The sequence below is a fragment of the Condylostylus longicornis genome, unplaced genomic scaffold (assembly GCF_029603195.1).
Source record: "Condylostylus longicornis isolate FDR11 unplaced genomic scaffold, ASM2960319v2 ptg000040l, whole genome shotgun sequence".
NCBI lineage: Eukaryota > Metazoa > Arthropoda > Insecta > Diptera > Dolichopodidae > Condylostylus > Condylostylus longicornis.
In genome coordinates, this window is record NW_026578009.1 from 12068818 (window position 1) to 12140906 (window position 72089).

The window sequence follows — 72089 nt, forward strand, 5'->3', positions numbered from 1 at the left end:
GGCATTTTAACAGATGTTAACATTAATCAGATTGATGAAAATAATGGTAAATTAATTTCTTGTTTTCCTTGTCAGTGTGAGCACACAATAATAATATTTTAGAATTAAAAAATAATAATAGAGGAAGCATAAAACAAAATTTTATTAAGTAAACAAATTTGAATTTTAAATTACATTAGATTTTTATGAGGCTGAAATTTTCTTTCAAGTATACAAAAAAAAAAATAATATGAAAATTTTAATTAACATAACAATTATTTATATGTATTTTATTATTTATTAAGATTTTATATTATTTTGAAAATAATTTTTAATTCAAAATATTATATTTTTGTGTTTATAAATAATAATATTAATGTTTAATGTAGTTTTGTATTTTACGCATTATTATGATTGTGTCCAGCACGTAACCGACCACATTGTGTACTTTAATATTAAATTATCCAAAGAAATGGATGATTAAAAGATTATTAGAAATTTTCTTTAAACATTTATTTAAAATTTTCAAATATTATTTTAGAATATCTTCAAAATTATGCGAATTTGACTCTTACTTTCCAAGATCTGACTTAGCTGAATCGATTGTTCATTAATTTTGTTAGAAAAAAGAACTCATTATTTCAGCAAATTTATTATACTCGTAGTTTCTTAGATATGGTCATAAACTTAAAAATATCTCGTCCTGAAGTAAAAGTGCAACTGCTGGAACCTGATATATCATTGAAATTACTTGAAATTAATGTGTTCACGTACACTTCACAATAACAGACCAACAACTTTCTAAAAATTATTCATTTAGGTTCTTTATAATGGAGAATTGTATTTTAATCAAATTTCATTTTAAATAAAACACATATTTGATAAGATCACAATGTACATCAGCTCTAATGAATTACATACAACAATGCCGAAAATTACGCATTACTATTGAACCCAAACTCGTATTACTATTAAATCCCTCACTACATTTGAATATTGAAATGTTATTTTTGATTTAATTCATGAACTGCAATTGTCAGAAAGTTAATTTTTTTTCAATAAGAGAAATAACAATATCTCTCATTTTCAGATTAAATTTTTTTAACCGACTAATTACCGAATGCAGTTATAAAATTATTAGTCTTCATATTTTTGTTTTTAGACTTCCAATATTTTTGATTAAATTTTAATTGTACACACTTATTAAAATTTTTCATGCGTACCTATTAATAAATAAAATAATATTTTCATGAAAATAAATTATTTTAAATAAATAAAACATAAAACACTTTAAATGACGCACTTCAGCACAAAAAATATTTGGTGCAACTGCGTACACTAAACAAAATATAACATTACACTTAAAAAATACTTAACAATTCGTATGCATACTTTCATACATGTGTTACGTTCAATGTACATTGGAATACTTATGCATAAGTGTACCTACATACATTATAAACACATTACAATCTGCGTACATATATAAAAATTAATGCAACAAATTTGTATAAATAAAAATATTTAACTATAAATTGAATATGAATCAGCTGTTATACCAACACAAACACAAATTATAAATGAGACTTATACATACAAAACAAAGCTTTTCACCGATTATTCATGAATTTTGTTCTCTCATTTGAAAAAGAAAATTAAATTTTCATTTCTATTTTTAATTTACTCTTATGTGTGACAATAATATACATATTTATCCTTTTACACAAACACTATCATAATTCTGAACTATGTAGCTAAAAAAGATCTTTCCATGATCTCTTGAGTGAACTCAACAGGTATGAAAAACTGAAATGAACACACACAAACATAAATTTGTTAAAATGCGATCTTCTTATCAAAATTCAGAGAATTCTCTCTGTTCTTTCTCTTTCTCTTGTATGCATCTACAAAATACACATGCACTCACAATATTCACATTTGTCAGCACCATAAATAAACAACAACCTGTTATCACACAAATAATTACTGTATGTATAAGTATATTGTTTGTGTATATATGTTTGTGTTACACACTTAAATAAAAGTGATTTCTTTTGAAATAATTGTATTTCAACACTATGAAAGCATAGAAAACTGAAAAAAAAAACAAGATTCCCCACTCTTTTTTTTTTCATATAAATAAAATATTCCACTAGGCGTTTATTTATTTATTTTATTTTTTCCTTTCTTTTTTATATTTGACAATTTTTATTAGAGAAAACGGTAAACTTGGGGAAATTTATAATGTGATTGGGTAAATAGCGCTTGCGCCAAACCCATTTTTATATTTTCAATTTTTATTCTCGTTTATTTTATTAAATTTTCCTTGATTCTGTTTTTTATTTATTAAAATATAACGGTGCAATAATTCATTCATTAATTTTAAGAGATGAGATCAGAGAGTTGTTTTTTCATTGGAAACTTAACAGTTAATAAATTCATCAAATTTCACTCGTATACTGAAAATTCATGAGCTATATCTTGATATTGAGCTCAAATTGTAAATTTTGAATAAGTACGTACTATAAGTCTCTTTATTGAAAGTAGCCTTGAATGGGAGGTGTTTAAAGTAATTAATTTTCTTTATTTTAAAAGTTTTAATTAAAATACCTTTGGATTCATTATTTTGTTTTGAGCGTTTATTTATTTAATTTGAGTGAAAATTAAGTGAATTAATTGAAAAATGTAAAAATGATTAATTTTAGCAAAAAATTTTCAAGCTTCTCAAAATGAACAATAGGAAATTGTCAAGATTTTATATTCGAACCCCTTACGTCTTATTTAAAATTTCTTTTAATAAAGCATTCCAAGAAAGTATCAGTCATTTTTATGTCATAAGCGCTTACGATATTTTGGTTCTTTTCGGACTTAATTCACAATCATTAAATTGATGGCTTTATTTTTTCACAGGTGTTCTTGTTAATTATTCGTGCTAATTATTATAACAAGCACATCCGATCTGCCATAACAGAAAATAGTCTTTTGACTAGAACTGTGAAGTTACATTTAAAACTCCATTAGTGAACTGATTCAGATCTATGAAATTTACTAAATCTAATCACAATGAAATCTCAAATTTACACGTAACTAAAGAAAATGTTCATAATTTATTTAAATAGCCTTCCAAAAATCATGTCGTTGAATTGCTCAAAATTAATTTTACATTTTGGTATATTATAACATTTTCCAGATTATTTCGGAATTCCAAACTAAATTTTAGTTAAAAAAAGAAATATTTAGGGATGTGTGGTGAGAATTTAGCTTCATAGGTCACTCGATGGTATTTTTTAATGTCTTCCATGTACGAAGTGACAAAAAGAAAACTCCATATTCGAATATTTATATTTCTGATTTATTTTTAAACTCCCTTGAAAAGATTTTCGGAATACACTAATTTTTTCAATTTAATTTTGAGAACTCACTTGTAGGCTTTATAATAAATTTATTTTTAATGAAAAGTATATTATGTATAACTCTTAATTGCTTATGTATGTTTCGATATAGCAGATAACATTTTTTGTTAGCGAGATTATAGAAATCAAAGTATTTTCATGTCGACACGCATTCTTTATTTTTTACTGAATATTTTTGTTAAATTCACAACATGTTTATAACTAATAACACCTGTCTTGTTAATTAAAATAAATCAAAAAATTACTATTTAAAATTTTAATTCGCGTATAATGGGTGAGTGACGTGGACAAATTACTAGACATTTTGTAACCAAATGAAAAAGTTGTTCCGGCGGTATTAACTTTTCACGATAGCACACAAATAGAAAAAAAAAACTAATGGAAAAGTTTTTTAATTTTACACGTGCAGGGTTTTGACATGTGTGGCGGAAAAAAAATTGTCTTTAAGCTATTTGTTAAATAATTTGACATGTTTACTGTTATACTAGCCAAAAAAAAAAATTTTCATTTTCATATTTATTTATTTTAATTTTTATGCTTTATGTTTTTTCACTAAATTATTTTGTTACATTTACGGCATAATAAGGCCATCATCAACTTTGTTCTGATATTGAATAATTTCAATAAAAATATTTTTAGAAATTATCTCAAGTCTTAGTAGCTTTACTTATAATCTTTTTATATTCTAAGTGGATTAATCGCCATAGAAGTGGTAGAAATCTTATCCTTTATTGAAGATTTTTTTTTCATTTTACTAGCCTAGTTCAATAAGAATACGGAAAATGTTTACATACTTTATAGCATAATTAGAATCTGCAGTATGATTATCTACGCTAATCACACAATTATTCATTCTAACTACTTGCAAAACAAAAATCTTTTCAATAGATACTGAATTAAATTCATAAAACTTCAACCGAAAAAAAAATTCTAAATTTAAGAGAACCATATTAATATTCTCTTATTTGAAAAAAATATATTCTCTTTATTTATGAAAATTTAATTTCGAAAAACAACAAAAACTACAAAATGAAAAACTGTTCCCAAATTCTGTTTTCTCTTTCATACACAAAATAAGAGTAGTAAAATAAGAGTAATAAAAATAATAAATAAAAATTTTCTTACTTGTTTTTAAGAGAAATTATTTTTTTTGTGCTTTTGTATCAATCTCAATTTTCTAAGCAAATACTCTATAGTTTATAGCTAATTTTCTCTTGTAATAAAATTTTCATTTGATAAAAATTCACAAATACCAATGCATACCGCATATTTTTTTTGTTTTAACTTATACATTATTAAAAGCCGGGTGTATAATAATATTATTATAATAATAATATAATGACGAATAATTTTCAAAAAAAAAATCGAGTAATACATAATAATAATAATAATAATAATTATAATATTCATAATAGAAATTAAGAGAATAATAATAATGAAAGTTTTAAGGGAAATGGAAAATATACAATAAATTTTCAATGGATGATAATCGTTTGAATTATCATATTAATACTAACACAAGTACATACAATATATGTATATGTATTGTAAGCTATACCTTTACTCGCTTTATATTATTTTTATTTAAATGTTATTACTTTTATAAGAGTATATAATATAATATTTTTAAATATCGCTATATATTTTATAATAACATTAATATACACAAAGCTGTATAAATATTTAAAATTGAAATCATACTCTGATATTTTACTTTACATATTCATATATACAAAAAATGTATATTTGTATGATATATATAAATAAATATAATAATATGTATAATACATAATTTAAGCAATAAATATACAATAAATATTAAGTATATAGGTAGTATTTTTCTTGAGATTACTTGTAGTTGAAATTTCATTCATAAAAGCCTAATGTATATGAATTTAAAGATTCAGTTGTATTTAGACAATCGCGTCGGTTGGATTTATATATAAGATTGATACACACATATATCTCTATGTATATATATATACATGCATAAATAAATAAGTAAATACAATATATTGTATATATATAAAAAATAATAGGTACATAAGTATAAAATATAATAATATTTAGTAAAAAATAATAAAAGAATCATACGACTGCAAAAAAAAGAAAAATATTAAAAAATAAAAATTATTATAAATTTTTTATTAATTTTGAAATAATTTGGCTGTCTAACTATTTTAACAAAAACCAGGAAAATTATTACTTTTTTTAATATTATAAAATAAAATATTAAATTCTTTTTTTTCTTAAATTATAAATATTTTTTTATTTGATAAAAACAGGTAATAAAATTAAAATTATCACACAAAATAAACTGAACAAAAAAAAATATTTTAAAACTATACAAAATAAAAATAAACAATGAAAGTGAAATCTTATGAAACAAACAAAAAAAAATAAGAAAATAAAAAAGAAATATATATATATATATAAAATATCGTATATATATATAAAAATTTAGTATATTATGTAATAAATACAATATGAAAAATAATAAAAATCAAAAATTCTGAAACAAGAAAAAAATAATTTTTATATAGAAGGAAATGTGAAATAAAAAAAAAATTTTTTTTTTGCTAACCGCGTTGCAATAATTACAATATGCGCCGCCGCCTCTCACCCATATTATTTATTAAATTAAAAATAATTAAAATAAAATTATATAAAAAATATTTTATAAAATGGTACATTAAATTACAGTTATGTGATTTAATTAAGAAATTAATTACAAAAAAGAAAAAATTTATATTTTCAATTCTAAAATATTTAAAAAATTAATTAAGTGCAAGAAATAAAATATTTGCCTCGAAATTTATACTCGTATTATGATTTTAACAATTTTAAATAATTTTATTAAATAAATTTTTCAAAGTGCATTTAACGAAAAAATAACAAATTTGAAAAACAGGCACTTAAACATGCTAATTTATAATAAAATAAAAATTAATAAAATTAAAATAATTAAACATTTATAAAAACCAAAAAAAAAAAATTCGAGTAAAATTTTCAAGGAAAAAAAAATACAAATTAAAGTACAATTTATTAATTTTTATACCACTTATCAATCGCAATTAATTTACTAAAATTAAAAAAATAATTAATTAGTATTTTTTTAAAAGTGTTTTATTATTAAAATTTACAAATTTCTAGTGATCAGAAGTTACCAGGTACATATGTATATATTTGCCAATATATTTTAATTTTATATTATTATGCAGGTTTTATGTATGTAAGTGTATGTCGCACGTATAGAATAAATGTGCTGTCACAAGAATAATATGCGGCAAGAATTATTCAAAAGTAATTGTGGAACGCAGCTTTTTAATAAATTTTATCTTGAACTACCCTGATGATTTTACGATATTATGTTTTGTGTATTAAAAATTTTGTCCAATTAAATTTACGTTATATGTAATATAATTTTTTAATATTAAATTAAAATTTAACTAAAAATTTTTTTTTTAGAAATTACTACTTAATTTAAATTACTGCCATTATTGTAATTAGAAAAAATTTTTACCGTTAATTACGGTTTTTAAATTTCAATAGTAAACTGAAATAAAATACTTCTATAATATCGTAAAATATTATAAAATATTAATAAATTCTACGTTACAGCAAATTTTTAAAATATGACCCAATTTTATTTTATATGAGTGCGATGTATTTAGAATCCATTTTCATTGTATGCATATTCTTTTAAAATTTGCAGATTGAGTTTAACTGATTACAACCGTTATAATACTAATTTTTTTTAATTAATTAATATTTTACTATTACTTATATTAATATTTTTTTAATAATTTTTTGTTTCAAATTATTAAGTTGGTATATTTGATTAGAGCAATATTAATTGGATGTAGAATGATTAATGAGGTTTGCAAAGAAATTTATTATTGAATGTAATTATAATTCATTCGAATTAAAATTATAAAATTTGTTAGTGTTAAACTCATAGGTTAAAATATCTACGCATATCAAGTTTAAATTTTAAGAATAAATTTTTAATTTCAAATTTTTGAGGAAAATGTGATCTAGATAAATAATATCGATGCAATATGCCGCGTTCTACTTCTAAAATTTTATTATATTGTTTGTTTATTAACCACTAAGAGCAATACCTTTGAAAACTTCTGTAAATCGCCGGCTAAATACTTCAGTGTACAATATTAATAGATTTTCAATAGCGTATAGGAAACTTAAGTGTTATGCTGGCGAAATATCGAATTGCGACTTCTGAAAAAATATTTTTTTTGCAGATAATCAATTTAAGTCGTCCTTTTAAGCCTCCGATATTTGTAGGTTAATGAGCTATTAAAAACTACTAAAATAAATTAATTTAAAAAAATAAACGAATATATTAATTGAAGAGAGAGAGAGTTATGAGAATTGGAATAAATGTCTACTTGATATAAATTCTCTAATAAAATTGTTTTTCAATAGAAACCTAACAGAGATTTTATGCCATACAATATGATTCCCTCGCTCTATATGTGTTTGACCTTAATTTATAAGATTAACAACACTTTCTAATGTATACTGGACCATTTTCAGGATCATATACACATACATAATTACTTAACAAAGATTCTTAAATTATTTATTTAAAAAATTTTAATTCCTTTTTCTTTAAGAGAGAAGGTTGAGAAGGAATAATGAATATTTTATTTCAAACTTTAAATTTTTACCGAAATTGTTTTGCAGAACCTCAATATTTGTAATAAATTTTTAAGAGTTAATAGGATTTCTTATTCATATATTATGTTTGCTTACATGAAGGTTACTCGGCTTTAATACATGCAATTGTTTATAGCATCAAAGAAAAGTAAAATATTTGTCTAAAATTAGGTGTCGAATTTCAACGGTTCATAAAGACTTTTTATAGTTCTTTTGCTTATAGTCTTTCATTCCACAAAAGAAAGAAATTTTAAATACTTCAGTTACGTTGTACTTAGTTATCCTGAATAAAAATGTTCACCTTAAATTTAATTTTAATTTAATTTTCACTTTCAGAATTTTTTTCAATTATTCAAAAAATAATAGGCCAAAAAATCATTTCTCTCTTATTTTATTTTTCAAATATTTCTTTAAAATTTCTTTTGTAATTGCCAATAAGTCAAAAAATATAATTGTTTTATTTTTTTATTTTTTTCTTTTCTATATTGTTTTTAATTCTTTTGATATGAGATTTTTTTTTTTCAACGAATTCCTTGATGTTTTAATTAATTTAGCATCATTTAAATGCACACTTATTAAATGCAATATTTTAACTTTTTCTATTTTAGCATTTTAATAATGTAAGAAAAAAATTCAGTCATTTTTGAAATATTAAAAAAAAAATAATTTTTAAATTGTTAACCCCTTAGTAACAAGATCACACAATCAGTCACCAGATACTTCTTGTGAGCCCAGTTAAACAATTGAAGATGAAGTGCTAGAATTAAAAAAATTAATTAAGTACGTGCAACAAAAAAAAAAAATTAAATATTTGATTATGCTTGATCTAGCACATAAAACCAAAAGCTTCTAATTCAATCTTAACATAATAAAAATATTAAATCCTCCTTAGAGCTACTAAAAGGAGATCAGTGTCAAAAAATATTTAGTTGGAATCATCCCCCGGTTCTTTTGTTCTTCCGAATCAAAACACGTAAAATTGTAAAATATTCAAAAATATATTCAAAAATTTGTGTTCATGCATGGGAGGTGCTCTGTTCATGACGAATTTTTGGAAACATCGAAAAGTAGTACGGACCTGTTCAAAATTCTCTTAACATTTATTTTCTCAATTTAAAATCAATATGTCCCCGTGCGCCCAATAAGGGTTAAATGCAATTTTCAAGTCAACCACCTATATATTTTATAATAAATAATTCAAGAGAAATGTTAAAAACGAGACGAACAAAAACCAAATTAAAAAAAAAAGCAAAAAAAATTATTTTATTAAATTTATTAATTTTTGACAAAATATTTTTTCTCTTGCTATTTTTTTTTTTTTTATTTTTAAACATATTTCATTTTTATTCAACAATTTAATTTAATTAAAACATTTTGTATGTATTATTCAAAAATGAATTCACCTTCTTTATGTGTACCACATTTTATCTGGATATTTGAATTTTAGATGACTGTGAAAAATTATAGAAGTTCTTTTTCATTGTGTGACTCTATATTGTGTTCATTTCTATCCCAAATTGTTATACTTGTTTTAGAGATGTAATGGCCATACAAAATATTATTCACAATTTATTATTCTAAACTAATTTTTAGAATAGCTACAATATCGTATAGCCTAATTTACAATTTATTAGATCGTTGTCGCCGTCCAGGTGTTCAATTATTAGATTTTTGTTTTGTAGAATTGAGTCTCTAAGTGAGAATGATACTTTTCATGAATATTAGAAAAAACCCCATTCCTTTACAGGCCAGTTTTTTTAGAAATCTGTTGCTATACTATACAGTAATACTGGACAATTACGTCGATGAGTTTATTTAGAGTCTAAGTTAAACAATGTTATTATATAATAAATATTAAAATATGTATATTCTTGAAAATAAAATTACTAAAACGAATAAATTTTCCAATTTTAATTAAGTGATAAAATCCGTCTCTGTTTGAATAGCGTTTGAATTATAAGAAAAATTTCCTAGCTCCGGATAGAAAAAATTCACAGTATATTTTCATTTTATATAGTATAGTATAGAAAATATACTGTATATTGGTTCACTTACTGTTCTAAAATTAATTAAATATATGGAGAATTTTTGAATTCGTCATTGAATTCAAGCATGATCTGTAGACTTACATTTTTCTTCGAGATTTCAATAAGAATTTGAATATTTCGTAATATTCAAATTGTGTCATGTCACACAATAATATTTTAATAAGCAGGCGAAGAAGCGACTATAAATCAGCTTTTTAAGAAAGTTGGAAAAACTTAAAAAAAAAACTCTTTTTTTTTTTTGGCTTATTGAAAGGTCATGTAAATGTCAATAATATTATTCATTTTTTTTGGTTTGTTTATATCTTTAGTTCGCTTTAATTGGTACCAGTGATATTTGAACGTCACGAATTATATCACACACACTCCATTATTTCATTAAACTATGGTTACCTAGCATGAATGGGACGATCAATAATATTATACAAGATATTTCATGTAAGGTGGCACATAATTTTAAGAATGATTCTTTGATCCATTTCAGCAAAAAATTGTATTGGTTGGTGGGGGAGGGGGGTTCAGATATACTCGTTTCCATCAAAATATAAAATTATATATGTATAAAGTTGCCGTCTGTAAAAATATTTCATGAATTTTACAACAGACTGCACTGCACTACATAACACACGCTACATAATATTTTATTCATTTTACAACAACTTTGCATTGCCAATACGCATTTTAACCCCCGCACGTATTTGCATGGTATAATTTGTCCGATTGTATTAACGAGATTACTTATAATCTCGTTAATACAAACTATTTTCTATTTTATCGACATCAGGTAACAAAAGCTCTCTAATGTTTAATTTTTCCCCGTAAATATTTGAAATTATTTTGATTTTTTGTAAAATCGGACCAAATCGGAGCATTTCTCATATCTCATATAATTGATTAAAAATAAATCAATTTAATTCAATAAACAGCACTTCCTTTCCATATAAAAAAAAATCTCAAATCCTTATTTTACCGTTTTACCGTCGCTAAAATCGAAAATTTTTTTTTTAATCAAAAAATTTTGCATAAATAAAAAACCAATTTTAAAATCTTATCAATTTTTTATTCTGTGTTGCCGTTCACTTTTACTATATTTATATGTGTGTATGTATACTTACTGTATAAGAGAAGTTCTATTTTTATAATTAAATATAAAAAATCAAAATAAATAAATAAAATCAGCATAGAAATAAAAAAAAAATAAATGGAATTAAGTTTATCTGTCATAAATTTTAGTTCACCTCATTACATTGACAGTATGCGTGCGATTACATAAAAAAGAAAAGAAAAAGACAACAAGAGAACACTAAGAAAAAAATAATTTTTTTATCGTTCATTTTTTTATTTTAAATATTAAGAGAAAAAAATAAGAAGAAATAAAAAATCAACCAAAAGTAATAATTTTTGAGAATTTTTTTATTAAAAAAATTTTGTTAAATTTTTTTTTTTATTTTTAATATTCATTTTAACAACATAATAATAAGTGGTAATAAAATTTCATTTAAATAAAAAAAAAAATATTTTGTTTGTTCTCAACTGTTTTTTTTCGTTTGTTTTTCTTAATTAATTTTGATTTTATGTATTTTTTTTACTATGTTAATTTCTGAGCGTGAAACACACAACATGCTTACTACAAACTCAAACGCGAAATCTCGAGATCTCATCTTTAATAACAGAATTAAAATATAGAAGTTTTAATATGAAATTTTTGTAAAATTTAGTGCAGCCCTTGCAAATCAAGTAAAATTGTATGATTTAGATCATACAATTTGAAACATATTGGATTTGTTAAAACTTAATCGAATAAAATTAAATCGTATGAGAAAAATAGAATCTTGTCCGAGAAAAGGAGAATCTTGTCCGCATGAGGAAATTCGAATTTTCGATATGTTGTATGGGTAATGAGCTGTTTTCTATTTTTTTTTAATTACAATAATTAAAAAAGAACCTGAAAAACAAGCAAAAGATTTGACAAACTAACAGAACAACCAAAAGATTTGACCAAATTAATTTTGATTTTTAAACACTAATTCGATTAGTGGTACGGTTTAGTTGTAAAATTTTGCTTCATTTGAAACGATCCTCGTTTTACATTCTTTACTGCAGTGGTTGTCGACAAATTACCAGATTCAATATGATTCTGTTTTTCTCATCTGATTAATATATTTGTCGTTTGAAAATATGTAAATCTAATATTTCTTGATTTGAAATGCTTCCTGACTCTATTAACGAATCTTAACTTTGATCAACCTCAATGTATACTAGTATATTCATTGCTCCATGTAATAAATTAATCATGATGGCAAAAAACAATAGTATTAATAACAACATTATTAGACATTCTTTGTTTTAATATTAACAAAAAATTTAAATTTCAATACCTATAGTGTTACAATTTCATCCTATAATTCTCTTGCAATGTGATCTAGCAAGTTATTGCGATTCTTGTATATGTACCTAAATATTTTGATTCTATTGAACTCCGTATATTGGATTTTGTCCTGACTTTAAATTACATAGCAATAGAAAAACAAATCATAGATCTAGAGCGATCTTCACTTTTAAATTATTTGACATGCCATCTAAATTATAATTTTACTTTTTATATTAAGAAATTTTGTTGACAGTTTATTTTCTCATTCACTTCTGTAATTCTCGTTTCGTTTTAATAATACTAATTTTTTCATGCTTCGCTTTTTTAGTTTTTTACGACAATTTCACATGATTGCTTAAAAGTTTTCGATTTCGTTCGCGCCTGTTCAACTCTTATAGTACATTATGCCCTTTGTCTCTTATACAATTATCTCTCAAGTAGCAAGACAATTTCTTAAATGTGGTTTTCCATACCTTTTGTTTGGGTTTGCATCTATAAAATTAAAACAATTTTATTCATTGAATTTCTCGTGATCATTTTAACCGATCTTCTACGTTTTAAATTTCCGTTCTAACGCAATTCGCGCATTATTTTTGCGCGAAGCATTTTTTTTTTTTGTGTTCGCTAATTTTTTTTTGCATGTTTAATTCAAAAATTTTATTTTTAGAATTAAAAAACCCAAAAACGAAAAATACCAAAAAAAAATTTGTATTTTTTTTTTATCAAAAAAAAAATCCGATGAAATTAAAGGTGACATTAAAATTTCGGAAAAATAAAAAAAAAATGCAAAGAATTTTAAGCGAAGCAACTAACAAAAATTAAAAAAGAGTAAAATTTTCTCCATTTAGATCAATAACCTCTAAAAGTTAGTGTAGGTCATGTTGAATTTTATTTTTTTTTTTCATTTTTCTCTCTCGTTTTTCATCTTTTTATCTTTCCTTTAAAAATTTCTGTACTAAATATAGCAAGTTAAACTGAAAATATCGGTCGTTTTAAAATGCTGTTATAGTGGCTGGTTTTAGTAAGAATTAAAAGTGGGTGGTTTTTTTTTCGTGTTCCTTAGCATTGTTTTTTTTTTGTATTACTATATAAGTTTTACATACAAAATACATGTTTGTATGTAGGTGCCTTTACATACTTATAGTATAATATAAATGTAACTTAAATGTGTATTATTGTTATGCAAAACACCGTAAAAAAATTATTACGGTGTTAAATTTTATAAAAAGTCAAATGTTAACACGATTGACTGTATGATTAAGTTTGTTTTTTGTTTCGCATCATACAATTTGTATGAAAATAAATTTGTGCACTCTAAATTTGACAATATTGATTTTGAACAAAATAACTGCTGCAATTTTCAATTGATATTTAAATAATTTTGCGTCCATAAATTGAAATCATAGAAAACAGGCAAAGTATACATACATATAAAATATGAAATGTTGATAATATTAGTTTGATTTGGCCTTATGAGCTTCAACATATAATCACACTGTTGTACAATTACAACTTGTCATCTATCATCTGTCAAATGTCATCTGTCACCTGTAATCTGTCATCTGTCATCTGTCACCTGTTACCTGTCACCTGTCGCCTGTTACCTGTCACCTGCCATCTGTTATCTGTCATCTGTCATTTTACCTACACATTTTAACGATTGCATCAATTAAAGGTTGAAATCAGTTTGAAAAGAAAATCAAAACTGTTTGATTACTTAATTGCATGCGATCATACATTTGCATGTTTGTCTCAGCCCTAAAGCAATTATTGTAAAACTAAAAATTGTAAGTTTGTCTAAGATTAGGTATTAGGAGTTTTTTAAAGAAAAGTTTAACTTCATTCTTAATTCTTCTTCTTCTTCTTCTTCTTCTTGTGTTAGGCAGAGTGCCTGTTTTCAACATTATTTACAGCTTTATCGTTTATTGTTCTTGTGAGGTTGTGAGGTGAATTCTAAGTTGCCATTTCCTCTTCCCCGTTTTTAAAAAATTCAAGATTTTGAAAAAATTTTAATTTCAGAGTTAATTTCAAATGTTCCAAGATTAAATTCCTAGGGGAACGCCGAAATTCCTGAACTAAAAATTTTATTAGGTGATTTTCATGCTTTATTATATAAGAGCTTATGAAATTTGACTGCGTTGCAGAACATGTTCCAAAAGATTATATCGGAAATTGTGTTATTTGCATGACATACAGTAATATTGCTAAATCAATTTTATTTACGAGGATAGGATTACTACAGAAGTATTAGAATTCTATATAGTATTCTACAGAATCTTACTTATAGAATTTCAATTTAAAAAAAAATATCATTACTTTAAACTCCAAACTGTCTATTCCGTATTATTAGATTAGATACACAATCTACTGATTTTCTTAATTCAAAAGAAATATTGCATTCATCACAAACTTATAAACTGGTTTTTATGAAAAAAAAAATCAAACAAAATGCTACAACTTTAAAACGGGGGCGGTATATTAATTTCAGTAGCCAGATTTATCAATATTTATTAACTTGTTTTTTGAAAAAATAAAAGTAATAATAAATATTTTATACATACATACATAAATTATTAAAATAAACATTTGTTAATTGAACAAATTATTTGTACAAACATAGTTACATACATTTGAAACTCGGTTTAATTTTTGAATAACATGCTGAGATTCAGTTAATAAAAAAACGCCACAGTTTATAAAGTGTTTTTAATATCAAACTGAAAGTTAGAAAAGAAGCTTTAATTCTTAAAACTTTTAATAAATTTTCCGTTTATAGCGTGTTATTTCGAATAAGTAATGTTTACAAAACAGTTGCTTATAAAAATTTTTGAAAATTTGAATTTTACCCTTAGATATTTTGTCAAGTAAACTAAGTGAACTAAAAGATTAATCCCATTTTTCCCGTTTTTCTCATATGAATGTAAATTAAACAAAGTTACATAAAAATACAATTTATGGAAAAACTAGATTTAGTTCAGGATGTGAGTAATGTTTGTATACTTACACAAACTGTTTTCACCAGTACCTCAATTAAGAAAAATTTCAAAGTTCAACATTTTACATGCAAAAAAATCTGTTCCAAAGTTAGACTGAAATATTAAATTTCAAGAAATTCCGAAAATTAGTTCCTTAGATATGATAAAAAATGTAAAATCGGCCTCTAGTTTGGTGTCCGAGCTCTGATATTCCCAACGAAAAAAAAATAATTTATTAGTTTATTGTGTTTGACACTCTGAATTTAAACATGAACTTTGGAGAAAGCTGATTGACCAATTGTATTCATATATACGCAAAAAAGGAAATTTAGTCCGTAGTAAAAATTCGGCTGTTTACACCTAATTTCTTGCAAAAGTTAGATGATTTGTCGTATTGTCGCATAAAACTTATATGCAAGTATATAAAATTTCAGGAAACTCTCCTGATTACTTTCTTAAAGATCCGGTTACAGGGACCTGACATATACCAAAAGTTGTTCAAACCATGTCATCTCCAAAGTATATTTAGATATTAATTTTGGTAAAAATCAGAGACGGAGAGGCAGACACGTCTCTAGAAATAGTTTATTCAAGTTTCCCTACAGCGGAGAAGTGCATTTCCACCGAAAGCTCGACATGCGAAATTTGATGACATCACATAGCCTCAATTATTGTATGTATATATGCAATGCGATTTACATACATTTATATTGCATCATAATTTGCAATATGAATATTTTTGAACCATTATCACAGTGTTATACACTTCGTGACGGCAAACATAAGCTACTTTTTATTTATTTAGTTAAATTTTAATTTTTTTTCTCTTGACAAAAAGTATTGATTAAAATATATTTTAAAAAACATTTGCTTCAATCTTATTAATTATTACTCTCATCCAACCAATTTAATTTATTAGTAAAGAAATTTTTATTCTAATCGAATCAATCATTTTGCAATCACTATCATTTCGCCATACATTAAAAATGGCGTACTTTGTGAGACTATTTCTTAGTCAATTTCTTAAAATAATTATTTCCAATTTGAAATTCCCTAAAAAATTAATCATTTACACAATATTTTTCCATAATATAAAATTTCAATGTAATAACATTAACAGCACTCTATAAGATCCGAAATTCCAAAAGTAATAGAAAATTTCGACGTTTTCTTTTTTATTTTTTACTGACTAAACTAGGTATTAATTTACAGTTCAAAAATAGATTTAAATCATATACTAAATACCGCTTAATATTACCTAATGTAATTAACACTTTTTTTCGTTATTCAAGATGTTTTCAAAGTGTGATTAACACGCAACACTTTGAAGACATCAAAGAAGTCACCGACAAGAATTTAATCTACCAAATATAAAATAAATACTATAAAAGTTATAATAAAAGAAAAAACAAATATAATTTTAAATATTTAAGCACACTTTTTGTTTTAAGAAGTTTTAAGTAATCCGCAATCAGTTGTAATAGGAACCCAAAACGGAAAATGACAACAAAATAAAAATTTATTCTACAGCTGCTGTCATCAAGTATGGACCTTTTACTTAACAAACATCAGTCCTATCTAATTTCTTATTCAAATATAAAAATAAATTTTTAATGTAAAAAAACAAAGACTACTACAAAAAAACAACTAAAATTTAAATATTTTTAAATTAACAAGAAGCATTAGGTAAGATGTCTTAAGCTTTCTTGAACACATTTTTGTTTATTTAAATTTTTTGTTTCTTAAAGCTTCTCTAAACTCATCCATTTTTCGAGTAGCTATAATATTTCTCTTATATACAGTTACTTTGATTACACCTTTAAATTGCATTAATATCCAAATATCTTTATCATCATCATCACCATCTTAGACGTAAAAAATCTATATTGACGAAGCATAAAACCCAATGAACATTTAGTGACAAAACACTAGTATAACATACACATAATTATACCCAGCTTTGTAAAGTAGAAAGAAAAAAAATTGTTAAAAATTGTTATACTACTTACGAGATAAGAAGTGTTTTTTCTACCTCTATTCACCTGTTATTAATTTTCATAATCATCATCATGTTGATTATATTAATCAGAAATGAAAAATGAAATTTAAGATGAGCGGATTTATATATATGTATATGAAAAGTTGGTGTCGTATTGTAAACGTATGAGGGCAAAATGAATGAATGCAGTCATAATAACTATGGAACCATTTTAAAAACTAGATTAAATTTCAGAAAATGTTTAAAGTTGAATTTAAGTATTCGTTCTACAATAATAACTTAGAAACCTGTATTAGCAGATTATGTGTATTCTTGAATGCCCATAACAATATTGATTTGCATACTGCACAATTAAATGTTTACTTATACAAACTTTTATTAATTTTGTATAAGTAAAACTTCTAGATTCAATAAACATTTATTTAAAATTGAAAAATTAGATCAAATTGGCAAAACAAGCACAGTTTATCAACATAGTTACTACTACAATACAATCGAAAATTAAAAGCATTCTTGTAGCTATTGGAAGCAACCCCTACTATGAGCAGCTTCTTCTACTAGATATTTCCTTCAAACGAAATAGATTTACATATTATTTTTTCAGAATATTCGTCATAAAATTAAAAAATGAAACATTTTTATTGCAATAAAATTAATTTCCCCTGTAAGGATAAATAACTGCAACTACTCCTTCAGTAACAAGTAGTATGTAAATAACAAGTGAGTTTAAGAGATCACGCAACATAAATTTTAGCAAATCTTTGACTGTTTTTTAAAAATTTTTTATACCCTATCCACCTATAACGAACACGGTTGTTTTGCTCTATATTCTCTTTAGTGTCTAAATAATAAAAATAATATTCTCTTTGTATCTTATAAAGTAGTGAGCGCTGTCGCGTTATTTTTCTTATAACAATATCTCGCAAAATGAGGTAAGATTTACGTGTTTAGTTATTGGCCGAAGTCATATTTGGGCAAGTCAAGACAACAGTCTTGCCCGCCTTAAACGACTGGAAAAGCGAAGTGTGGTCGACAGTTAGAACACTTTCACGAGATTTCATCACTACAAAAGAACTTGAATTGGTCGCTATGCCTCTCAATATCCTATTTCACATTTGAAGAGGATGGACAAAACCGAGAGAAGGAGATCTAATACTTGTGACCGAGAGGTTCTCGTTAGAAACATTGAAAATTACTACTTAATGGGAGAATTCCGAAGGCAATGACTTGAATGCAAGGTAGTGACTCGCTTGCGGCTGAAATATTTAAGAGCCTTTTTTACCTGGGCAGAGGTTTCGTCGCTTAAAGTGAGTGCAATACTGCAATTTGTTAAGGGCTTAGTTGTAATGAAGGCGGGCATGTAAATCACAAAATATTTCACGGTTCGACGCGATTTATACCAAAGGGCCTCGATGCCTTACCCAAAAAAATTCTTTTCGTTTTTATTCTCATCTTTTTTTATTCAATTTTAGTTCTTTTATTATTGTTCCCTCACTACTTCCAATACACACCATTCGATGAAAAATTAATGTGCATAATATTAATATGAAACATAAACCTTTGAATGAAAAAATTTACACTTCCAAAATTGGGTTTTGTCATCATCAATATTTTTCAGTTTTGCTTTTTTTTTTTATTTGTGTTTAGAAAATGTAAGCAATACCGAAAGATAAATAGAAACTTTAAAATTTAAAAAAGGTATTCAACCACTTAAAATAGTTTATTAAAATTTTACTGTTTTTAATTTAACCTAAGACAATAATCGGCGTTTATAAATTAAAAGAACCGTACATAGGTTTGTTCGCTTATATGTAAAATTCGTTTTCAAATTTATAACCATTATAGACGCATCGTTTTACTTATATGCAAACAAACATAAGTTATATACGGTAAAACTTGTATGTAAGTAAAAGCTAACAATTATGGAATTGAGTAAAACTTATTGTTTTTGAAAATTTCAACTACTGTCCAGGTGCATACCGATCATTACTCTACAAACTAATGAAATTAAGTGTACATAAATAAGTTGAAAAAGTAAAGAAAATGGTTTTGCTTTTTTTTTTTTTGGAAATTGCTACTTTGTAAAATAAACACTAAAAAGCACACAAAAAATAACGCTTTCGTCGTTTTCTTTTAATTTTTTCCTTTTTTTTTGATGATCACTTTATTTGTGGACTGTTTTCAAGCTGATCTTTTATTTTTTTGACTCTGTTCTGAATGTTGTTATTGTTTTTTTGCTTTTTGAATAAAGAGGATACCATCCGAATACTTACTTTTCTGTGGTTTTTATGGCCATTGAACAGATTTTTTTCCATGTTTTTTGTTTTTTTATTATTAAGAAGTATAAATTTCTTTATGGGATTTTTTATATTCTTATTTGAACAGAAAAAAATATGCTATAGTAAATGAAATTGAAAGAAAAAGTTTTCAGAACAATTTACACACTGAGTCAATTTGATTTAATCCGAAAAAGTAATTTGCGAAAAAGGGAATTGGCTGAATTCACAATAAAGAGTTTTTTACACCCAACTTAAAAACAAGAATTTCATTGTTGTCACAGAAAACCAAACTAAAAATTAGCTTATGCTTCGGAATGTCGAATTATTTAGATCTGTTTTAAATAATATTACATTCCGAAGAATGTTATAACTGCCCTAAATATTTGTTAAATTATTGGCTGATTGTAAAATCGTTGCGCACACATTTAAGCAACTAAACTATTGCGTCAACTCAAATTGCTTGTGTTAACTTAAAATTGGAATCAGTTTTAAAAAATGCATGCAACAGTTGTATGTGGGCGCGAATATAAATCTACGGAATAGAAATAGCAATCAAACAGTCCCAAAACTAAAAAATACATGTCTATCTGGGCCTTTAGGGTAACCCAATTGGAAATCTTTACGTTTACGTCAAAGTAAACAATGAAAATGAATTTCGGGTGTCAAAATTAACATTGAATTTAATTGCCAGCAACTTTTTCTTTTTGCATTCCTACATGCTTTATAGCAATTATTCAATATTTCAATTAAATCAGCTCAGTCTGCAGGCAAAACAAAACGTTTCTTGAAGCATGTTTCGTATTAACGTCAACACGTTTAATGTCACGTTTACAGCTTATTTTTATCAATCTATTCCTGTAATTGAATTTTAGAAATTTAATTTAAGAACAATAAATTGTTTTATTTATCTATAGATGGCCCTTAATTATGATTAAACCATGATTAAATGTAATTAACTAAAAAGCTATAACAAGTTCAGTGAATGTTAGTCAACTTTTATAAAGTTAGACAATTTTAATTTTTAAAAATTAAATTTTGTAATGGAAACACAATAAAACAAAAAACAAATAAACAAATTCAGAAAAACAAAAAAAAAATTAAATGAAATGAAAACAATTTTTTAAGGTGTGCTCCTTGTGGCATCAAATATTTCAAGACCTTTTTTTTTTTGATATTCAGTTACTTTTTTTATAGGTACACTTCTGAAAAAAAAATCTTGTTTTTTATTTAAGTTTTGGCGTGTGCTCAATATAAGTGACCAAATATTTTAAATTGTGATTGAAAATTGTTTTTTTCATTCTTACAACTTGTATTTAAAATATTTTTGAAAAAATCATGCGACATAATCTTATTTTATCAGTCAAATCAATTTTAAATAAATTTTAAATAATTTGTAAAATGATCTGATCCATATCGTATATTAATTTTGACAAATTGAATTTAAGTTGTGTCTTTTATTTTCCATTCAAAATATGAATGGACCCACAAAATTCCTCATTAATCTTGTATGAATTTATTAATTTCAATGTGAAATTATGTGAAAACATAGTGGCTTTCATATCATATTTATGTTTACAGGTCAAATATAAAAAAGTCTTCCAATTATGGTGTAACAATTATTATTTATCGAGATTTTTACTCTCTTCGAGGTAAAATGACTCTATCTCAAAGAGACACTGTTTTTTTTGGCTTAAGTTAGTCTTTCATATGTCGTTTCCAATCTGTTATGTCATATACTATAGGCTTTCTATAATATAAGTCCGTTTATCTCTACATATCTCAACTATATCTACGATAATATCTGCATTATCTCTTGGATAATACAAATATTTTTAGTGATCGAAAACTAATTTATAAGATTTCTCTTTGAAATGACTTCTTCAGTGACTTTCTAAGGCAAATACATTGAGCAATAATGTAAAAAGAAATTATTGTACCATTTTAAATCTTACATAATTTTAATTACGGGCGGTTACCGAAACTACAAAATTTTTACGCAGACTATGTAATTTACTTTTTGTTAAATATTTACAATGTAGACTGACAACTTTACTTAAGTCAGCTGTGTACCTTTAATTACAAAAAAAAGACAATTTTCCCCTTAAATTTTTATGTTTCTCGCCTGTGCTCTTTTCAATGCATACTGGAATTTTTGTCTGCATAAATTATGTCAAGTTGGCATCAATATCGCTTGTTTTTAACATAATGATACAAAGTGAATGTAGTACATTCTTATTTTTGTTAAAAATTCAGATTGGTACCAAAATTAAGACCGTAAAATTGAATGCTGATCTTTTATTTTAGTTGACGGGGTGCATCGCAAAGCATGAGTTGATTTCCAAAGCCAAAACCGAATATTCTTCCGACGATATTTGAAAAATTCCATGGCTAGTGTGACATTTTCAAAAATAATGAGTATGTACTTTAACTGTAGCGTTCAGAATCCTCATGGACTTTAAAGCAAGTATTGTAATAAATTCGAAATACAAATTCCAGTGTGTGACGTTTGTTTTTGTAATTCCCCTGGAATATAATTCAAATCGAACCTCAAAACAACAAAAACAACTGAAACATGCTTTTTATCTATTTAATATTGTGGAAAAATCCCCCAATATACAAAAATATTTTTAATAATATTTTTAAAATTTAATATTCTTTATTCAATTTGCTTAAACAAAATTCTCATAGAATTCAACAGAATTCTTAACTTTTCATGCTTATTAAGTCAAAGTAAACATTTTTTATCTAAAGTTTTAATTTCAGTATTTTTTTTTTCACTTGTCTTGCTCTTTTCTTTTTAGAATTTTATTATAATCATTTATCAAAATATTTGTACTTAACAACTAATTACCATTTGAACTTAAACAATATCTAAAATTTCTATAGCGAACACAAAGAAAGTTTATCATTTCAATAGCCGAGTAGTAAAAGTACAGATTACAAGAGTTTGTAGAATTGTACACGAAACTATTCTATCGTTTTGTAGTTCTTTATCTTGTTGTATAGTCTCTCTTTGTGTAGAGATTCTATTTAATCTAAACAAAACAATTAACCAATTAAATTTAATTTCTAAAATTCTTTAAAATAGAAATTAAACAATTAAAATGAATATTGAAAGTTTGCTTTTTTCCCCTATTCCTATAACATTTTTTTAAATGTTTTATTTATTATATACACGTTCTAAATATGTTCTAAACATACACTATTATAATACTACGTAGTGTATATCGAAAAAAGAAAGTATATTAGTGGAAATAGTGAAGAATTCAACAACAACTTAAGAATTTTAAACACCACAAATACTTTTTCTAAAAAAATTATGTAGTATTAAAAAACTGAGCATTAAGTTCTTATTAATCGATGTACAAGTAAACCATAACGGGTGGCTTTTGTACAATTTAGTTAAAACTGAATGCACGAGATTTTTTACTCTTATCGTAGAATTCGTAACAGTTGCAGTATCAGATTCGTTTCGGCATGGTAAACAAAGCATCCTATTCAAAACAAATCGATTTATTAAAGAGTGCACTCGGTGAGCAATAAATTTTATATTTTACGCGTGCCGCAGAAATTATACGATTTAACGCCTTTATATCTTTTTTTGAAATCTCTTACTTTTATCGACCAGCTAGTATGAATTGAACTTTTGAAACAATATTGGATCGTATTGTTGATACTTTGGTGAATGGAAAGTAAATTTACGAGAAAGCAACTCAAAATTTAACCGATCGAAAAGTCTACCTGAAATATTTAAAAAGAAAAGGACAGCGATTACTTTACCGATTCAAAAGTAACCAACTTGCAAAATTCATAATTTTTCTCCATTTTCCTTTAAATTTAAATACCAACCGCTTAACAAGTTACTTTTTAATAATATGACATTCTTTAGAAAATTATGACTTAAACCATCGTTGTACAATTTCATCTCTAAAATGAGTTTTTAGTCAATTAGAAATCAGTTTCAGTTTGTCTATTACAATGTCTTAGATTTACAAAAATTTGTAAAAAAATAAAGTTGGGTCAAACCAATGGTTTGTATTGTAGCACTTTTCCCTTCAACAAGTGAAAATTCTGTTTTTAAATACAGTCTATGTATACCTATCACACTATTAAAATTTTTTTCATTCATATACAAAACTATTTCTGGGATTGCATATATTTAGGATGACCGATTTATGCAGTATTTGAAATAGAGCAAAAATTAATATAAAGAGGGGTTAACATAATGCTCGATTTTAAGGTTTAATTGTGTGAGTTAAGAAAAATAATTATATTTTTTAATGTCATGGAATTTACCGTTAACTTTTTGCGTTTATAGACATTTGGAAAAGCTTGCGGTTTCGGAAATATAGGGTGCCAAAAATTCAAATTTTGCAAATTTCACTTGAGAGGGGGCGGAGATGGAAAAAAATTTTCTTCTAACGAAATAAACTATTTGTTAATGTCTAAAAGCCTCTAAAATTTCAAGCTTCTACAGGCTGGGGTCTAGAAGAAAAACGACATCAAAAATTGGGAAAAAAAGAACTTTAGATAACGGCAAATTTGAACGGCCATTTTGTTTTTCTAAAATTTATCTACAGTATACCACCCTAGGGGAAGCAAGCCACTGCCTTTTTGCATTTACAAAATTTCAAAAATACTTATGGTTTCATTGCAAAAAATAGTTAAAAAAGGCCATTTTTAGGGTTTTAGGGGGGTATAATTTCTAGAGGGGGGGAGGTAGGTAAAAATTTTGTTCTACGGAAATAAGATTCTAGTGAAGATCTATGTACGTACAAAATTTCAGCATTCTATCTTCAAGGGTGTAGAAGTTTTGTAAACAGACACACGGACAGACGAACGGACGGACAGAGTGAAACTAATAAGCACTTTTTCTCAAAAATATTTTGGAAAAGTTCTAATTACGCATTTTTGTTGAGAAATGCTTCCATAATAATTTTCGCCTCCAAAAGGTGTGTATTAATTTTACGAAACTTGATTCTTAGGCAATTATTATCAAATTTTTTAACACTTACTCTGCCCAACCATAATAAATTTCATTAAGAAATCTCTTTACTATTATTGTCTACTCAATCAATATTGAAAAACAAACCATTTACTACTAGCGCATGGCTACAAATCTTATTTCTGCTTTCTTAACAAAGAAAGTATATTTTGTTTTATACGGAATTCAAGTGACTTCAAATTCATTTGATATTTAATACTAACAACGATTTATCACTACGTCTGAAACATTTTAGTCCGAGTCAACAAACCTACATCTCAGTTTCTAGCTATTCGCTATTTTAAAACTTATTTAGGAAAATTTCAAGCTTTCATCAGTAAAATGAAATTAGTAAATTTCATTACATACGAATTATTTGGTGTTTAGTTAGAGACTATCTCCTTGTCATAGCACTGACATTTTACATAATATACAAAGTGACAAAATTTCCTCATTTGCTTGAATATCCCTAAGTTTACATGAACAACTCTATACCTATGCTCATTTTAGAGTAATTTACAAGTCACAAAGATTACATTGTAAAAACAAAAATTTCAAAAAATTAAAAAAAAAATCACAAAAATTTTGTTGAAGGAAACGTTTAAATTAGTTGACTCTTTTAGGTCTTTTAATAATTTGATACTTGTTGATAGCGTAATATAAATAGCGAGTCATCAATTTTGTGTTCTACATTTTTATTGTTTGCTTCTCAATTTTCAGTCAAATATTCACGTAAAATCCATACATGCATATCCATACTTGTGTTGTTGTACTTACGCGTGACTTGCTCTTAATAACTTGCATTTTACATGCTCTTTAAAAATAATGAGAAGCAAAACAGTGAAAACAAAAACGAGCAATTTCTTAGCAGCGTTTGCCACAATGCTGTTTTAATAGCAAAAGTGCTACTATTTTAGGTTAATTCTAAATTGCTAGTTAATTTTCAGAGTTGGTATTTTTCAACCATTTTCAAATGATGCTTTTTTTAAATTCATGTTTAAATTTCACTTTATTTTAAAATTTTACTTTATTTTTTTTTATAAGCGCAATACACATTCATCTTTAAACCTATGATAAACATATGATAACGGGAAATCATAAGCATAATTAGATAAGTGCGCAAATGAATTAAGCAAGTCAAAATGCATATTTGGATAAAATATGATAAGTCTACAATATCTAGAAATCCGACATATGCTACAATAGTAAAAAATGTACAAGTACACGACTCTTTAATATACTTGATAAAAATGCTGCAAGGCATCAAGCAAAAAGCAAAATAAAGCAAAATAAAATCAAAACACGTAAAATGTATGGCACATATCATTCCTCAGTTAAAATCAGTTAAATTAATATTTTTTGCCTTTTGAATGAATTTCATAAGTGTTACGAAACAATTTTCATAAAGATTTTTCCTTCTCCTGAAAAATACATATTTTTGACTTATACTTTGAGTATTCCTCCTTGCCACCATTCCTCCTCCTTGTAACCCATTTCAATTTTTCTACGAATACTTTTCATTTTTCAAAACAATATTTTAGATAATAAATAATATGAAACTGTGCTTCTTTTCTGCTATTTCTTCAAGCTAATTTCTGCCACTATGTGACATTCTTTTTTAAAATTTTGATACTTTTTCTTCTCTTCATGTGGCAACCCCATTTATATGTCTGCTACACATTTTGTTTCTCTCCATTCCTTTTTCGTTTGGTTTTTCTTTTTTGTTAATTTTTTACTTGTTTCGCTCTTATTTTAATCAATTATCTATTTTAATTTTTTCAACTTTTTCAAGATTTAAATTTTTTTTTGTTTCTAATTTCTTTTATTATTATTTTTATTAGATAATATTAAATATCTCATATTATATGCTCACATATTTCGTAGGAAATATTTTTTACAGTTATATTAACACCGTAATTTCAGAGCGCCGCATAACGAAATAAAGATTGTGTTTGTGACATTAAATATATTCTAAAATTGATGAAGTGACAATGAAGATGACAAAGTTATAATTTTAATAAATGAAGATTATGCATGCACATTGTCTGCACAAATTCTCTCAGCTTATTTGAGACAAATCAATGAACTATCAAAATGAAAATTGGTTTGATTTAAAGTTGCTTATTTTTAAACCAACGAACCATTTGTAGTGAAAGAATCTATGTTTAGTGATGGGTTTACGTATTACCGCAATCGCCTCAAATTTTGTGCATTCTCTTTACCAATATAATTGCTTAATAACTTGCATTTTTATGATCTAATCCAAAGTAGTTGTGAGTATATATGAAATGTTGTTATATAAAAGTAAAAAGTAACTCACATAATTTTAATATTTCCCGATAAAAAAATAAAGACATCGATTGTCACAAATGTGCAGGCATTTATGACAATCAGGGTTGTTATAAATGTACATAGGTAGGTGTATTTTAGGATTTTATTTTATTAACTGCAGCTGTCTTGTTCGATAACTAGCTTCACTAATTTTTTTCGCGACATATATGTATGTTGAAGTTTGTTTGATAGATTCTGTAGGATATTAGACTCAATTTGCCGTACCTACATTAAAATTGTCCTCCTTTTTGTTTTCGACATAATTACATAGTTTTAACAATATTTTTCACAAACCCAACTTAAAGTAAGGTGATTATCGTGCTTAAAATGTAGGTCCATTATATTTTACACTATGTACTAGTCCTATGCGCATACGGGCTACTATTCTCTGTGATTTAATGATTTTCATTTCTGATTTTTTTTTATCTAATCAAAGTATTGTAGCGTTCATTTTTATTATTTAATTTCCTATTAATTTTTTTAGTTACATTTTTTTCCACTCTTTCTTCTAATTTAATATTATTTCAGCGATTTTTTATTGTTTTTACTCTTTTTTCTCTTGTCCTTTTCTATTAATAATTTGTGATATTTTATGTGATATCCAATTACAAGATATTAAAACAAATTAGTTCTACATGATTTTATAATCATGCATATATACATACATACATATGAACGTATACGTATTGCAATACTGAATCCATATATTATAATTTTTCGTAAATGATAATAAAAATTCCTGGACTCTAATATTAGAACACAGAAAAATCAAGAGAAGTTTGACAAGACCATAAATTTTAGTACAGAAATAAAACTTGTTTTAAAAATATTTTTTTTAACGGATTGGAATTTCGTAAAAACAAATGTTTAACACCAGACATTAAAATTATGTAGTAATTTTTAGACACTGTTTTTTAAAAGGAATTTTGCATGTTGAATTTTTCTAAGCTCCAAATTGAACATTAAAACTTTTGTAGTCGAGCCGAGTCGCCTTTTGTTTATTTAAATTAAATTTTGAGGCAAATAAGTGTTTTATTTCACAAAAGAACAAAAATGTTTAATTTTTAAGTGAGGCAAAAGAATATTGTAATAAAGCGTGGCGTACTAAAGTCAATATAATTTGTTTTTTGTACCTAAACTCGAAAATGTTGTGTTAAATAGCTTTCCCTTCAGTTTCACTCATGTTTCGGGAATTAGTACAGCTGGCTTTATCTTTAAGCACCAATTAAGACCAAAAAAACCTGATGTGATCTGTACATAGATTGATTCTTGATTCTTTTTGGAAGTGTTTCACAAGATTATAGAAATGTCCTTTAAACCAGTTGTTTCATATTCAATAATCTCCTGAAAAGTTCCTTAGTTAGTTCTTGTAGTAAACACAATTCATATTTTAAGTCCCAACCCCAGCAAAAGACAGGTTTTATCCTAAGTTGAAATATTGGTTTGTATATTTTCTATATATGTAAAAATTTAAATTCGGGCCGTCGAGTTGTTAACACCAGACACTCCTGTAAAAATAGTTTATTAACACTTCCCTGTCATTGAGAAGCGTATTTTTGTCGAAAACATGACATGCAAAGTGTGGTGTTTCCCTTTTTACATTCAATTCGGCCAATAGAAAGGAAGTTCCTTTTACCTCGATTGATCCCTCTCTATAAATGAAAATGTAGTATTTGAAAAACAAATTTTCATCAAAGGTTTGATAATATAATGAAGAATAGGCGATCGAATATTCTTACACAGAATATGATCATTGGACAGACTAATTATGTAAAGAGAATTGATGCCAAATCTAACTTAGATATCATGCATAATATACTATTATTAATTGATAAGTTTGAAATACGAGAGGCTCTAGATTTTTCTATATTAATAATAATTTGGACCCATTTGCCAAAAATATATTGAAAATATTTAGTAGCTATAGAAAATAAGGAATACTACATATTTTGCTAAGCTTAATCTATCAAAAATTCACCAATTTTCTAAGTTTATTTAAATTGTATCAATGTAACATATAACTGTAATACGAAAGCTATGTGTAATAAACCAATTTGAATTTCATCTCTTTCTGTAATATATGCACATACTTCCTTCTACAATGCATTCACATATTTTTGTAATGCATGCTCTAATAAAGCATGCATGGCAAAAACAAAAAATAAACACAAAAAATGCTTTATTTCCTATATCATGCTCATTCCCTTAAATCATTTGACATTTATTTTAATTATATTTACGAGTATGTTTGGATACGATTTGTTATTCATTCATAAAAGACCTTCAAAAAGTCATTTGTCTGAGTTAATTTAATATACTCAATCAATAAACGATATATGTATATACATGTATATTAAAGCTATTAATTAATGCTGTCTATTAATGTCAGTGCTTGAGAAACATTCGTTTTATACGAACAAAGTCTGTTATAGGCACGATGTTAATTGATATTCAAAAGAAGAATAAAAGCAAACAAAACTTAAAGAATAAGAAAAATTGTTTTCGAATTCTTTTGATAATATTCTGGCTATATAAACAACTATTCATTCGTTTTCGAAAAATTTTTGATAGAATTGCGAAATTTATCATAAAAATCATTTATTGTATAATGACATTTAAAATGTCAAATCGTATTGAGATTCTAAAGTTTAATTAAGGTTCTATAACTCGGAGACGCAATAGTTAATTGTTATTTTGGCTTGGCCAATTTTACTAATCATAAATAATTTGAAAAATTCTATTAAAAATAAAATTTTTTTCCTGATAAAAAAATTTTTGTAATGCCTGCCTTTTCCTACTCATGTCTTTATACATAACAATAAACTACTCATATCGATATAAACGTAACAAATACAGGATGACTAATTACGAATGTTGCAATTAATAGAAACTGTGTATAGATTTCTAACCTATAATAGTATCCACTTCACAAATTTTTAATGAGACATTTGCTGAAAAATTTTTAATGGACATTTGCGGCCTTTATGGTTACACATAATAAATTCATTGGAGAACCAAATCTCACCTTTTTTAAGCTAATAGAATAATAAAGAAATAATTCTAAAACTATGCAAAAGGTAATATTTAGATACTAATTGACATTCACAAAGATGTCAATTAATACTCACTACTCATTACAAAAACTGTACATTTTCTACTTAATAGCAGAAGTTTATCCGTTTTTCGCATACATGAGTCGTTTATTTCGTCTCCAATCGTTTATTTCAGTAATGTCAACTAGAGTCTATTTCCATCTACTTCGACTTGGATCGGAACCTAAAATGAGACAAAGTTTTATTTCCGCTGTTTTCCTTAAAATCTAATTTGAATTAAAATATAAATTATTCAACTAAAATGCAACATATTTCAGTCCCATTTTGGCTGAATGACATTTTAATGACGTTTCGACTTTTAAACTATGAAGTAAAAACTGTAAATTGGGGTAAAATATTATTTTACAAATAATTTGATTAAAATATTAAAATCATATTTATCTTTTTGTTCTTTATATTGCATTAGGGTAAGCCATCGTGGAAGAATACCGCTGCATGTCAAAAATTTATTGTCCGAGATTTTTTGCTTAAAACTAGGAACTTTAAAATTACCACTAATTCAATTTAAGGAGCCCAAAATAAAGGAGATGAAAGCTCAATTGCCATGTTGTGATAATTATCTTATTTCTGATATAGGTACTCTTCCGAAACTTAGTACTTAGTATTATTCTATAAGTAAGATATTAAGTGTAATACTTATGGTTGAAACATATTATGTTTGCATGCTGTTTATGTTACGAAATTTTATAATAAATTATTTTAAATATTTCTCATGGTTATCTTTATTGATGACAATGTTTTCATTTAGTAGTTCGACATTAAATGAATTTATGATTATTTTGATCCGAGCTTATTCAATTTATTTGTTAATTGAAAATTAATTAATTCTTATTTATTGATGATTTCGGATCAATAATTACATTATATAAAAGATCTACTTTCAATGCCAATTATAAATCATCAAAGTACCCAAAATATAAGTACATTGTTTACCAAATTGATTATAGGGGGGGCACACCATATGGTAAAATAACTTTGGTTGGAAAAAAATTTAATTTTTAAGTTAAAATTATGTAGAACAATAATTAGAAAGCGTTTAAATGGCCTTTGAACTCTTATAATTTTAATAAAATGTTGAAGTTAAAGTAAACCTCATATCATACAAACAGAATACATACAAAAATACATGAAATTATTGTACAAAGTTTAAAATTTATAAGAAAAGGAAGTGTTAATTAAAAAATTTACGATGAATTCTTCATGGTTTACTTTTGGAGTTTTGTTTTGTTTTCCTTTAGTGTTTTTGAATATTGTTTTTATAACTTTGCAATTCATCTAAAATTCTAAAAGAATATTAATCTATTAATTAATATTAATTTATATTATGTTTTTATTTAATTTTGATTTTTGTTCTCAGAGGAAGTGGAATATGCTATAGACATTTATGTGTTGTTATATGATCATAAACAAAATTTTACTTTTCCAAGTAATGCGTGAAATTTAATTTGCAGAAAATTTTGAAGTTCTATAAATTGCATTATGCAAAGTAGATCATTCGGAAATTGATATTGGCATAAACCATGTAGTTAAAGTATATGGTTTATGAAATTGGTAAAATTTGAAAAAATTCAATAGCTGAACAAATTTTGAATGAAAAACGTAATACTTTTTTTAAATATAATACTCCATACTCCATTTCATCAAAGATTTTAACACATCAGAATAATTCAAATAAAATACATTTACATTTATTTTGTTGATTGGCTGACCGTGCTCAAAGATCCATCAGATTTTCATTAATTGATACTTACAAATAAGTTTCACCAATATGAACCTAGAAAAAATCAATTTTCGTTAAGTAGCATTGCTACTTGAACTTCCTTTGAACCATGAACCCACTTAAGTCTCCTTTTATTACGGTCTAGATGAATGGATTTCCAATAATTAATATTGATTCAACTCATTAATTTTTTGATTTGCGTATTCGTTTGATTGGTGTGATTTTCAAAATATTCGCTTTGAAATTTTTAAATTTTAAAATACTTTATTCAACTTCGAAACTGACTGTCTAATTTAAATAACAATAGTGCTAACGATCAACTACTGAAAAACAATTTTTCAAAGTTCAATCATTTTTTTCTCAATCATTCTTATATACATACCTAATTAAATATTATTAATGGCGCCCATGAGTGCACAAGGTTAAAATTATTGTTTGAAATTATGATTCACTTTTTTTTGCATAAAATGACGATCTACAATCCTGGTTAGAACTATTTAATCGATTTTAAAGAAAAATTTATTATTCTCAACAGTTACATATAACATTGTTAAAACTACAATCAAACCATTAGATCATAAAGCACAGGTACACATAATTTATCTGCTAAATAGAATCATGATAAAAAAATTTATTCAAAAATGTTGATAGTATTTTAATTATTCAAAATGAATGATGTTTTACAATCTTTGGTTTTTTTTAAAAATATTATAGAATTTTTTAAAAGAAACTACCGATGTCGGGACTGAAAAATATTCCATGACACCAATATTAACATACAAGGTGCATGACTAATTGCATGACAAGATTATCAAGAAATAATATACATAATTTCTTATAGATAAATTTAAGTTTCACACTTAGTACATTATTCTCAACAAATTGTGGTAAATCTAGCCATCTCAGTAGCTCAGAAATCATCATTATTCATTAGTGTGCTCGTCTTTTGGCTGTTATGAGTGTAAATACTATGAAATGACACCACTTATATTCGATAACACTGCTGATAAGAATTTATTTAATTATAATGCAATATAGAAGCATCACCTTATTTAGTGGAAAACTTTTATAGTGACGGTTAAAATATTGTAATAACAATTAAATTGTTAATGTAACAAGAAACAAATATGCGTAATAAATAATATTAATACTTTGATTTTATTATAAACCCAATTAAAATAACCAATTAAAGTTTGCGAATATTATTAATTAATCTTTTATAGCAATTTTCTAAGAATATTATTGAACAAACTTTAATCAAATTAACTGCATCCATTTTCACTTATAATTACATTGATTTGCCTATAAATACACGTTACACAATAATTGTACAAATTTGTAATATTTTAGGGATCATTTAGATTATTATTATCAATTTTTAGTTTGTATAACAATCGATTATATCTCTATTCCCTCTATCTCTTTCTTTTAAAACAAAAAGGAGTACAGTATATACGCAGCTATAAAACGCTTTCAATTATAAACACAAACAATCTTAACACAATAATTAACTTTCCAATAACACATCAATTGAAATAATACCAAAGAAAAGCAGAGAAACAACAGTAGCCATACTAATTTAAAAAATACACACAGACGAGGATTACGCATACATACAATAATAAGTTTCTATACAAAATATAGCGAATTATTAATTCCGTTGTATACGACGATTACAAATTCATTGTTTTCTTTGTTAATACTGCACATGACGTACTATTAATTCTCTACTCTCGTATTTGTAATACATCCAATTTGACGCTCAGTATACTTTATTTTCTAAAGTTCATGAAGTCAATTGTTAATTCAAGCTTGATATCATTTAATTTAAATTAAATTTGTTCTATCAACAATGATGTTCTCTTTTCCAATCCACGTCTTCTTATTTTATTTTTAATGAAAGCTTCTCATAATGCAAATATATTAATAATAACACGAATATAAAAAGAAAGTCTTGTTTTAAAATTAAAGCAGGAAAACTGTTTTTGTTGCATTCTAATTACCTTATGTAATTAGTTTAAAAATTAGTATAACACAAAATAAAATGATTATACATATAAAAAAAAAATTAATTTTTAAATTTTTATTACAGGTGGCATAGCCCCTGGTACACCATCTGCGGCCATGATCATGGATGGGATTGAAACACTTGTGGCGCCATCACATCACCACACATATTTATTAACAGAGAGCGCAGCTCCAGCCCATCATCCACATTTTAATGTTTTAAGTTTTGATTCATGCATTTTAAAATCAGTTGTACAACAGCAACAACAACAGCAGCAGCAACAACAACAACAACAACAGCAGCAACATCAACAAACTAGTCAGCAAACACAAACATCGATTCCCCATCATTTATATTCGTCATCACCTTCATCATCGTTAGCAGCAGTAGCAGCAGCAGTACAGGGATCAGTAGCGGCAGCATCAACCACATCACATCATCAACAGTTACCACAACAATTACCATCACCATCTACTGGTAGTAGTATAACAGCTACAGTATCTGGTTTAAGTGTAAATATTCCAAGTAGTGGAGCTTTAACGAGTCAATCAGTCGCCGCTTCACTATTTCATCAGAGTTTATCAACAAATAATAATAATAGTAATACACAAAATAATAATAATAATAATAGTAGTAATAATAATAGTGCAATAATTTCAACACCTTCAAATAGCGGTGGTAATACAATAGAAACAAGTACATCAGGTCCAACTGTAACTTGTACCAATAATAATAGTGATAGTGGAAGAAATCCATCAAGTCATTTAAGTTTACTTAATACGAGCGTATCGAGTGGAAGTGGTAGTATAGGTGGTAGTGGTATTAGCAATAGTGGTAATAATACTAGTGGAAATAATAACAGCACAGTTAATAAAGATATTGAAACACAACAGGGTGATTTGAACACACCAGTAACAACATCGAGTGATATTCCATCATTTTTCGGTCCTTCAGGTGTTGTTGAACAAGCAACCATTACAGGTAACTTATATTTTTCATAATATTCGTATTATATACATGTTTTTAGAAAAACGATTTAACGAATACGAATAGAATCGAGCATATGGCATATACTATCATTATGACGATATGAACTAATTTCGAATTCTATTCTGTTTGAATAAAACAGCAACAGAATATTGTTTTGTACAGTTAGCTGTACAAAACATTCATATTTTCTTAACCAACTTATTGTATACGTTCTCTCTCTCTCTGTCCGTCCGTTTGTCTGTTTACAAAATTTCTACATTATTCAATATACAGAAAGATAAAATATTGTTCAGAAATAGATCTGAATTAAAACATTATATTTCTAGAACAAAATTATTTTTTGCGTACCCCTTAAAGCCAAATTTTTTTGTTATCACAAACAAGTAAAAAAGAATATTAGACTGCTGAAGTATACTACAACAAACCGGGTTTTTCACTAATTTTCTTCAATACGGCAAATCGAATTCATTAAAACAAAGTTTCTTTATAATTCGCCCTCCTTCTCAAGAAAATTGATATTTTCCCCTTCAAAGTATGTAAAATTACAAGTTCTACAAACTTCTACAAATGGAAAAGGGTAGTACTAAATATAAATAATGAGTACACTCTTAGTCTAAACTAGTCATCTATGCTTTTACTAAATTAATTAGTAGTAAAATTGAATGTTTCCAGGGTAAATATTGCTTTAAGATTTCTCCTAAACTTAGGCAAAATTTTATGTTAATAAGAGAACAATTTCAATGACTTAATTTGCTAAAGAAAAGCATGCTATTTTAGAAACTAAGGGATTAACGACTGCATTTTTCTTTAAAAACTTCAAATATTCGATAATATCTTAATGATTTTCATGTATTACATTTTCATGTATTTCTAAATATTCTGTACCTATTACCTTAAAAAATACAATGTATTCATTTTGACTATTGGATCTATTATGCGATATTATCACATCTATCGAATTTTTGCAGTACTTGATTTCCTTTTAATGTTCTCTCACATATTAAATTAAAAAATAAATTGCATTAAACTTTAATGTTATTTAAATCAGATTTATTTTACCAAAGAATGATTTCATCGAAAAATATTTTTTATTTTAATTCGTGTTCATGCACATAAATTAATTTGAATTAATTTTTCATTACAATATTAGTAATTTGTCAATTATAAATAATTTAATAAAGAACGCAAATATTCCACGATTTTATTTGATTATTTAATTACCATCAGAGTAATCAACAAATAAACTCAAATTAAACGGTATGTCAGGGCTCAAACTAAACACTATATATATACAACTTATATTTATAGCACTCTTAATTTAAGAATTACTCTCAAAAATAAATTATAGGACTAAATTTTACTGCCATATGGTTTTTCCGACTAAAATGTTAATGAATAACGTAATACCAATTTTTAATAAAATTGTTTTGAAATTTAGGACACGCATTCTTAATTAAAAATTCGAAAAAATTTGAAACAAAATTTAAAAATACCTCTGGAATTTTCAAATCAAAAAATAAAATATCCCTTTTAAGGTCTGTAAATAATTTTAACATTTCCAAATCCTACCATTTCAAAGCCTACTTTTTGACATTTTTTTACAAAGCATAACCCCTAAAAATATGCAAACCTTTTAATTTTGCGATTTCATTAATGTAACGATTTGATATTTTTCCTTCATACAGATATCGTTTATCAATTTATTCAGAGTTTAAAGTAAAACCAAAAAATATATGAATAAAGTTTACATTGCTAAATACTGTTTTTATAAGGCAAAATATTTAATTGTAGAAGAATAGTTCAGAAAAACAATTATTTTAAAATAAGCCCCTACTGCAACTTGATATTTTCATCCCTCAAAGTAGGAAGTAGGGGCTCATAAAAGATAATGCTTTTTTGAAACTTTTATTTGCTCTCTTTATATACAAAAAAGGTACAATAGTTTCGGCAATAACCTGCCATATGGAACACCATAGATATTTAGCACTTAGACTACATATTATATAGCCTTAAAATTGAGTTCTTTAAGCTATCAAAACAGTGAAACAAAATTTTTATGACTTTACAAATACATAGCGAATTTCTTAGTACTACTGATTAATATATGGAGGGTTAAACGAGTACTAATAACTTTAAAAAATTAAATTTAGTGACTGTCTAGTTCGCTGAAATTTTTCTCTTATTTTATACATATAGCGATTAATTTTCTAAATCACTTAAAATTTTTTTGTTAATAATTTACTCCTTGCTTCTCCTTAACTAAATTACTCTTTTGTTTCCCTTACCTATTAAATGTACAAATGTACGTATGCCTACATGTATGCACGTAAGTATACATACATACAATATTCAACAATTCCAAGTATTTATTTCATAAAGCTTAGTTATGTTTTTAACTTATTACGTTATTAAAAAAAAACTCTTAAACTCTAAGCCAATCAATATGAAAAAATAAAATGTCATTTTGAATATTTTCTGTACCAGTCTGTTAATCATAAATTGTCAACACCATTTTTAAAAATTTTTTATCATCATGTTATTTCTGTCTATACTTAAATTTTACATACATATTATTAACATACATTTATACTTACATATAATTAGTATACTTTAAATTAAATCAAAAAGTATTTTATTTAAAAAGTTAAATGAAATACAAAGAACAAGATATGACGGCATGCAATGTTTAGTAGTCACGCAAATTATAATAATTTGTAACTTAGTATTAAATAAAAATATAATGAAAGTAGACAAAAATATGCATGTATATACAATTGTATATCGCCATTATATTTGTGTGTGTAGATTTCTAACAAACCTGTGGTATGGAGTGTATATGGTAATCATTGTTTTACTTGAATTGTGGAATTAATTACACATACACATATACTTACATTTTAACAGGTATAAAACTTTCGTCATTCGGACGTCACAATTTTTTTTTGTGTTTTTTGCGTCATAACCTTATTTTGGATCAAACTCAAACTGTACAATGGAATTTTCTACCACTTGTTTTGTTTGCTTTAAACAATTCTCCTTAAATATTTCTGTTCTTAAAAAAATAATAAATATATATGGAGGATTGTACAGAATATGTGGCTCTAAAAATTCGAAATATTTTTTCTCATTAGTCCACCACCATTCGGTCTTATTCTTAACGCTTTTAGTCCACCATCATTCGCCATTTTTATAACTTCGTTATTTCGATATAATTTTTTTTTCTGAAATACAAAAAAGAAATTATTCTTTTCATGGTCATCTTGATGGTAACTGATGGTAACAAATGTATGAACTATCATTTTGTCATTAGATTATAAACTTCAAATTGCTTTAGCAACTTCTTCCCGCTATTTATATTGAAAATCTTAAAATTTTGAAGCTTACTTTTTTTTTTCTTTTCATTTTCTTAATTTCCCAATTTATGACCATCGAAAACTTGAACTTATTCATTTCTTTTATTATTTTTTTGAATTATAAAAGATTTTCTTCTTAAAAAAAAGGAATAAGAACAACTTTAAGGACAATGTCTATAACGAAATAAACAAATCATACAGACTTATGCATGAACTCTTTTCACAACATAAAAAATGTACAATAAATAATTAAGCATCTAGGATCTAAATATATAAAAATTTATACTTATCCCTTTTCTTACTTACATATTATATGTAAGGGTAATCCCATGTTTAAAATATTTTCACATTTATAAATACCATTATTGTACGCAAATATTTATTAAGTGCATAAGCTTACTCGTACAAATGTAACATTAACATTAAGAAACCGTCCTTATATTATATTTAAAATATATGACGTATCTATCGGCCTCGAATTTCGAATTGCAATTGCATATCTGCTTATGTATAGCAGTAGTAGCTGCAATATTCTACTTAATATTTCACTAAACTTAGGGAATAGTTTAATCCTATTATTTGATAAAAGAGCATTTGCTGTTGCAATAAGGCAATCAAATTGCCCATTTCTCCTAACTTACATCACAAGTATTATGGGCTCATATTAACTGTACTAAGAAGTTTTTTTATTTCTTCAATTTTCTTGAAGTTTTTGAATTATTATAAATTTTGTACAATAATTGTCATTGGAAACTTTTGTTTTATTTAAGTGCCAACAATTTTATGTTCCTGTTTTGTTTTTTGTTTAATGTTGAATACTTCATAGTTGTTTCTGTATAAAAAGAAAAAAGAACGCAAATCTATAAACTATAAAATTTTGTATTCGCTTTGTGGGAGCGACTCACAATTTTTGGCAATACTTTTAAATTCAAAAAAAAAAATATTGAAAATATACAAGAGTTAACAATAAAAAAATTAAAGAAAAAAAAAAGAAAATTGAAGAGAACGAAAGCAGAAATTATTTGGACAGCACGACAATTACGAGAATAAATCACTTGTCGGATAATTAGTCAAATTAATATTGGAGACAGTAGTATAGTTCTGTCTCACATTTTCTTTTATTTTATTTTTTTTATTCTTACATTTTGTTTTTTGGTGTTTTATTATAGAGCCAACTATGTAAGTAGTTAATATTTTCAATTTTATAAATTTTAAATATTTTTTTTTTTTCTATTTGCGTTCATTATTTTATAATTTATGTTGCAAATTAATAATTGTTTAATATAAAATTATATCTGAAATTATTTAAATTTTTGAATTTTTTAATAATCTAGTAAGATTTATTATATTAAATTAAAATTTGCATTAAAGAAAATAAATAATATGGAATAAATTTGTAGTGAACAAAATTAATTAATTACAAAAGTACAACATAGCTGTACGAATTTTGATTCGAATTTTCATTCGAAAACTTCCGCGTAATGTGATTCATAATGTTTGAACTTATTAGATTTCATTCGCTTAATATAGTCGCTTGTTACTACTCGTATCTAAGAATTGTAGATAACGAAATTATTAGACTTGTGAATCATTTTCGCTTATAAATTCAGATGATGTTATCGTAATACACACTTTGCAGATAAATGCAATGAGTTCTACTAAGACAACCGGAATCAATTTTTAAATTTTCATAAAGGGACTTGAAAGGAAAAACTGAAATTAATTATAATTAGTTATAGTTTCTTACTGAAATTAGTTATAGTTTCTGAAATTAGTTAAAGTTTTTTCTATATTTTCTAATATGCCATTTTTTAACAATTCATTGTAACGAAATCATAAGCATTTTTCAAATTTTGCAATCGCTGAGAAGTATTGGCTGACTTCTTCTACCGCATATCATATTGAAACCTTAAAAAACAAAATGGCAGCTTAACTACTAATAAATCGTTTATTTCGCTAGAGAAAGAAGTTTTTCTGGTACCTTATATTTTAGAAATTGCAAGCTTACATAAAAATGTATGCAGAAAACTAACAGTAAATGCCATGCCATTAAAAAATATAATTACTTTTTTTTAGTCACGCAATTAACCCTTAAATCAGAGCAATAAGTTAACGCATCCTTTAATTTTTTTTCGCCTCATCCTAAATGTATGCAATCTGTGAAATTTTTTTGTATGTTGAAGGGAAACTTTATCTTCGTTTAACTATTTGATAATTTAAAATTAAATTTTTTAAATATTATAATTCGTGCTAAGTTCAGTCTGATTTTTTTTTTATTTTCTATTATTGCTGGAGATTAACCTTTTTTCACACATTTTTTTTTATAAATTTATTTCCTTACTCCATCATGTTAACATTTTTCTATTATTATAAAATTTTAGTAGGAAGAAAAATGAATAATTACGCCAAAAAAAATTCATTTGTTGTTCTTTTTTTTAAAAAATCTTAAAAGAAAATTGCATAATTTTCTATTTCTTTTCCAATTTTCAAGATCACCCTGATCAAATTGCATAACAACAACAATATTTCAATTTTTAAAACAATTCTCTTTTTAAATGCATGAAAGTAGATTTTTTGAATAATTTGATTGTATAAGCATGTATAATTATTTTTAGATTTATTAGCAAAAAAAAAAAATAATATTAATAACCGCTTATTAAATTTTCCAAAAAAAAAAAGGAAAACTATAAATACGATTGGAATTTGTATCTTTCTTTAAAATTTAAATAATAAAAATAAATGAAACAAGAAGCGATTCTTGTACATCAATCCTAAAAAAAGAAACGCTTTACTACGTCTTAATTATACCAGAAGCAAATAAGAAACAAAAAACTCCACTCAAGGTTATTTTGGCGCAATTATTTCTATATAGAATTAAAACATTAAAATAGAAATAGATTTTCCAAATATTTAAAACAAATTCTAAAAAAAAACCATACATTCATTTTTTTAATAAAATTGATTGAAATATTAATACCAAATTATAATTTGTTTAAAAATACATAAGTCTTCCAAGCGCAAAAACGCAAGAAGAAAAGTGAATGTCGTTTCATTTAAAAACAAAAAAAAATGTTCTTAAAATAAGTGAAACTTATTTTCAGTCTGACGCAAAATCAACCAAACCGAAAGCAAAACAAAACAAACTACTTGGATCCTTGAAACACATAAAAAAAATTGTCTTATTAACCAATCAAAGAAATCTAAACGTAGAAATGATTAATGATAAATTCTTTCTCGACCATGTCATCTGAATGTTTGTCAACGAGTATAATATCAATTTTAACTAATTTCTACAACTTGTATTAAAATTTATTATAGATATCACAAATGTATGTACATATGTACATATACATATTCACAAATATGAACACAATTTGTGATTTTATTTTACGAGCATATTGTGTACTTTGGCAATTTTAAAATTTACCTACACTTATTAAAATCAAATTCAAATTTAGTTCGCAAAATATGTAGAGCCTTTTAATATAAGGGCAGATTTTTTTTATATAATGCAGTTTGCATTTACATTCTCAGTTGAGAATTACTTATTAGAAAAAAAATTTTGTATATTTGAAATTAAATTCAAATATTTAAGCCCTTCAAAAACAGCATATTGTATGAATAAACAGTTCAGAAAAGATTTCTTCGTTTCGCATTGCGTATTATAGGTTGGTCCGATCCTATCAGGTTGTCGTCGTATGAAGATAGGCTATTATTGTTTTACTTTGCAAACATTACACTCAGGTACAATAATCGCTGAAGTAGTTTTTATCTATCATTTTGTTTCGGGGAACGTTGTTTCACAGTTTTTGTTGGAGTTGGTGGCATTTAGAAAGAATTCGAACAATTTGAAATCGGTGGCACTGTTCCACATTCGTCATTACAGTACATATTTTAACACTTGTTATGTTGATCTTAGTATTGAAAAAGGAGATCTGAGGTTTATACTTTCTAGGAATTTAAATTGTGATTAATTGTGTCACTTTTTTGTTTTTGCTATTTGTTTTTTGTTTTAAGATTTACTTAATCCAATGTATTTTTTTTTAGTGTCTCTCATACTAATAAATTACAGTCCTTAGTAACTCTTCATCATTTATTAATTTAATTTAATTATTATGTTTTAATGCTACTTAATTATTTTAATTAATACCTTTAATTTTCTGTCCTCATCAAATTGATGATTGTGCTAGGCAATCTGATACTTGCATTTTTGTGCGCTTAAATGATGATTGTTTTCATACGTTATTAATTTGCATGATAATTCATGCTTGGCCTAAGCAATTCGTTTGATTAAATTAGAAATTTTATTTACCAGAAACTACCACTTTCAAAACTAGGCACCAGAGTTCGTAAAATTCAACTTCTATTATGGAAATTATTTAATTTTCAATATGATCGTATCAAAATTTATAACAAAAATGATCCTAAATTAAATATTAAGCAAAAATTACTCAGCATGTAATATTTCTTCATAACTTTAATTAGACTGATTAGAATAAGTCGTGTTATAGAAGATGTTTAAACATTGGATTATTACTTTAATGAAAGATCGGAATTCTCAAGCTCAATATACTCCTTTAAATACAATATTTAATTTTAATCATAAAAATTTGTTAATAATTTTTTGAAATTTAATATTTGAGTGCCGTTTGCCAAGAAAACTAACTGACTAACTTTTAAAGAAGATCGGATCCTAGAAATTAAATCCCAGCAAAAATTAAATTTTAGATATTTGGAAGTAATACTAGTTAAATGGATTATATTAGCTGTAGGAGTAACGTGTTTGTTATAAAATTATTATAATCGTAATATTGTAAAACACTTTGCCGAAAGAAAATAAAACAGATTTATTAAAATTTACTATTCGTTTTTTAATTGAAAATTAAAATTTTGTTAATATTTACTTATTTTAACAAATTGTTATATTTCTTAATAAACTTTTTTTCTTGCATTTTTTACAACTTTAGATTGGACAAGATATTATAAATAATTCAATTTCACATATCAATGTGTCGTGCTAATTATTTTTATCATAGAATAAATAAACATTTACATACACAATAATTAGTGTGATAAAACATACCAAAGGATTCGATATTCTTACCAATGATTACTCCACATGAATTTTTATAAAATGAATTGCGGCACCTCAACTAAGATTTTATAGTCATTTATAATGAATTGAAATTATGGCTATGTCGAAAATGTCAAAAAAATTATATCGTGACTAAAATTTTGTAAAATTTATTCTCTTTCAATTAATTTAATTCTTTAATTACCATGTTAATGTGTCAAAATATTTAAAATATATTTATTTAAATATTATTTAAATAACTTTATTAAACGTTTAATGAATTAAGATAAACAAAAAAAAACAATTCTAATTAACACTGTAAAATAAAGAATAAATTTGTAAAAATTAATCTAAATAAGGCCAATCTGTATTATTGCCTCTGTACAATGCTATTAATATTAACAGTATTCTCTTAAAATAGAATAATTTTCAACCGTTTTATCATTTTATTTTTGATTGTATTAAAAGTTTTTTATTTTATATTTCGCTTTATGGAAACAAGTTTGGTAGAAACAAAAGCTATACTTGCTTGTTGTGTAAGAAAAATGCAATAATATCTATGTAATTTCCACTGTACGTACATACATGTGTATATACATACAAAATTCATATCAACAGTTCACAGTTATATTTCCCATATTTTATAAAAGGTTGTGTCAAAATTTCGATGATAAAGCAGAATGCATATTTGAATTGAAATTTTTTGTTCACATTCAATTTTGTTAATAAATTCGATTAGGAGCATTATTCAATATTAGCGAAAGAAGTTTCATGATTCAGATTTCTTACATATCTCTAGTCTAGCTATAGGCATTAGATTTCTTTCTTATACGTCTAAAAGAGAAAACGAAATGTGTATAATTTGTAGAATTGTTAGAATTTACTCTATACGAGCTTTAAAGCTCTTTTGAGTAAATATTGAATTAATTAATACTCGTAAATAAAAAAATTTGTAAAAAAAGCAAGCAAAAAACACAATTCTTACAAAAAATTTAGGGTCTGATCGTCTATATCGCTATTTTACTCACCAAGTGAGAAGGGAGTGTGTAACTATCATATATTTGTAAAATGTAATTTTCGAGTGAGAAAAATAATGATTTGGTATTGCATATCACATTTTTTTCAAAAATGGATACAAAATGTCCAGTTGATAATTTGAGAAAAAATGCAAAAATCCAATTGAAAAAATGAGTAATTTTATTGGAAACAATTAGAAATATCCCAAAGCAAAACCGAGAATCCTAATTAGAAAAGTAAATAGAAAGTGAGTAAAAAAGTGAGATGCACGATAAGGCTGTTAATAAAAACCTAAAAATTGAAAATTAAATCCCAAACTGTTTGTATTTAATTCTTCTTGCAAAATTGTAATAAATACTAGTAGTCGACACGTATGATTCAAATATTTGTCATAAGTACAGATGATAAGTACAATAAGCGCTGTACAGTACAGCGCCACCACCAATTGTTGCGTTCTGCAGCAATAATTTTTTTCTTATACGGTGAACCCTTTCAATACCCGTCCAATTGGAATTTTATGCCGCTACTTAAAACATTCAAATAATTTACCAGCCTAAATATAAATTTTTTCAAAATTTCTTTTAAAAATAACACAAAAAAATTAATTTAATATTTTTAGGTTTCATGTCAAATAAATTTCGATGCTTATACTAAAAGATATTATTTTGTCATATTAAAATCCATATTATCAAATTTAAAAATATGCACACATTATTCTTGAAAATCATAGAATTTTATTTATTCATTTTTCATCTTTTTCTCGTTTTAAATTAAAACAAAAGCGCAAAAAGCAAAAAAAAAACTTTTTTTAACTGTTAAATTTGGCAGCAATATTTTTTGGCTTTTAAAACGTTTCTCTTCACAAATCACTGATAAAGAAACAAAATGGCAAAAAAGAATAGAACAGGAAGAACAAAATAGTTTCTTAAAAGAGGAAATTTTTTTCCATCAGCTTAAAATTGTTTCAAATAAATCAAAAAAAATATTGAATTATTAAGTTGAAATAAAGACAGAAATTGTGTTTTTTTTTTTTATTAAAAATATTATACAATAGCAAACAAATTATAGTGCAATAAATTCAAATATGTTTTAAAGCAAATCTATACACACATATTTCTTATGTACATACATAAATACATATGTGCAATTTGAATTTCATATCAAAAATCTTATTGTGAAGGTCATGATGGCGACAATATTGTTAATTCAAAAATCTTATTTTTAATAAAAATAAAATCGGAAAAAGAATAATATAAAAATATCAGTGCATTAGCAAGAGTCTGTACATATGTACTTCTTCATAATGTTGAATATGATTATCAGAGTAATTGGATTTCAAAAAGTTGTGAGTCAATAACTTCATTCGGGCATAGATTATTTTTCCTTCCCCCAGCATATATTCATGGTTAGGAGTCGAATTCTAAGACGACCTACCAATATCCTGCCGTCATTCGGTTTGTTGCGTTAAAGCCTCAATGTAATATAATTATTTCGAAATTTCTATAATCTTTGTTAAAAAGTCAATACTTTTAGAAAGTCCTGCAATGCAAGCTACTCAGCTAACCTTAATATTTTTATTTAAAAACTAAATAAAGTAAATTCTTCAATTAATGTAATAATACTAAATTTTCTAAGAACTAGAAAAAAAATGATTCAAACTCAGAAATTCAAATTAACTAGTTTAAAAACCTTAAAATAAAAAAAATAAAATAACAAAACTCACAATTTTGCCACAAATAATTAAGTATTTCGACTTAACACATTTTGCATTTGACTAAAACGTAATTTTAAGTTCTTTTTGGTCAAAGGTCTTCAAATGTGTTCGTATAAGGTATATCGTACAAAAAGTCATAACATTCTCTACAAATTTTGTTCGGGAGGAAATCATTCCTTCTAGATTGGACCTGTTCAGAAATTTTTTCGGGGGGGGTCCGAAAAAAGTAAACAAAAATATAACCAAGTTTACCACATTCTTTTCTTCTCAATTGTTCGCGGAAATTTGTAGAAATCGGTTTCGTCAGGCAGACACTAGGCCCCAAAGATGTACGTTAGTAAAATGTTATAAATAATTTAAAATCATAATTATAAAATTTTCGGTCAAACCTATCCAATCTTTCACGTTTTAAAACCAAGGCATTTTCAGGTATAGCGAGCATCTCAAAATAGTTCCGGAATATTTTGTAATTAGAGCACTAAAGATTTTTGCTCTTTAATAAAAATTATTTTAAAAACATAGTTAAAAAACGAAATGTTATTAATAATGTTATAATTGAACAATACATTGAATAAATTCTTTTAATTATTGTACATCTGCAAATTTTTACAAATATCGCGGCTTCAGCAAAATTCTTTTAGATTGCATATGAATAGACATACATAAAAACACATAATAGCACTCTCTAAACTCAATTATATCTTAATTTATTATTTTTATTTACAATATTAAGTGTAATTAAACATGAGATGAAATTATTTTTAATAAAATAACATTACGATACGTTTTTATCAATTTTCTTAAAAAATAAAAAAAATTGAAATAAGAATTTTTTTATATCAAATTTCCGCTATGTGGACGATCAACTTATTAATACAAGTACAATATTCAGTGTATCAATTGAGAGCACTTAATTCAACATAAAAATAGTTTATATACATACACATATGCACGTATATACGTGTTTTATACGTGTACAGTAAATATCTTAAATTCAATTAGTACTATTACGAAAATATTATATACATACATAGACCACAACATTAAAATATTCTTTTAAAATGTAAACTTATACAGAAAATTTTTAAGGGGGACAATGATACTAAAATATACGGAACTAGAATGTCATAAAAACATGAAAATTATGGTTAGAAATTTATATTAAATTGAGTAGAAAATCATTAGTGAAGAAGGAATTTGGTGCATATACTTGACCTAGAGTATATTTTTCAAAGTCAAGAAGCCTTAATAAAGGATTGAAATCGGAGAAATTTGAATGATACTCCTAATTTGTTACGAAGTCTCCGATTTTAAAAACATTATAATCATTGCGTGACCATTCAAATTGTATTTCACTGTTCTCTACAAGTAAGTACGTACTTCCAACCAGTTTATTTGCATTATGTGGCTGTTATATTTTTATATGTAATACATAAATAATACAATTTGAGTATTTCGTGATATAATTCCACAAATTTTCAATTAAAAAGAAAGAGAGCATCATATATTTCTATGAATCCGCTTAATGTTTACAAATAAGCTTATAACCACGATAATGTTATTAAATATTGAAATCTGAAAATCTAAAATAAAAATTGAATGTTTACTGAGCTTAAAATCTTATTTATTTTATAATATTAAATTACATTGTGATTCTGAAGAAATAATATTAGTTTTGATTGTAATTTGCTTTGATCATGATTTACAAGAGATTCATTGCAAAAAAATGCGTTTATTAGTTTTGTTACTGACTTTTTTTGAATTTATTTCGATGATCAAATTTTATGATAAATTTATTTTTAATGATTATATAATCTTGTTCTCGGCTAAAATATAAATCTGAATAATGCCAAAATTTTATTTTATAGGTTCAATAGAATCCGAAGACTTATCACTAGAACCTCAATCAACCTCCAGTCCAGTACACAGTTTGTGCAGCCCTTTAAAAGAAGAACGCAGTTCACCAGCATTAATTGTTAAGGAAGAAACAAGTAATAATAGTTGTACAATGTATCCAACACATCAACATTCATCCAACAATAACACAATAAATACAACACATAATAATCATTCTAATAACCATCATCAACATCATCAGCAACATAATAATCATCACACAACTACACAACAAACACAACATAATATATCACCATCACATCATCAACATCATCACCATCATCATCATCATAATACTCATCATTTACACCAACAAAATCATTCGCCTTATCATAACCAATTAAATAATCATCAAAATCACCTGCAAAATCATCATCATTCTCATCACAATAACCAATTACAACAACATCATCATAATCAAAATCAACATTCACATAATACTCATCCTCACCATCATCATCATCCACATCATAATCCACAACAACATAACACACATCAATCTCAACAAAACCAACAACAACAGCAGCAACAACAACACAACAACAATCAAAGTAGTGGTAAAATTTCATATCGTGGAACTTTCGCCACTACAGGTAACCCATCTTTAGGAGGCTTATCAGCATCAGTAGCGGCTGTGACAGCGCATCAATTAGGATCATCTCAATTACAAGGATTGCCTGGTCAAATGTCACCCCCATCAGCTGGTCTTGGCACCAATTGGAACCTTCCTAGTCCCGACAAAACTATTTTCCAAACCCCTATGTTTAGCTTATTAGGTCCCGGACCTCAGTCTACAGTACAACCACATTATTCAACGCAATCAGCAGCCAGTACAACATCACCTTCACCCCATCATATGCATACTTCAGGTTATAGTGAAGAAAGACCACCACATATTGAATTAATGGGATTGACAATGGAATGTCCGCCTAGTTTGCTACTGAAACAACAATCTGCAGCTGCTGCTTACGGTACTAGTTGTCTATCAAATTTAGATCTTCAAGGAGTTCAAGCTGCTCAAGACATTCATCAGTATACGAGACAGCAGCTAGCTGTTTCAACCCCAAAATATCAATGGCTCGATACCCAACCAGATTTTGGAAGTGTAGCACAGCAGCAAAATCTTGTTGTTCCTGGACCTTCATCGTCTTCATCAGTAGCTAGCATTATTCCAAAACAAGAAATTTATGCGCCAGAAGGGAGCAGTTTGCATTTACAACAGCCGCATCATCAACCACATCCTCATCACCATCAGCAACCTCAAGGACAATCATTATACAACCCCGCCACGCAATTGGCTGAATATAACCCGTCAACTAGTAAAGGTTTAGAAATTTTACAACAAGTTTATCAACAAGGTAGTCTACCATTGAAATTAGTTCCAGTTAAACCACGTAAATACCCTAATAGGCCAAGTAAAACTCCAGTTCATGAGAGACCATATGCGTGTCCAGTCGAAAATTGTGATCGTCGATTTTCACGTTCTGATGAACTCACTAGACATATAAGAATACATACTGGTCAAAAACCATTTCAATGTAGAATTTGTATGAGATCATTTAGTCGATCAGATCATCTTACAACACATGTACGAACGCATACTGGTGAAAAACCATTTTCATGTGACGTTTGTGGTAGAAAATTTGCTCGTTCTGATGAAAAAAAGAGACACGCAAAAGTTCATTTAAAGCAGCGTATTAAAAAAGAAAGTAAAATGAACCAACAGCAACAGGCTGCAGCAGCAGCAGCTGTAGCCGCTGCGACCGCTGCTGCTGCTGCTCAACAACAGCAACAACAGCAGCAGCAACAACAACAACATCATCATCACCATCATCCTCATCATCAACATAGCCATCATATGCTTCATTCCGGAGATATTTCAATAGTTACAACTACTTCAAATAATTTGTAGACCGAGCAGAAATCATCGATCGGTGATAATGCAAATATTAGTAATACAATTATTACAAGAGCATCCGCTACAACTAAACCTCAGGAAACTGTACAGGTTGCTACACAGACTGAAAATTTAAATAGGGTAGTAAGTTGTACAACAGTTAGGCCAAATACTGTAGTCGATGGGCGAACTTTTAGTTCCACAGAAACACAAACAAGTCCAATAAACGAACAAAATTTTGTTCAGCCCTCTAATATTACAAGTCAATCCGGACAACAAACCCAACCACAACAGCAACAGCAAGCTACGAGAGAAACAAGCCGAGAATTGTATATATTATTTTTGCTTCCGTAAGTTGAAATATGAAATTTATTAAGAAATGAAAGAAAAAATTAATTTTCAAATTTTAAGTTTTCTTTCACATTACCGTAAATATTAATTTTCTTCACTTCTAAATATAAATAAATTTCGATTGCAAAAATCTTTAGTTTAAATGTTAATCAATCACAACTTTCCAATAAAATTATTGTTATACAATTATTACTAAGGGACGATAATAATCACCTCTAATAATTCTCTTCTGCCTTTTAAACCGTTCCTATGATATTTTATTTTCTGTATCATGTTATTTTCATAAACGATAATTACAATCATGGTGTATGTAATTTACTGTTCTAAACTTATGATCTCAGCATTATTAATTTTTTTTTAATATGTGAGATCAGAGTCAAATAGGATTCATAGTAGATAAAGTAGCAAAAAAAAAAGTAGAAAACGAACTAGAAAGGGAAAATTTTTAAATACATAAAATGGTCCCAGAAGGTGCAACCAAAGAAATGATACCAAGTTTTATACATGACCCCCTACAGCTATAATTATGTACACTTTTTTTTAGTTCTCTTGCTTAAATCATATGGGAACCAGATATTAAAAATTAAAGGAGCAATTTTTAACATTAGTCAAACTAAACTTGAGGTGTTAAAATAGTTTAAGGAAATTGCTTGGAAAACTTCAATTTTAAGAAATTCTATAATACCTTATTTAAAAGTGGTTTTAAAAATTTTTGATTAATTTATACTAAAGTAAATCGCATATCTTGAATGGATTAAGTCTACGTTATATAGACTGTGTCGAAGAACTATCGGAAACTGGCGTGAAGAATCTAATTTGATATAAAATATCAATCAGAATAAATCTAGTGTGGGAAGAAGTATAATTTTATTGGAAAAAACAGAAACTTTTGGTTTTGAAAATATTTGCTTGGATTTAGTTCTTATTCACCAAATAAAAAACATGTTAAAATTGTCATATATACTTGAATAGTACTCAGAATTCAATATAACTGATTGAAAACCCTAAATTATACATCGATATTTATAGACCTACGTCTATGAAATTTTGATGTACTTTATAAATTTTCGTCTTCTTTACAATGATAATATTGCAACGACCTTAAAAATGATCAAGAAATCTTCCACTACTTATTTTCAATTCATAAGAATATGTGTGTAATATATTTTTCTACTTGCTCGTTCAAGACTAAATCAAATTATTTTAAATACTGGTAACACTATTAATTACTATTATTTTACTTAAAACACACCCATCTTATACAAGTAAATTAATTCGAACAATATGAATGAGTAAAAATTAGCAAAACAGTTTTAGAAAAAAATTATTCTCTAATAATAGAATGATTATTATAATCCAACACATGTATTTATGCATGTTTGTAAACAAGTATGTATTAGAAATATTTTATTTATGTACAACCATACATACATAAGCTAAAAGCTTCTAAATGGCGTTTAGGCTCCTCAAGATAGACGGTTATGATACGAATATATTTATTTTCTCTAAGAAAATTTTATTTATTCATCACTAAACTTGTAATTATTTTATATCTATTTATGTATATCTTTATTCATCTTATAGACGTAATGTATATGTACCCACTTATACACATATTTTGATGAGATTTAATAACTTTTACTAACTAACACATTGAAATAACACCACCCAGCAAGAAGGCACACTATTATTATTAACTGTATATACTTCTCCATACAAAGGTGCATATGGGTAAGTGAGAAACAAAACAGGGAAAAATTTTAAGCTTTATTTAATTTTATTATTTTACTTTCTTTTCATTATTATGAGCCATAATACCTAAATGTTTTGTTTCTCAAAACAATTATACGCAATAGTATTATAACAATTAAAGCTTCTCTTAAATACAACGAAAATATTATCGAACCAATGAGAAATTAAAAATTCCTCTACACGCATATTTAATAACTCTTTGAATGCTTTACCTTTTTGGTATAAAACTTTATAATAAATAAAATAATTATATAACCACCATTGTTGTATAAGTATGTAAATTTCATATTGAATTTATTAGTAAAATTCAATTCTGAAAGTAGTTGCTTATATGAGCGTCTCAATTATCCATTTTTTATTACTTTTCCTCATTGTAATGAATGCTGTTGAATTCTTATCAAATTTCATTTTGAATAAAACTAATACTAATGAAATGTTTCTCAAAACTATACATACATATACATACACACATACTTAATATTTATATATAATTCTACAAATATGTAGCTATAAAACAGTTAAAATTACTTGCAATATTATCACTTTAAAAAAATCAAACCTTGAAATTATTATTTTGACTTTAGAGATTATTATTGTAATTTGTTTTAAGTAATAACTTTAACATAACAATTGTAATGGTTCCAATTACAGTAAAATACAATTATAGCAAATTTATTTGATTGAATTCAATACTTTACTTATTTACCATTTAGTTTAAAGCAGAAGGTCTTATGTCTAGTTAATGGATTTAGTTTGGCGAGAATTTGAAATGGATTTTATTTGACGGTTTGATAGAGATAAATTTAGTTCGTCCATACCCCATACAGCAATCAAATATAAGTATGTAGTTCATACAACTAACATTTTCTTTAGTTCTACGCGAATGTCTAAATCTAAAAAAAGGTATTATAATTAATACAGGTTCATGAAGATCGGTTTTCTGTTATACTATTGAAAACTTTGTAAAAACTAATGAAAATTTTCAGCGTTTTTGATAATTTAGTTTCAACTTAGTACTAAATGTGTCCTATGTTTGACAATAAAGAACTGCACATGCTGTCAAAATGTGTTTGATAATGCGGTACTATTTTTCCAGTTTGTTATACCCCCAGCAACCCAATTTTAAGTTTGCTGGACTTACAGGATTTTTTAGGTTTCTTTTAAATTTTGTTATTAATAGAAAATTTTTAATTTATATTTCAGTGAACTGGGAATAATAACAAATAATAACAATCTTAGGACTTGCATATTCAAAACCATGTTGCATTATCAAAAACATCCTTTCTGTTACACCCGTAAACACCAAATAATCTCAAAAAAATTAAATCAAGAATAATGAGGACTTTACTGTTTCCACTTTACCTAAATTTATACAAAATTGAATAATTTTTACTTTCATATGAATTGATTTGCGTGTGGTTTGAATTCTGACACTCAGGAAAAAAAAAACGATTTTTACTTTGTTTTTATACATAGATACACACATATTTACTTTAATATATTTTTTCATTTTATTCAAGCAATCAAACACTCAATTGTTGTCTAGTTTGAAAATAATAACTTTTGATCTCTAGAGATTTTTTTAAGGTACGTGAATAGTACAGCAAACGTTTCCATGAATACATAAAATATTATATGTATGTATACATATAACATGAACACCTATTTTGATATGCACACACTTACAATATAATGGTAGAATTTATGAAAGATTTACAATAGTACTGCATTCTGATTACAAGTATATTATAATGAAATATAAGTAACTAAGTAAGCAAGTATAGAGAAGATAAAGTGTAGAAATAAATCCTATATATTCATAATTTTTGATATTTTCTGTTTGATAAGAGGATTCCAGTAGCTCCTTTTTTAAATGCATTTCAAATTTTTACTTAAAAATAGATTTCTTTAGATTTTCTCATTAGGGAATTATTCTTGCCTATATGACAGCGACAAGCAAGAAAAAAAAAATTCTAATCAGTTTTTTTTTCTCTTACTTATTCTCTTTCGAGTTTCTTTATGATTGTTAAAAAGTGAAAAATAAACAACAAAAACAAAATTATAATATTAAAGATTTTTTCATTTTGAATATATGTATGTATGTATGTACCTACTTGGAAAATTAAGTCCCAACAACTATGAGTTATTCATTCACAATTATTTAGAAAAAAATTTGATATTAATTTTCCGATTGATCAAAAATTTCTTAGACTATAACTGCGAAGCATCTAAAATTCAATTTCAATAAAATTTTATTGGACTGTCAACTTACCATTAAAACGATTCAAACCAGATATACTGCATTTTGGAGTGATAAATTCAGATTCGTTATTGATATTCATAAAATCAAAATTGGAAAAATAGCTCAGGTTCTTCTGGTGATCCCTCCTATACTGATAGTTTACAACGAAATTTTTGATTGTAAAGTGAACTCGGTGGTAAACTATGGCGTCTCTCAACTAGTTATATTACATTTGAATGGAGGCAAAAAAAAGCGTACAATTTTTCACCATCTCCAAAAATATATAACTTTTTCCAGGGAAAACTATTTTTCTTGAGGAAGCCAAGCAGAAATAGGAAGGGTCATTTCAGTAAAGTCTTGCCGACGTTGTACAGTCTGGCCGACGTTAGAAGTTTCCTAAAAAAATCAAAAGTTGTTCAATTGTAATTTTCGCAATCTCATTTTATAAATTATCAACATGGGTTTGAATCTATATTATAATTTGGAATTTTTTTTTTAATTATATTTTTGATATAGTATAACATAATTGAAATGTCGATTATAGAATACCATTCATAATAATTTACGTTTTAATGTACGATATCTTATATGCTATTTAAATTATGCATAAAAATAATATTGAAGACAAGTGCATTCATACATAATATTCTAATATCCAAAGTAAAGAATAATAAACCATAAGTAAATTCTGATAAAATTATTATGATTATCATATTATTGTATAACGTTAAAAGGAAATTAAATAAAGGTGTACCTAAGAGAAAAAGTTTTAGAATCGTTTTGAATAAAACAGTCTATAAAGCCACAAAAATAAAAAGGCAAAAACAAGAAGCGTACAGAATAATTTCTTTAGAAAGAAGAAAACTACATAATTACAAAGAGGGTTTTTTCAACTGGTACGAATTGATATGGTGCTAATGATAAGATATACCCGTTTTATAAACCAGATTCGTATATTGTCAATTATTAGTAAAAAAAATTTACATATATACTTATGTATTTTTCTTAACATATCAAAAATAAACCAACCTTATTCTATGGAAATATTTAGAAATTTTTTAAAATTTTACAACGATTTGTATACAACGTATGAAAATGAATTTTGTTTGTTAAATCTTACAAAATTTTGCAAACAAGTAGGCTAACTAACACGGGCTATTAAAAATTCTAACTGTTGAATTTATTAGAATCTTTTATTCAGGGATCAATGTTTAACCTGTTAAGTATTTCTGAAACGTATCCAGTACAATTTTCCTTACCATCAAATTTTTAATATTTCCACTCTTTGATACCATCTATCTAGTTGTTCTCTGTTATAAATTTATTAAACATTACATTTCTGTTTTACTCTTTTTAAACCAATTAAATTTGATTTTTATAGCCTACTGCTTAGTACACGGTATATTAATTTTATACATAATTAAGATTTGGATTTGAACAAAGGGTTGCCATACATAAGCTAATTTTAAATGTTAAAGAAAATAATAAGAAGGACGTTACTTTAAATTTGGCAATCCTGTCTCCAATTATATTTCAGCTAAGCCCTTCAGAATTTTGTAGATAGGCTTGAAAGATAGGCATACATTTAAATAAATATAGCAAAATCAATTTTAAATATTTCAAAAATTCAAATAGTATTCATTTGGGGTAAAATTCGAGTCGGTTAAGATCGACTGATTATTTTTAATTTTTATTAAAGACATCACAAAACCACATACTATTTTAACACTTCCCGTTAAATATATTTAAATTTTATTAATTTCGCAACACTATATAAACTAATTAAAATTAAAAAAAAAATTACTTAAACTTCTAAATCACTGTTGATTTCTAATGTTAATAATTTTTTACACGATTTCTTGATCTTGCTAACTTTCAAATTATCAACTAAATACAGAAACTGCTGTAAACACTGTATAACTGTAAAATTCAGCAAGAACGTTTCTGGAAGCTTAATTTCATAATAGTAATACAAATATATTGTATTATTAGAATTTAGATTTCAAAGAGGGTCTACCCTAAAACAAGTTGCTCAAAAACTCTTTAAAAAACATGGTAATATAAATCCAGGAACTAGATGTTTTCAACTAGATAATCACAACTACAAATTTTAAAATCTCTATATTTCAAATCTGTTTTTTAATTCAAAATTTTATTGCATCCATTAATAATTTTGTGCATAATTTTAAATAACTTTTTTACAATAATATTCAAAATATCTTACTGAAACTATTATGTAATTAAACGAAAACCTTCCCTCTAACATTATGAAATTAAAAAATTTATGAATTAAAGTGAATTTTAAAGAACAAAAAACTAAATTTCAACAAAACTCACCGACCGATGATTCTATTAACCCAAAAGAAAAAAAAAAGTAAATTTAAATAAAATGTGCCAGACTAGAGTTTTTTTTTAATAAAAAATCATTAAAATTATTAAAAAATATCATTAAAATATTATACATAATGTAATACGAAACGGAGAAAAAAAAAATTAACAGACACATTTAAAAATTAAAGATAATAAAAAAAAAATAGCAAATTTATAATTAAAATAAGATTTATTAAAAAATTATTCAAAAAAAATGTGAGAAAATATTTAAAAAAAAATTATTAAGACAATTATTTAAAATTAAATTAAATAGTTAGAAAAACAAGACAAAATATACATTGTATAAATACTTATATACACATATATATATATATACATATTTCAAATATAAGAAACCCAAATTATGAATAAATCAATTGAATAAATAAATTATTAAAACAAAATAAGTAAGTAAAAACAACGCTCTTAGATTAAAATGAAAATGAATTTTTAAAATTTTACAAGACAAAATTAATAATAAACATATTACATAATGTAATAAACAAAAAAAAAATAAAAAAAACAAGAAGAAAAAACAAAATGCTAGATTCAATCGGTAGCTTAAAATTGTCAACATTAGAACTAGTAAATTTCAATATTAAAATCAAAACGAGTCATAAGAAAATTCTATTTCAATTCCTACTTGATACAAAAGAAGTATTGGTTGTCTTCTCTCTTAAATAAAATTGCAGTCCTTGCAATTATGTCATGCAACAAAAATGTAGTTTTTTTTGTCAACGACTTTACAGCATTAGAAAGACATAATATTAAGTTAATTATCAGAAAATGTAACATTGAAAAGTAAATTGAATTTATTTAATTATTTAAATTATTTTAAAAACAATTTATACCTTAAATTTAAATTTAACTTTCTGGTAAATGTAGAAGCACTATTATTATTTCGTAAAAACTATTATTATTTCGTAATTAGCAACTGAAATACAAAACTGCACTACAATGCAACACAAAATAATGTACATGACATTAATTTTACAAGTTTACAGTAGATCTCTTTCTACAAATCTCAGAGTAACTTTATAGAGCACCACAATGTGTTGAATTTAAAATATCTTTAACCTCAACTATACATACTTTGTTTTCTTTTTCTTTTTGTTTCTCTTTCAGAAATTTAATATCAATCTCATTTTTTTCAATATTGAAATTTCTTACCATTAATTTGTTGACAATATTTGCTAAAAGAAATTCTTAATGAAATAAAAAAATTATTATAAAATTAAATTTTAGATAAAATGTTGGATGTGTTATTTATAAAAACTTTATAAATTATTAAAAATTTTTTGTCATTTAAAAAAAAATAGCTATTATGTAAAATATTTTTATTATTATCATTATTAGATATTATTATTAAATATTTTATAGATATTTACAAATATTATATTCTAATAACACAATAATTACAAAATTTTCATAAAAGTTAAACATTTTATTAAAAATATTTATTAATACATTCATACAAATTTACATATTTATAACAACTTACAGAAAAACTACGTTACTTGTTTGAAAGAAACAATACTCGCCAAGTGTTAAAAATAAAGTGGTTGAAAGCCATAAAGGTTTATAAATGTGCTTACATTATTTCTTTTACAAATTCATAGCCGCTAATGTGCAAGTTTGATTGTTAGTACGTATTTTTTCTTTCTAGTAAAAGCTTGTTAGTATTCAAAGGCATTGAATTCAAAGGCAAGTAAATTTCGAAGTAGAAAATTTCGCATTGAAATATTAAAATAAAACTAATTTATTTTTAAAATTGAGTTTAAAGTACACAAAATAAAATTTATGAATTAAAATCCAAATACCGTACTTATACATTTTGGAACAGAGCATATATTAAAAAGTTTTTTTAATTTAATCTATTTAATCTAGCAAAATATTTTTATTTTTTTTACTAATTGTTTTCACCCCATCTTAATATTAAAATATTATTAATGCAATCCTCAAAAGCATTTAATTTAATCAAATTTTTATTTAATTCCTTTAATTAAGATCACAATAATTTTTCATGGCTCATTTCGCAAATCCCAAAATCATTATGCTCATCTGTGCATAACTTTTTTTTTAATAAAATGTTTAAAATATATATTAATATTATATAATTTCACTATCTATAACGAATTATTATCAAATTAAAAATATATTATTATAAATGTATAAAATATTAAATATTCTATACAATAAATTTTAAAAATTGAAAATTACTTTAAATTTAAAAAAAAAAAAAAAAAACGTATTAAAATACGTTTCTGATACTGTGATCTCAAGTTAGAAAAATAAATACATATAATATACATGTATATGTGTGTATACAAATAAAAATATTGAAATAATAATTAATTATATACATTGAATTGTAAATTCATTGCAGTTTATGTTCTTGTACAATCAATTATAAAGATAACGAAAAAAAAATTTAAAATTAACAATTTTTGTAAATTTTTGTCTTATTTTTTTTTTTATTATGTAATTATTATATTATTTCATATAATTATATATATTCGCTAATAAATTATTTTGTTAAATTAAATATAATGTTAAAGTTATTTTTTAAATAATTTAATTATTAATAATAACGTAATTTGAAAAAATATATTAATAAAATAAAAAAAAAAATATATACGTAAAATCAAAAAATTTAACAAACAAAAAAAAAAAAACAAATAAATTTTATAAAAATTTAATCAAATAAATTTCTATAAATGTAAAAATAATTAAAATTTTACAAAAATGTGGTTACATTGAAAATTTCGATTTTTTGTTTTTGTAAGAATGTTATAACTTAAATGTTTATGAATGTTTTCAAATATTAAAAAAATATTATTGTCATTGTAAAATAAAAAATAATAAAATTTATAATATTTACACAATAATTAATAATTATGAGGTTGAAAACTGTAATTTATAAAAAGAAAAATTTTTAATTTTTTATTTGAATTGTGAATTTTAAAAATAATGAAATTTTAATTCATATTATTTTTTATAATTTGATTCTCTATATTCTGTAAGAATTTTCGGCAATTAAATTTTTGAAACTAACAAAACATTTGTAAAGAGTTAATGGATTTAAATTTTTTTTTTTATTTTACGAACTTTAACAAAACGCATTGAAACAAACTGGTTTTATTAAATAATTAAATTTCATGTTTTTTATTATTTTGCAATTTTATTATAATAAAGCAGTGTTATTATAAGAAAATTGCAAATAATTATAGTTGACAGAAAATTTTGATCAAAATAAATTTAAGTTGTTGAGGATCAAGAAATTCCACATTTCTTCAAAACAAATAGTAATTATTTTAGTTAGTTTGAATTAAATGAGAGTATAACAAATATTTAAATAACGTATTGAGAATAACAAAATAAGGTTCGCCATACATTTTTATTTATATTATTAACTTATAAAAAGGCTTTAAAATTCCATTGAAGCTTTGAAATATGAAAAAAAATTAAAACTGTGTTTTGTTTTTTCATTAATTCTGTAAATTAAGAATTAATCCACTAAATTAATGTTAAAATTATTTTAATTCAAACATTTAATTTTAATCTCATTTTATTAAATTTTACGCTAAATCCATAATATTTGCACTTTGAGTAATAAATGCAAGAAACAAAAATGAAATTTTAAATAAAAACAGTTAACTGTTTTAACTGTTATATATTTATAATATCTGAAAACTGTTATATATTTATAATTATCTCATACATAGTTACATTCTTGTTAAAAAATCATAGAGTAAAAATAAATGGAGAGATAAGAGAAAAAAATTTTTTTTTTTTTTTCAAATTATTTCCATTTGTGAGCAATTTTTTGTGCATAAAAATATGAACTAATTGAAGAAACTAAAAATTCACTAAAAATTATAAATAAAAATATATGGTTTTTGGAGAGATAAGTATGAAATACTCTCTCTCATTACATGCTTTTTATTTACTCTATGATATCGTAAAAATTTTTTAATAGCACGAAAACTTTATATAAAATATTTTATACCGAACATATAATAATTAACAAAATCATTGAATAAAATAAAAAATATTTAAAAGAAATACAAGAAAACATTATATAACATAAAAAAAATTAATTTCAATAATTAAATATTATATTTATGTATGTATATATTTAAAATAAATTTGAATAAATTGAAACAGAAAACAAAAGCACAACACAACAATTAGTTAAGAAAACAAAATTTACGACTTATTCAACTAGATTTTGCCACACAAAAATTTTATTTCTTTTCTCTTTTTTTCATTATTTATTTGAATTTATTTGAATTTTATTTTTTATTTGTTTATAATTTGTTTAAAAATTATTACATTTAATAATTTTATAAATTTTTAATTTAAAGCATATTTGCGTTTTAAATTGCAAAATAATAAAATTTTATTTAATTATATTTAATTTTAAGAAATCTAATGAAATGTGTATAGAAGAAATTCTTATTATTATTATTATTATTATTATTATTATTATTATTATTATTGTGTATGTAAAAAATTAGAAATTTAAGGTTAAATTAAAAAAACAAAACAAAAAATAGTGAAAAAAAAAATTATAATTTTAATGGTCTAAAAATATGAAATACATTATAAAATATTTATTTTTATTAACAAAAATTTTTATTTTGTTTTATTGTTTATTTAATATTTTAATTTTTTTTCATTTTAAGTTTTCATTTTTTAGCCTATAATTGATACAACACTATTATTTTTGGTAAACATTCAGTTTATCATTACAGTTAGGCAATTACGATTGGACAAAATTTTTCGGCAAGCTGTAGTGTACGATACAATAAAATTTATATTGCCATATTAACAAATAAGTGTTGTATATATAGAGTTTGAGCAAAATTGAACAAACAACGTTGAATATGTTCAAATACATAGTTCGAACACTTTAAACACTTTCAACAATATCTAGATCAAATAAAAGCTAAAAGAAATACAATACTTCTGACAAAATATTATTTGCTCAGTTCTAATTTTTGGAGGCAAAGTAGTTAAAATACCAATTTTTCATTATCTTTTGAAAGCTCTACTTTTTAATATTAGTTTTACGTAACATACTTAAGTTACATCTACAAAACTGTCATATAAAAGCATATCATGGACAAAACTGTGATACAACTTAATAAGCATTATATAATACTGTAACTAATATGTGACATCACAGTTTTGTCGACGTAATACAATGTTAAAACAATGGTTATAACAAAAGAATAATATTTATCAATTATATTGAACATAGTTCAATAGAAGTTTTTGTAGGAAAATTTATAAATTTATCACAAACAAACTTACAATAATGTACACTTTACAGCACAAGAAAAAGTCATCTTATTTATTTCATTATACAAATTATATTTATTTATTAAATTTATAAAATATTAAATAATCTAGTTAATCTGGTTATTTAATTTTCGATTAAACAAACTTACTCCATTTCAATTATTTCAAAGCAAACAGATCAATTTAGTTCAAAGGAGAAGTTCAAATCACTTCTATATACCCCTACGAACGTATGTTCAAACGGTATACTAAATTTGCCTTACCGTTTGTTTGTGACGCTAAGAAATACCGGTATGAGATAAACACTCACATGTATCTTTTTGATCAGCGTCGAATTCTGAGTCGATTTAGTCAATCCGTCCGTCAGTCTGTTATTGAAATTTGAAATATAATACATTCATTACAAAATTACCTTCAATTCAAATGCAAATTTCTTCCGAAAAATTAAAATATTTGTTTAAATGTAATAAAATATTATTAAGATTATTATATTTTATCACTTATCACAACAACCCCATTCCAATAACCGCACATCAAAAAAAGCATTTCGCAAAGGAATTTAAAAATATTTTTTTGGTTTCCGTTTGCTCTAAGCTTATATTTTTAATAAAAACTTTTAATTTAACATACATATGTATATGAAAGGAAATTTGAATTAATCCTTTCGCTGCTATAGTAACAATTGGCTCCAAACAAGCTATACTCTCTTAGCTATATTTTCTTTCCAAATTATGAGAATGGGTGATGCATTTCACATATTTTAAAACTTTTATCAATTTTTCAAAGAAATCGAGTCTAAGATTTCTGAGTATGTTAATATCAAAAAAGTTTCGATAAGTATTTATGGATTACGCACCTACATATATTATTCTTATTTAATATGAACTCAAAATAAAGCTGTAAACTCTATACTGTATAACAACATAATTTTTTAACAATAAATTGTAAATTTATATCTAAATTCATTTTATACCCTTATTGACAAAATCAAGTTAATTATTTAGCTAATAAGAATGCAGGGAGAATGCTTCGTTAAAGATGGCAATAAAAATTTGTTTTTTTTTTATAAAATATATTGCTCTTTCTATTGTTCTAAACATATTATATAATATTGAATTAGGTGTAAGCATAAAAATTAACAATAAACATATTATTATATACTTACCATATTGATGGGTTGTACAACTAAATTTTAAATTTTATAACAATTATTAAGAAATATTTATGACGTTTAAAAGTACATATTCGCACAAAAGTTTGTTTTTTTTTTAAGTATAATAAGTTGTATATGGTATACAAATTAAATATAATAATTAATTTTTAATTATATACGTATAAGAGTTTATCGTATTACAATATTATATGAATAAATGTGTCGTTAATAACAATAATTATTGTTCTTTCAAGCAAGGATTTAATTATGCTATTTTGTACATATTTGTGTATTACGTGCATCGATTCAATTTTCATATAAATATTATTATATGTATACCAATATTTATGTATTATAATACATAAGTAACAATATAAATTATATAATTTGTATGTATTATTTATAAAGTAGTAATTGTTTTTTTTTTTTTGAGAATTTAATAAAATATAATGTGTATAACACTTTTATTGTAAAAAAAAAATAAAACAAAATGTACAAAACAATTTTAAATCGAATCAAAAAAGTACCTTCGGCAGCTTACGATTTAATAAAATTATTTTAATATGAAAAAAATTTAGATAGTAAAATTTTAGTTAAATTAAATTTATATGAAATGTACGCATATACATAAAGTATAAATGTAGATTATAATGCAATATATGTATACATATTTAAAATGTCTTCAATTTTGGGACTTGATGCTAATATAATTATATAGAACGTTCCCTTTGTAGGAATACAACTTAGTATAAAGTAGTCGGGAGTAGTTTTAAATTTATAAAATTTCCACCGAAGTCTAAAAAGCATAAAGAAAAACCAAATGATGGAGGTCGTTGTGCTCCAAATATAAAGATTTTATAAATATTATGTTTAAAAATTGGTATTTCTTAAAATGCGTTTTTGTTATATATAAATTTTAAATGTAGTTTACTCAACCCAGGCTATGAACCCGTCATACTATGTATTAGCAAAAGACTAAACTAACTTATGTTTATTTTTATTAATTATTATTTTCCATATAAAAACGTGAAGTCATCGATTCAGAATAAAATGTGCGTAACTACTCCCTTCTATATGTATAAGTGAGAGTAATGACAAGTGTTATAACTTTGGTGTGTTATACGTTCAAAGCGTTATACATATTTCTGTAAAAGGAACACATTATAATATTGTAACATAATATTTTGAAATAATATTAAAAACTTTTAATAAATACGTAAAAAAAAAATTTCCTGCGGTTAGATGAAAATCGCAAATGAAATTTTTAACATAAATGCAAAATTTTATCAAAAAAATAAAAAAAAAAAAATGAAATAAATTTTTAAAACTTCAACAGTAGCTTGTCGGCCTAAAAAAAATAAAATACAAATTTAAAAATTATAACATAAAATTATAAAATTAAATTAAAAATTAAAGTAAACAAAAAAATATTATTTCTTTATTAGGTTTTTACTTTTCTGTTAGTGTTAGATTTGTACAACAATGTTGTACAAATCTAACTCTAAAATTAACGAAATTGTATTATAATTATAAGGTATAACAGTAATTGTTAAATATTATACTAACATAAATTTTGATTTTCAAATTATTAAGAGCATGAGAATTTTTTCATTTTGAAAAGAATAAAAAATACAATAAAGTTTAACTGTAACATGAAGGGGATAAATGTCAAATGTCAGGGGATAAAGGTCAATGAATTCCGCATATTAAAATTTCCTCAAATATGGTTAAGTACCTTGAATAGCTTCTGTTATGTTCAAAATACCCTAATAAATTAGTCAAATAGATATAGGATACAAAAAACAACAAGATTCTACATTTGCATTTTTATTGACCTACAAAAGGTTCTTGACAACATTAATCGAAACAAAATAAAAAACATTACTCATTACGAAATATTTTTCAAACTTTTGTTCTACAATATTTTCTTTTTTCTTTTAAATATTTGCTACATATCGAAAAATTTTTAAAATGTAGTAGTATTATAAATTTAACCCTCCTCCGCTTGTAACTTCTTTTGAAAAACTAAAATCTATACTCTGTTTAAATTAGAAACGATTTTGATAAAAGATTGAATTACACAACTACTCAACGTGTTCCACATTAAGTAAATGTAAATGTAAACAAGAACTATAGAAAATAATCGTACGGGTATTACAGAGTAGACTCCATCAAGCCTATTTTTTCTCGTTTTAACAAAATATACAAAATTAATTTTTAGTTAATTTTTATCTTTTGTACTTTTGAAAATTTTCAACTCAATTTTCAGTTTATATTAAATTACGAACTCACTAGTTTTTTTATTAAATTTTTTTCTCATACAATCTTAAAATAATGCGCTGATCGTTGATACACTGATAATATGCTGAAAAAACACTGAAACAAGAAAAGAGGAAGAGCATTTTAAATATGAGAGAAAAAATATTAGGAGTAAAATTTAAAATAAATTTTAGAAAGTAAACTAAGAAAAAGAAAAGAGATACAAGAGAAGTAATCAATAATTACCATTAAGATCAATATTACTTCTCTGAAGTGTCCGACATTCGATGAATATTCAAATTTATTGATTTTAACTAAGAAAAATTCCGAAATGTATAATCCTGATAAATGATTTGTCCAATAAAATTCTCTGCCTCAAAACTACCCATAAATACTGTTACATAATTTGACATTTATCCTTAAAATCATCCTAATTTCTCAACTTAATTCTTAAATTAAAAACAAAAGACAATTATCGTCAAAAGCAGTTTCTGTTTCTAGACTATTATTATTTTCCGAATTCATGTTTAATTAGTTTATACGAGTAATATAGTTGTAATATGAATACCATTATTTTGCAAAAGTTATGTAATAATGTATAACAAATAAAAAATGTAGAGAATAAAAGGATTTCAGTATAAATGTGCCTGTTTGATATTATTATAAAGTATATAAGGAAAAAAAAAATTTACAAAATATTTTATATGAATATATAAAGAAAAATTGATTATGAATTGGGAGAAGAATTCTTGAGTGTTATGATGGTTATATAAAACTTATGAATATAAATTATTTTAATTATTTAATTATCAAATAATTTTATTATTTAAATATTCTAAATGTAAGTATTATCGTGACAAATTACATATAAAATGAAGACTATTATACATATATATATATATATATATATATATATATATATTCAATTATTATATTTATTATAAAATGTTAATTGGCCTACAATAATTAATTTTTCGTAAAATCAAAAATAAAAAATTAACAAAAAAATAAAAAATTTTATCATTCAAAATTTATCAAAAACAATTTCGTAAAAACATTTGAAATTTGAACTTATACTTTAAAAAATAATGCTAAATTTAATAAAATTTAAAAAAAGAAAAAACGGAACACAAAAATTTTTTAATATCGAATTTACAAATTTTTGAATTTTAATGCAAATTAAAGAATATATGTTCGTCCCTCGCCTCAATTGCGCATGTTAACATTCCCTTTTCACATAATCATCACTTTTCATTTCAAATATATTATCGTGTCGCATGCAATACCGCACATAGTTAGAATAATTTTCAATGTATACTTTTTGTTTGAAACGGAACTTGCGGGACAGTAGCAACATTTGTTTGTCAGTAAATTATTCTAATAACAGCTATTGCAAATTTCGTAAAATGATAACAAGATAGCCGGAAACTACTCATATACAATTATGATAAAATTACATGAAGAACTTTAATTGACTCCTGGGCATTTTACAATTTGCAAATCGTACTTCCGATTTGACATGCGATACGACAATATGTTCGATATCAATTAAAAAATTAAATTTAAGTAAAAATAAAATTTTTAAAAAGACTTTTTTTTTTGAGTGTTTCAAAAAGAATTTATAGAAAATTAGTAATTCATTGAAGATAACAAAAAAAATTTGACTTTCGAAGATTGAACAAGAACAATTATCATTTTTTGAAATTTTTTAAAATTGTATAAATTTACTATCTATTTGTAAATGTCAACTATATGTATGTATTGAAAATTAATAAATGTGAATGATTTTTTTTTTTAAATTGTATACATGTACTTTTACTTATGTATAAAATAATATACACTTTATATACGGTATTTGTATAATGTAAATTATGTTTGTAATAAGAAATTGGTGTTTTTTTCGTAAAAAACAAATAATAAAATTTATTATAAAATTCACATATATATTTACACATTTATTTATATATGTACTCGTATTATATAAATTTATTTGTGTTTATTTAAACATTTTCTTGTTTAAAAATTCGACTAAAATATAATATTTTCAAAATTATATTAAAAAATCAATAAAAATTAAGTGAAAAACTTCTGAAAATATTTTGTCTGTGTTTTTATTTTATTTTCTAATATTAAATGACACTTTACAGAATAACATTTTTGATAAATAAATCTTTTCAGTCCGAGCAAGCATATCAGAAGGTATCGCTCTTAGGCGATAATGCGTTCGATTGTTTTAATTGAATTGTACGATCTTCAACTGAAATCTCCGTTCTATTTAGTTGCCTGGGAAATACATAGAAATAGATGACTTTCAATTTTATTAACCGTACGTGCAGCATGAAAATTATGTATGACTACAAGTTTTAGATAATGATATGGAGCATCAAAAGAAGAAAATTTCTTAAAAGATTCGTAAAGTTATTTAAAAAAATTTCGTTTCCTATTTCAAAACTTCATGTTTAAGCAATTACTCCATGATGATATGTGTGATATTAACCAATTGCTTCACAGCTATTATGGGTATTTGTCACATAGGATCTTTTCAATTTTTGTCTAACATTCAAAAACTACTGTTAAACATCGGGCTTTAAACCTTAAAAGAGTCACGAGAACTTAAGCTCTAATATTGTTCCGTTTTTATTTCAAAATTAAGCTAATATGATTTTTTTGGAAATCATTATTGAAATTAAAGCTACCTTTTAAGATAATCAGAAGATTATTTTTCTGCATTCGATCCAAATGCTGTAATAGATTTGAGACTTAATTAAATAACGATATTAAAAATTAAAAGTCGTAATAAGTAAATTGAAAAATAAAAAAATTGCACATGAAATTTAGCCTCAACTTTTATCATTTTTGTAGCTGTCTATTTTTCTATAAGTTATTATGCATAATGCGAAGCAGAAAAATATTATTTATGAAAAAGATCAATATAAAATTTGAGGATTCATTTTTCTTTTAAAAATAGCCACATTAATGAATATTGCTTAAAGGTAAAAACGTAAATTTCAAAATTATTACAAAAATAATTTCATTAAACAAGACCCCTGTATATATGCAATTTTTGTTAATTTAAAAACGAAATCGCCAATACTCTCTAATTCAACTTCGAACATTCACCATATATTTATTTTATGAAAATAAATTGACATGACAGCAAATTTTATACAAAAGTACACACCAATATAATTATAATTTAAATTTGAGAAAAAAATATTAAAAATTCGCAAAATTATTAGATACGAATCATAAAATCAACAAATTAAGGTGTGATCGAAATTATAAGTCCATATTAAATTTTAAAATAATTTTTATAATATAAATAATAATGGCACTTAATATGCATACATAAATAAACATAGTCGGTGTATGCATTGAAATATGATATTTATATCTGTAAAATTATGACAGAAAGAAAAACATTTACAAAATTAAATTGACAGTTAATTACGTTTTATGTTATTTTACATTAAGTAAAACACATGTTTCAATTTATTTTACAACTGAAACACAATATTTCTAACTAATTTAGTCTATAATAATTATATACGAAGAAAAAAGAATATTAATAATAGCTTTTATTAAAAATCCAAACAATTTTTAATAATTTTAATTAAATTAAGCGTTAACATTTTAAATAATGCCTTTAATTAAAATATCAAATAGTTTTATTATTTTGAATGTATTATGTTAGTATTTTAAATATTCTATTATACCTCCAGTACTGAGTATTATACATAATATTATATAATGGAAATCTAGCAACTTTTGCATACCATATATACGTATATAAATAAGTAAGTTTAAAGGTGAATAAATTTCTTGAAAAAAAATGCACACATGAGCTTCTTAATGAATTTTTATTTTATTATTCAGAAATAAATGGCAACATTTTACTGGATTTCAGTTTTACGTATATAAAGACAATATGATGCTGAGTTTTTTTAATTTTGTCACTTTTCCAATTAAATAGGAAAAAACTAATTAATTCTTATTAATTTCTGTCTGTCCTTTCGTGAGTCAATTGAAAAAAAAAACATTTTAGTTAGATATTTAAAACTTATTTCTCTAGAAGAAAATTTTTTTACATACCTCAACCCTTTTAAAAATTGTGGCCACCGAATATCCTAAAAAGACATTTATTGACCATTTATTGTATCAAAATCACAAATATATTTTTAATTCTACAAGCACTAACCCTTTCTATCGTGAAAAAGCATAGTTTATCCAAATTACGTAGCCAAATAAACGAATTTCCTTTCGCCTCTCGAAATTAGTAAAATTCTTGTTTTTTTTTCTCCTAAAAGTATGCCATAAGTTTTATTTATATATGCAAAAAGGTGATACAAAAAGGTATACAACAACATATACCATTGGTTAGAGGGTCACAAATGGGTAAAACTTGGGTTAGGAAAGTGGGTGCGAAATCTCAAGGGTTTCCGAGTTCCAAGCATTTTAACGAATTTTCATGAAATTTCTACTTATCCAAGCTTTTTCGATTATAACTACCGTTCCGAAAAAGATAGGGACTTTAAATAAACAGTTTTTGAAATTGTAAGTACAGGGCTTGAAGGCAACATATTACTACTTGATTTTGTATTTTATGTACTTTCGGAGCACCATGCATGTCGTTGCAAATCTTTCTGAATCACTCTGTATATAAAATAATTGGCATAATTGAAAGTAATTAGGTTTAGAAAGCTGTTATTCAAAAAAACTTATTTTCACTTACTCAAGTAAAAACTTGTATACAAAACACTTTACAAACCATCGCCTTGGATCGAATTCTTTATTGACTTCCTCAAACATTTTTCAATGGCCTAATTTACACAATTTTTTGCAATCTGTTTATTAATTAAAATAAATTTGAGGGGGGAATAAAAACTCCTCAAGCTTTTATTGTAAAACATAAGATAAAAATGTTTAGAAAAAACACAGATATTACTAATGGATGATAATAACTGACAAGTACAATTGACAGATCAACATTAAACATGTAGAAGTAAGTAAAATAGTTTTATAAGTCGACTAGACATGAAATAGAAGTTCTATATATTCTACGGTAAGCAAATTAAAAAAAGGAAAAAAAACATTTCAAAAATTTTAACTTTGCTTACGTTTTGGAAAAGCCTATTACAATTTTGAAAATCTTATCAAGTATCAGTTTCTAAACTGATCGAAAAATAAACTAATTTGTTTAATATTAAATTAAATTCTACGAGCTTTAAATTAGAAGTTTTTAAAATTTCTTCGAATATAACTATAAATCCTTAAACTTTATCGAAATTAACAATATTCTGATTCATATTGATTTCCGTAATTGCCACCGATCTCTCATACTAGGTGTAAACTGAAAAGTATGTATACAACAGAATAAAAAATTCACCATAAAATTTATTTTACGAGTTGAATTAAAAATTTAAAAAAAAAACAGAAAAAATAATATTTTTGATTAAGAATAAATTTAATTGGTTTTTTGATTATTAACTTTACATTTTTTTTTAATATTAAAAATTAAATTATAAAAATGAAATTTAATAATAAAATTTTAATGTTATTAAAAAGAATAAAGTTTGTTTTTTAATCAAACCAACAACAGAATTTTAATTCAACAAAATATTAAAGACCCGATTTATTAGGAGTTTTACTTTTATTTTCGCTATTTTACAAAGTGTTTCATTTGACATTTATGTAATATGAAAAGATTATTGTCAATTAATTTTAATGCAGTTCAATTGCCTGCTTAAACGTGATTCTCATATTGGTCACACCAAATTTGAAATTATTTTCGTCTATAACTCATTTTATTTACAAAATTATTGTATATAAAATGAAAGGAAGTCATATATAAGAGCTTGGATCACAATTCATTAAACTAATAATATGGAAACAAGGGGCGGATCTACCATGTATGCAAAGTATGCATTTGCAATGAGCGGCCGAAAACAGGGGTGCTATTGAAAACTTAAAAAGAACTTAATTTTACAATTTTTTCCATTATGTGTTTTCCAATAATTTTTTTCTTTGTACTTGCAGTGTAATTACCACTGCAAACATTTCAAAACAAAAAGGCTTAAGCTTAACTCCAGGCTTAAATTATTTGACTAAGCTTGCACTCAGCATGATAAAGTAACAAAGAAGTGATTTATTATGCGCAAAGTGCAATGTTTTTTGAAAACTGTTCGTTATTTGAAAAGGGGGGGCGGACGTCGAACTACTAAGAACAGGGCCTGATGGAAACTATACATATATTGTATACAATAAACTTGATTTAATTAACTTCGTTTGTAATTAACTTCGTTAAAATATCCAAGAGCTACTTAAATTTGGAATTTGTTTTTAACATCAATAAAAACAGCAAATTTTTAATTACTAGAAAATTCGGATTAACAAATAGTTTTGTCATAATTAATTTGTTTGAAAAATATTTTAATTTAAATACGAGTATCAAGCAAAAATTTATTATTTTAATATGCTATTAGTGGAATGGTCATTTAATTTTTAGTCCTCTTAGGCAAATTTATATTCCATATTCAGCAAATTTTAAAATTCATTAATTTAATTCCATTAAATTTATCACTGTTTTATTTAAACAAATTAGCATAAAATTTAAAATCAAATAAATCCAAAAAAAAATATTTTAACTTAATTGACCATTATTCTTAATATTTGCCAAAAATAATAATATTAAAACGATTCACTATGAATAATCAAATCATTTTCAATTCATTCCCTATTTCATCTTTTAAATCCGCATATTGTTAAATAAATAAATTATTGGCGCCATTTATGTAGATATACGTATATTTTGACAATG

General features: G+C 24.9%; 1 protein-coding gene across 1 annotated transcript; it reads left to right on the forward strand.

The window, feature by feature from the left end:
• Positions 1-6427: 6427 nt before the first annotated feature.
• Positions 6428-50304, forward strand: LOC129609607 (Krueppel-like factor luna). Its single transcript, XM_055521631.1, has 4 exons — positions 6428-6562; positions 33982-34878; positions 47914-48036; positions 48535-50304. The coding sequence occupies exons 2-4, from the start codon at positions 34014-34016 to the stop codon at positions 49851-49853; spliced, it is 2307 nt and encodes a 768-aa protein (XP_055377606.1). The 5' UTR covers positions 6428-6562; positions 33982-34013; the 3' UTR covers positions 49854-50304.
• Positions 50305-72089: the final 21785 nt, after the last annotated feature.

Bases quoted from the DNA above. Each gene is read 5' to 3' on its own strand.
- LOC129609607 (XM_055521631.1), top strand. From the start codon at position 34,014: ATGATCATGGATGGGATTGAAACACTTGTGGCGCCATCACATCACCAC. The intron at 34,879-47,913 runs GTAACTTATATT...TTTATTTTATAG, and splicing joins TGAACAAGCAACCATTACAG to GTTCAATAGAATCCGAAGAC. The intron at 48,037-48,534 runs GTAATAATAGTT...TCGCCACTACAG, and splicing joins AATTGTTAAGGAAGAAACAA to GTAACCCATCTTTAGGAGGC.